At 42.2% G+C, this 72,089-nt stretch overlaps 1 long non-coding RNA gene across 1 annotated transcript; it reads left to right on the forward strand.

The window, feature by feature from the left end:
• Nucleotides 1-21,311: 21,311 nt before the first annotated feature.
• On the forward strand, nucleotides 21,312-54,598 carry LOC144225361 (uncharacterized). Its single transcript, XR_013333275.1, has 5 exons — nucleotides 21,312-21,463; nucleotides 21,731-21,839; nucleotides 30,989-31,101; nucleotides 51,476-51,540; nucleotides 54,373-54,598. It is a non-coding gene; the product is annotated as an uncharacterized LOC144225361 (long non-coding RNA).
• Nucleotides 54,599-72,089: the final 17,491 nt, after the last annotated feature.

Here is a 72,089-nt window from a genome sequence, read left to right on the forward strand (position 1 = left end):
CTCCACAATGCACTCTGCACCCAAACTCTCTGCCGCTTCCCATCCATCTCCACTGGATCGCGACGTCCACGGACATGTCTTGTTCTGTGCTGAAATGTCAGCTACTAGACCAGAGTTTGTAGAAGCCTTGAATGAGTAAATAATGAATAGACAAATATGTGAAGAAACAGACACTGGAGAAGCAGTGAACACCCCTAGGTCCTTCAAAACAACGTGAGCTTTTCTTCATCTTCAAGGCACTCAAAGGCTCTTCTAAGTGAAAAGATACTTTGTTGGCATCAGGGAAGGGGGGAACTTATTTAATGAGATACATGAATATGGAACCCCAGGCCTGTAGGTGTCCTCCAAGGTTAACTCTGGTCTCAGATAGTGTTACAGCTAAAATCTTCCACAGAGGAGGGGAGAGCCTGTTTCAGGGAAAGCCATTTCCACAAGAAAATGGAAATGACTCATGGGTCTACTTTGCACATTGATTTCATCTTCTCTCCTGGTCCGCACAGCAGCTGCAGTAACAATTCTTTGGGAACTTAGAACTGAAGGGTCTCACATTCCACCCAGATCTACCAAAGCAGAACCTGCATTTTGACAAGCCTGCAACGTGGCTGAGCCGTGTGCACCCGGCAGCATGAATATCACTGCGCTGTGGTCCTGTTTTGTTGACTCGGGGTCAGTTCCTCACCTCTGACTCTCTGCATGTCTGGTTGGGTTACTGTAGCTCTACCTATGGACTAGTCAGTGGCTCTTGGTGGGGGTTGGTGGGGACCCTCTTCCTAGCCCCTGAGGCGTTTTCCTCTTGTGACATTCCTCTGCTCACACTCATCCGCAACTGGGCTCTGACACCTCTGGTAAGATGCTTGCCTTCATGTCAAATTAATTCTGTAAAACTGTTTTGCTAATATGGTTGAAGTTCAAAAAGCATTGCCAATGAGCTGCTTCATTAAGAGGGAAAAGCAGAGCCGATCTTCCTGTCCTCCAGGAGAGGCATCCCAGCATGCCTACAACAAAGGCACACCCTGCCGCAGGCTGGAGAAGATCAGGACAGGAGAGGTGGATAGAATGTTGGAGATCTCGCCATTCTTTCCAAATGGAGGGTGGTTATGGAACTGAGGAGCTCACACGATGACCCAGTGTGAGGGTTTGAGGTGGGAACAAAGCCTGGCCTGTCCAGAGCCTCCAGCAGTTCCTGTGAAGCATGACCACCCCTGACTGTGCTCTACACGGGGATTTCCACAATCACTTTCTCTTCACCCGCTGACAAGCTTTGAGCACTTGGGGTGCACTTTCTAACTTTCTCCTTTTTCATAAAGAGGGTGTTAATTCATTCCCACCCCACCCCCCGAATCCTGGATTTATTTATTTGTTTAGTTATTTGTTTGTTTATCTGTTTGTTTATTTAAAATATAATTTATTGTCAAGTAAGCTAACATATAGTGTATACAGTGTGCTCTTGGCTTCAGGAGTAGATTCCTGTGATTCATCGCTTACGTACAACACCCAGTTGAGATCCTAAGTTGTTTCCACTAAGATCAAAAACAAATGAATGGTTAGTAATGATGGTAAATGCCATCTGCCCCAGCTATGCATCAAAAACATGGGCCCTGTCTACAGCATTCTGCATCATTGATGTCTGGCCTTGAACACTCCCAGGAAAAAGGGGAAATTATTCTGGAATAAGATAAACCCACTATGAGCTCTAACGAGTCATATGGTCACTTTTTCCTTCTACTGAGCTGGAGTATGTCTCTCCTGACTTACACTAGCACAAACGTGTATCAAAGTATCTGCAATGACATATCTAATACTTTTGCCAACTACCAATGTCTTCATCCTGAAGCAGGGCCAGAAGAGCAATTCAGGCAGACGTGCATGCAGAAACTGGGTGAGGCAAGATGGAAAATGAGGGTGGCCAGAAAGAACGCTGGAGTGGAGATGAGCCGCGATGACAAAAGGAAGAAGAAGCACGGCATATCTAGGGAACGCCAGGAGACCAAGCTACCCAGTAAAACAGCTTTTTCCGGTTCAGGATTTTTATGTCATTCACAACCCTGTAATAAGTGTATACTTTGCAGTTTTAAGGAAGTGAGAAAAATATCATAGAATAAAGGACAATAAAGGACATATATGTAATTGTGGTGGGGGTCATCCTCCAATATGAGAGGTTTCTGGTTTTATATTTTAAGTTTGGAGTGACAGCCAGGATTAGGAAAATCCATGAGCAGAGCGCGCCCTCTTGTGTCTGACTGGAATCAGTACAGTAAGTGAATTACTGCTCTAAGGAAATGAGCTTAATGAATGTTGGAATTGCGGACTGGAGGTGATTTCAGGGCTTGTGTACTTCCTTCACTGCACAGAAAAGGAACAAGGGGCCTGGACAAGAGAAATGAAGGATCAAGGGTAGAATGCAGGCTTATAAACTTCCAAATCTTATTGCCTTTCATTTTATTGCATTTATTTTTCATTCAAGCACAGACCAATGAATGAATCATACTTCTTCCTTTCTGGTGTGTCATCATTCTGGCTTGCAGGAGGGCTGTCTCATTACTTTACCCTTTCTTTCATTTCCTCTGATCCGTAACCTCCACTCCAATTACTGCACACAGGCAGTGTTGCCTCTGTTCGCACATCTAGTGTAAAAAAAAAAAAAATGCATGTAGACATTCAGCTGTTAGCAATTTGGGTAAGTGATGCTGTTTGATATCTTGTTCCCATGTTTGCCATCCAGCATCATGTTGTTGCCCTGTGTGTACTGAGTTCATGGCTTCTAATCGCTGTTCTGTGCTGGGTTTGTGTGCAATGTGCTGCTTCTTGGCCACCAGCTGCCGTGCACCGCGAATGTCTGCAACCCTCTGCCAGCACGTCGTGACATCCTCCCAGGTGCACCTTTAAGGACACACATATCAGGAGCTGATCTGTGCCCAGAAGCGAAATTGCTGGGTTACAGAATATCATTTATTTAATCTAAGTGCTTCCGGATCTCTCTTCAGAATAGCTGCTTCCATAAGGTTTCTGATATTTCCTGTATCCCCTACAACACTTGACATTATCCAGCTTTCCAATCTTTGCCAGTCAATTATGTGTAAAGTGATTTCATTCCCTTTTCTTATCATTTTAATCTCTATTTATCTGATCACCAATGAGCTGAAGATCGCTTCCTGCAGTGATAGCCATGTGAATTTCATCTTTAAATTGCTCATATCTTTTGCCTATTTCCGATCATAACTCTTTCCTTTTTTAATGATTTGAAAAATTTCTTTGTAGAAACAAAGTACCAACTCCCTGTTTTTTTATTCATTAAAAACATCTACTCCTAGTAAGTCAACTATTTTTAAAATGTTTCCTTCACTGACCAGAAATGCTTAATTCTGACACACTTAGACTCATCAGTTTTTCTTGTGCTTTTTGCTTTTGAAGTTATTTATAGAAATTCAGAAAACTCTTCCCCAGTTCTAGTTTACAAAGACATGATCTGACATTTCCTTCTATTGATTATATAATTTCACTTCACATTTCAGTTTTTAAATCCTACAGAATCCAGTTTTGAAAGGACATTAGGCAGGGAAGGATCTTACTTATTTCATTCTTGAATTCAGACTGCCTTTTTACTTGTCACTTACACGAGGCATCACATCAAGCCCACAAGGAAACCACAGGCAGATCTGTAAGCCTTAGACCTGATTCCATGTGCTCAGCTCCCTTAAGTCGAGGGAATAATCCCAGAAGCATTTTCTCAGGATGGGCAGAACCCAGGGTATCCTCCAAGTACCCCCAGGCATTCCCAGCCTTCATGATATCCCAGGGGTGGGTCTGTTAAGGCTTATATTGCTATATAAGAAGCTTGGAAGCTGACCTTGTCTGACTTTCTCAATGTCACATGAGGGAACCCAGGTCTCATACAGAGACTGGCTCCTCATGTCCAGAAACCAGTGTTTCTGGTTGCAGGGTTCTCTCAAGGAAAAGGCATCAGCCACCTATTGTAGGTAGGTTAATAAGGAAGAGCAAAATAAACCACGTGTGCCCCTTCCCATCATCCCACAGCAACTTTGCTATTGGACGGCTAAGTGTTTCCTCATACTATCTTTTAAATATTGTGTCCCAAGGAATCATTCAGAACTGACATAAGAATTGAAATCAACTTGGGGCTTTCATCTCCTTGAAGGAAGAGAACTGGGTAAAATTCATGTACCAGAATGTAAAGGACTGAGAAGTGGGAGGCAGGAGATAGGGTTTTCATCCAGCTATATCACCAGCCTGAGCTCTGATTATGAACCACTTAGTTCCTCTGAGCCTCAGTATCTCCATGATGAAGACAGCAATGCTGCTGCTGCTGCTGCTGCTGGTGGCATTCACACACAAGTCACAAGAGTGGGCCAGTAAAGGTGACAGCTTTGGAGGTCTACAACACAGAGAAGTGGTGAGATCCAGTGATTTGTCCCAGAAATGACCCTCTTCTCAAAAACCTGAGTCATTCAGATGGAAACATTTTTGGAACAGGGGACAGGGCAAATTATTTGGACAAGTAAATGTAGAATCACACAGAAGTAGCCAATTTGTTCACCAAAGATATATATGTGATGACTTGAAAGGATGTCTACAAAATATTAAATAAATAAAGCATAAAATACTATAGTTTTCTATTCCCCTGTCTATTAAGGAAGCAAAGTCGGGTGCCTGGAGCCTCAGTCAGTTCAGCATCCTACTTTTGATGTTGGCTTAGGTCATGATCCTGAGGTCATGGATCCAGCCTTGCATCAGGCTCCATGCTGAGCATTTCTCTCCCTTCTCTGACCCTCTTCCCTTCTTTTGCCCATCCCTTTCTCTCTAAAATAAAGAAAAAATGCAAGAAAGGTATACAGATTTTATATGAATTTTTGCATGCAAAGAATAAATTATGGGAAGAATATATAGTCTTTTTCTAAAATTCCAAAACATTGTAATGTCAGTATAGATGGGAGAGGCAGAGACTATGGATTTTACATTAGATTTTTTTTTTTAATTTTCAAGGTACTTCAATGAACATGCATTAGGTTTATAATTCAAATAACAAGAAGCTACAGGATAATTGGGATTTTGGAGACAGATTAAATTGCTGTTGGCCCCTTCCAGTTCCCACACAGATTGATACATCCCAGAAGAACCCAGCCTCAAGAGAGCCCTGCCCTCTGAGGCCTTATCTCCTGCTTTCTGTTGCTCCCCAAGGCCAAGAATGCCTGAACCATGAGGAGATGGAAGTCTCTGGTGTCTTCGACTTGCCCTAAAAAGCCTCCTCCTCCTGGTTAAGCGGTCAGAATCTCCAGAGAAAATGGGTCATGTTTTTGTTTTTTCTTGGTCAAGGCTTTTAGGGCTTCAGGTGGGAAAGGCAGCATAGCCAATAAGCAGTCTGTGTGTCAAGTGAGGGTGTCCCGCTTCGGAGTCAAACGACCTGCAGCAAATAGCGGCAAACCCAGGACTTCCACGCAACCTTTGCGCCCCTACCCCATCAACAACATCCAGCAGAGTTTTCTGAACAACGTCCCACCCAGCAACTTGTAGAAATGTCAGCTCTTCTTCAGAGAGGCATAGGAAGAATGACGGGATGTGTCTGTTACAAAGCCTTGCTCACATCTGTATCTCTATTAAGGAGAAGTTCTAAGACCCAAGGAACCTGTTCTCAGGCCCAGTCCTGGGATAAAGTTGGCTTTTCTACAACCTAGTAATAAAAGTCTGATGAGCATATAGCAGATTGCCAAACCAGTCCTGACAGTGTCATAGAAATATTGATCCTACAGTCACCTCTGATATCTGTCAGTGTCAATATTTTGCATCCTTGTGGCTACTAGAGAGAGAATGGAGAGAGACGCCCGCCGCATTCCTCCGTCCTGTCTGACAAAATGCATCTGAGGCTGACAGGAACAACAGGGAAACTTGAAAGGTTCACATCTCTGCTTTCTTCCTCTTTGTTTTGATTCTCTTGTCCTGAAGTATTCGCCACAGACACCATTTGGCTGGGGTGTGAAAATGCCTGCAGGAAGGTGTGATGGTGGTGCACAGGGATGGGTCAGGTTCTGTGTATGATTATTGACTCTGTCCTTCACTGTTGACAATTTTTGAAATGGGACTAGAAGATATGCTTTCCGGTTGCTTTCTTTCCAACTCTATGAGCCCTTAAAGCACTTAGAAGCTTGTGTTGCAAGGAGACTGGGTAATGATGAATGATCATGGATACAGCGAGATTTTCTGTTATTCATATTTTTGTAAGAGTAAATAAATTAGATTAACAACAAGAGTGTCCTATCACTCACCCTCTGCAAACGAGTCTGATCTGGCCAGCTTCATCAGGGATCTTGGGGTCAAGAGTCTGACTCACTGTTGGCTATTACTTACTCTCCCCAGCTTTCAGCTTCCTGGGAGCTGGCCTCAAGGGTCTTTAAAGTCAGGTGGCAAAGTCTGCATATGTTCCCCTTGAGCTAAAGGCTAACATTTTCTTCTTCACTTAAAAGGGAGCTAGAACACGCAGCAGTGCTGTGTGAACTACTATCAGAAATATGGTTAAGTAGAGTTTCTAGAATTCTGAGCCTCCTACCAGCCAAAGTAAAGGCAGGGGTCACCATTAAACTAACACCACAAGAGTTAGATCTCTGAATTAGAAGGGAATTTAGACGTCTTGTAGTATAGCTCAAATATGAGACACAAATCCCTCATATAACATCTGATGTCAGGGAAGCCACGTAGATCTGTTACTTGGTGGTCTTAGAAAAATGAAAGATTATCATTTAAAATGAGTTCTAGAAAGATATAGATGTTTCAAGTGGATTTGCATATTGAGAGAAAGAATGTGGATTGACTTATTCTGTAGGGCCCCGAGGGCTCTCTAAAGATTGAACAAGCTATCTCGGCAAATAATGAATGAGATTCCCATTACTGGAGTCATTCATGTAGAGAATAGATGGTATGGGATGGAGGATAGATTAATATTTAAGAATATACATTTTGGAATAAGTCGAACTGGTTTTGAATTCTGGCCGTGCTATATACCATCTGTGTGACCTTGGACCACTATTCTGATATTTTATTCACAAAGCAGATATGGTTATTCATTGCTCTACTTTAAAGGGATTTGGGGAGTTTTCAATGAAATATTGTGTATAAAGCACATAGCATTTTACTTGGATCAATGAATGGTAAGTTTCTATTGCTATTGTTTATAATTTGTTGGCAAAAGCATTGGGGGATTAGGGTGTCAAGACCAACCAATATTTCACTTTCCTCCCAATACTATGCCTTCACACTCACGAACTGTTTGCTGAGACTTTGTCATGTGGCAGGAACTGAGAGACGCAATCTGAGTGCACAGGGTCAGTGAAGTTCACAGAATCCTCACCCTCACGGAACATGCAATCTAGATTCTGTGATGACTTTTGTGAGGGGCAGAAGTACTGACTTCGGTTCTAGTGGCAATGATTTGACTAGTGCTGAGAATTCCCCACATCTCATACCTCTTGGGTTCCCCTTGTTAGAATCTTGCTAATAGAGTCGCTTAGCATTCCTTCTCTTTGGCCCCAGAGGTCTATGGAAACATACTGTATTGGACACCTGGTGTGTGACCAGTTCATATTCTTTGTCTGTCCACCTTTTATTTCAGCCAGTGCTGCAAGGAGAAGCTTCCCACATCTCACTTCAGCTGCACTTTGCTTTTCTGCTCCAGGGCTTGGTGATGCTTACAGGAACCTTCTAGGCACTCAGACATTAATGTGAGTGTAAGCGAGTTAACAACCAAGGAGCAGCCCATAACAAATGAGGAGGTGGAGGTGGAGGATGTGTTCTTCCCTCTCCACCCCTCAGGCAGGTAATCCTGGGGTGCATCTACATAGCTCCCTAGAAGAACTCTGCAGGTTTGAACCCCACTTGAACCTCAGTTTAGATTTAGAGACTAAGTCAAGATCTTTCTTTTGTATTGACTTTTTCTCCTTCCAAGTTTCGCCTTTCCTGGTCACCCACCCCCGTGACCAGTGATCACTTCCACAAACAATCTGTCTTCACACAAACCCTTGTCTCTGCCTCTGCTCTCCTGTAACAGTAAAGTCTGTATCTCAACACTCAGTTAAAGTCCTTACTAAATCTCACTCTTTCCAGGGCCTCACTCAGTCAGAAGAGTGTGTGAATCTTGATCTTGGGGTCATGAGTTCAAGCCCCATGTTGGGTATAGAGATTGCTATAAAGCAAAAATAAAAATAAATAATGTTGGGCACTTAGAACCCAAACGTTTGTTGAAGAAGAGGTTGTGTCAGTGCTGTGTCTCATGCCCACTATGGAGACCTGTCAGATTATTCCAGGCACACTGCTGTGCCCCATCTTTAGACCAGTAGTATACTCAGAGTTAAGTCACTTCCTTAGCACTTAACTTTTCTCTAATGCACAGAGATTTATGCTTTCCTAATTGGTAATATTATAGCATTCCAAAATATAGTTTAGACTTTACAAAGTTATTCCACCTTTGATCACTAAGCAGTTTCTAGAAGTAAGTAGGGTAAGTACAAAAATGAGTTTTCCTTTGAATAATATCCCATAGGTAGAACTCACCATAAATCTCTTTTGGTGTAGCTAATCATATCCACTTTTTCTATTTTCTTTTCTTAAATGCTTTGCTCCTCCCTAAAACTCATAGGAGGATTATGCTGCTATTGCTATTCAATTATAGTAACTGTTTAGTTTCCCATTTATTTCCTTAAACAGAGAGTTCCTTAATAGCGTTTTGAATGATTGTCATAGTAGGTTTTTAAAAATTAAGATATAATTCACATACCACAAAATTGACCATTCTAAAGTTTACAATTCAGTGGTTTTTATCATATTCCCAAGGTTGTAAACCCATTGCCATTAGTTAAGTCTAGAACATTTTTGTCATCATTTAAGAAACCCATATACATTAATAGTTTCACACAGCCTCACCAGTAGTTTGGTATCTTCCCACTGCATACCTTTATTTTGCTCATTTCAGAATGAGCATTATAAATCAGTGCACAATGTTCCTTTAGGACTACAGAGTGACAAAGGGCTCTGGATGCACACTCTAGACTTAAGTACTTTACTGACTCTTTGACTTTCGACAAGTATTTGATCCTTTCTGAGCCTGTTTCCCACTTGTAAATGAGAAGCCTGGGCTACATAATGAAGACTTACTTTTGGATTTGCAGGATCTTAAGAATATATTTTCTAGGAGGCAGATGAGTGCAAAGTCTCCAAAATTTTTAATGAATGTTGATAGATGCATTTTTCTGGAATCCAGACATTTAGAAAAATTTTGAGAGTCTAGCACTTTCTTCACCACTTAAAAAATGAACAACTAATGGACTTACCGATAAAGCACGTTTTGCAGCTCTAACATCTCAGTAGTGTCTATAGTGTACCTTTGAGAAACTGAAGCTTCAGGGAGTGACATGCCCACGCCACCCAGTAAGTACCACAAGCACACAGCACATGTCTGAATCCTGGGCCAGTGATTTCTCTGGGTCCTTGCTATTCCTTTGGTAAATGTTGTGCTTCAGACTCAGAAAGATCTCCAAGTCTCATTTTATACATTTAAATATTCATTGAATACTACTCATCTGCTAGTAATAATACTAGTGGGCCCCTCATAGAGACAATATGAGGATTTTAAAAAAAGGTCCTGCAATGCAGTAAACTCTCAGGAAATCACATTTTTATTCTTGCTCTGCTTTTGAGAAAGGATCATGGCTACATGCTTTACAAAATACCCCTGCAACACGCATACATACACATTGTAAAATTTCTTCCTGACTAGTAAGAACCTTATATACATTTTTTTTTCCTGGCTAAGTTGTGGAACCGCTTGGATGTCTGAGCTCTGTGTTGCTTCCCTTGAAGCACAGTAAAACTTTTAGTTGTCTCAATCCATCTCACTGTGCTTGGATGGGGCAAAGCCATCATCTCTGGTAAGATCTGAGGAGCTGTGAATTTCCTGCCTGTCTTGCGCAGTACTTCACACACACCAATGTGGAGTATCTTCTTTTTTCAGACGAAACATATCTGGGTGTGTTTTAAAACATCTTCTCTTGTTTGGCCCTTTAAGAATGTGCACTACAGGGGGAACCACTGTTCTCTCCCCTAGTTCTCTTTGCACGGAGCATCCATATTCACCTGGAGGGGTGGAAAAGAGCCGAGTTTGCTGGGGGAAGGATGTGTGGTGCCTCTCAGGAGACTGGTGGCTGCCACTGTGCTTTGTAGGCACATGTGGGAGCTCAGGGTGTGACCCCACCTGCCCACCTCCTGGTCTGCACAGAGTCCTGGGAACTAACACCGGTCAACCGTAAGCTCATGCCCTCTAAGTTGTGCCTGGCACAGCTTCATCCTTGTACTTCCCGCTGCCTGCTCTGACCACCCAGCCAGCGTGAACCCAGGCAATGGGAGCTAATTATAACATCAGCTTAGACACAACATAATTATAAATGAAACTGCGACAAACAAGATGGATTTATGCATTCCAAAATCAACTGAATATTACTTTGGGTTGTATCCTCTTTAGGTATAAACCACATGGCTGTTTCTCTCCATGGCGTTCTAACATCTGATAGTAGGAAGTAGATGTGTGCAAATATGTCCTCTGTCCTGTGGGAGAACTTAGGGCTGGGCCGCAGGTCATCCATGTCTCCAGGTGACCTGGCACCCACTTAACCCCAGGGGAGAAGTTAGGAAGAGATTATGAATTCTTGAGCCTAAATCATGCTGTAGGAGAGAATTTAACAACTGGCAGAAGCAGGGCCAAGGGGTTCCAGGAGCTTTCGACAGAACAGGGACACGCAGCGAAGCACAGAAAATTGACATTGAAAGTTGCCTGTTTGAAAGACACGACAGCCTTTGCTTGCTGCAGAGCTAATTATTATGCAAATTTATGCTAATAAACTCTGCCTTGAATGTTGTTGAGAAGCTGCCTTTTCCCGTTAACATAGCTGTAATGAGAGGTAAATTTGTAATGCAGATGCCCGAGGTAATATATCCTAAATCACTTTATGGTGTAACGGACTCTTTCTCACCCCACCCCACACGAATGTCAATTTAAATTAGTTTTTGCTTTGCATATTTATTGAAGCTTTATTTATTGTTAATATGTACTAAGGACACCAACTAAACAGCCCCCACTACTTGTTAGAAGTGGAATTTAGCAGAGAACCCTGAATTGGCATTTGTTCATCGGAAGACGGTAGATTTTTTTTTCTTCTCCCAGCCAGAGCTGCAGTATCAGCTTCGATGGTGCCAGAACTGCTCACATGCCTCCATCCTCCTCTGAGCTTGCTATCTAATTGGGCTCTGCAATGAGAAAGCTGTTTTTGATGGTAATTATTATAGGGCATTTCTAAGAGTTAATTGTCTTTGCACCTCTGCCTCTGTGTCTGTGATACCACCCAGAGGTGCAGAAGCGAGCTTCTGCCCAGGAAAGGGAGTGTGGTTGACCTCTTTGGAACCTCACACATGCACGTGTGCACATGCGCGCGCACACACATACACACACACAAGCACTTAGCTGTATATGTCCTCACACATTGTACATGTTACGGCTCACATACAGTGTCCTGGCCCCGCTCCCCTTGCATGTGCTCACCCCTATTTGTGAAGATCAGGCACACCTTTCTTCGGATAGTCTTGTGCACATCTTTTCTTGGTGTCTACACCTAAGGCCAACACACACAAACCACCCCTCCCCCACGCACCCCCAGCTATGGTCTTGGGGGTACCACTCTGACTCTGTCATGAATAGGAGGGGATGACGTATGTGCGTTGAAAAGTTCCTGCAAGTGATTCTGATATGAACCTTCCATGCCTTGGTAAAGACACAGCACTAAACCATGAGTAATTTTATTCTAGTTCTGGTTCTGTCCCTTTTTAAAACATAAAATGACTACTATATGTCCGTCATAATGTTAAGCATTTTACTTGCATTTTCCTTCACAGTAACTTTTTTTTTAACTGAAGTACAGTTGCCACACAGTGTTCTATTAGCTTCAGGTGGGGCAACACAGTGATTTGACAAGACCATATGTTGTTCTGTGTTCCCCACAAGTATAGCTACCACTATCTCTATACAATGTTATTATAGTACCATTGACCACATTCCCTGTAACTGTGCCTTTCATCCCCATGACTTATTTGTTCTATATGGTTACTTTCAATTTGGCTATGATTATGCTTCTTTTGATGATGGGAAGACTGAGGCTTTGTAGGATTAAATTAACCTTAAGAATATTCTCCATGCATTGCACATGGTAAATTAAATCTAAATACATGTTATTAGGCCCCAAAGCTCATGTTCTTTTCACTACTACACTACTGTAGTAATATCTCAGTAAATTTATATTTGCTCTCCCTCTATAAATTAAGATTAAGAATATCTCAAAAGTTCTTTGATCTCTCTAGCTCCAAATGATGTTATTCTATGATAATGTAAGTAATTATCTCTTGATTCTGGTAAGGTCACTTCATCTTTCGTTGTGACCTAAGTGTAAGCCGGTTACTCACTTAAAGATGCTTGACTGCTGTTACCTACTTCTTTAGTCGCTCATAGGTTTCTTCTAGGGCACCTTGACCATCACCAGCATAGAAAATGAGCATATAAAGAATCTGGGCTACCCGAGCACAGTATAATGTCAACCAGATGTGTTCATTTATGTATACATATATTCAGAGAATGCCAAAATATCCATCTGCTAAGAACTGTCTCCAGTATTTACGTGTCATGTACCTAGAATTTTCTTCATTAGCATAACTCCTTTGAATCAAGCTATCCCGGCAGGCCCCTTGGGGAAACACGTAAATCCACATAACATGGGGCAACATATCAAGTGTTTGTGCCAGGTAATTCATGGGTATGTATTTATCAGATATCAAAAGCTAAATAGGAAGCATTGCCAAGAACAGAGACGTGAATTTTGATGAAGAAATAGGCTGAGAAGTGGCTTTCTCCTCTACCATTTCTACATCAAGAAGACTGTTGCTCCTATAAATCTACCCTCTGTAAATAAAAATCCAACTAATCAGATTATTTGCTCGGACTTATTAAGGAAAAAAGTCATCTTGTGGCAATTTAGGGCACATTATCCAAGCAGACTTTAAGGTTTTATTCAACTCCTAGTACCCATGCCCACCCTGCCCTAATACTAAACCCTGTTTCCAGTAAATCAGAATGTCTTGATTTCACATAAAGTTTCATAATGTTGGCTTAAGGAACTATACTAGGTTTTAACGCTGAGTTGGAATCAAAACACAGACTATCAGCATCAGTCTTTGATACTTTAGTATAAATAAGTTTATCAGATCAATTTTGGCTGTGACAATGTGCTGAGAAAACGTTTTAAAAAGGCATATTATTTCATGTGTAGAAAGAAAATACAGGGGTGAGTGGGTGAAATCAAGCCCTGTATCAAGCCCCATGTTGAGCCCCGGATCAGGCTCTGTGCTGAACGTGGAACCTGCTTAAGATTCTCTCTCCCTCTCCCTCTGCCTCTTTCCATCCCCATCACTTGTGTGCATACTCTTTCTCTCACAAAAAAATAAAATAAAATTTTAAAAACAGAAAAAAGTACATTTTCTTTATTAAAATTCCCCAAAAGTGAAAATACTGAACAAAATAGAAAGCAAGATAATAATTATCTATAACTCCACCCTCAAAAATAACCATCCTTGGGGGCACCTGGGTGGCTCAGTTGGTTAAGCATCTGTCTCTTGATTTCAGCTTGCGTTGTGATCTCACAGTTCATGGGACTGAGCCCCATGTAGGTCTCTGCACTAACTGTGAAGAGCCTGATTGATACTCTCTCTCCCTCTCTTTCTCTCCCCTTCCCCCACTTGCACACTGTCTCTCAAAATAAATAAATTTTTAAAAATGACCATCCTTCAGACTTCTCTATATACCACAGGACAGAGTTGATAAGATATCGCATGAATGTATCATGAATATCTTCCCAAGGAAGAACAGATTTTGAAAGGCAGGATGTACAGCATCTTGTTCCAGGAATGGGCAGAACTGGGTATGAGCCACATAGAGCATCAGGGGTGACCATGCTATCCCTAAGGAAAGGATAACAGGATGGCAGGAGGGACCAGTGAATGGGGCAATGGAAGACTGCAAATGATACCTCTATCCAACTGGCCATTTTGCCAAGGTGCAAACTTGGGACATATGATTGATTCAAATCCCTCTGTTGTTCTGAGTCTTAGTTTACTCCTTGGTGAAATACGAAATTCAGACTAGCACATCTCTGAAGTTTTCTCCAATCTAAGGGTTTGTTCCACTTGAAAAGGGAATTGCACTCCTGTTGACCCTGAGTTCTTTCAAAGCTTCAGCCAGCGTCAGGTGGCAGAGCTCCCAGACTCAAGCATCCCTCACTCCAACCACCAGAAAGTCCCCCTAAATAGATTAGAATTTGGGCTATTAATGGGAACATTAAGCAGTGGTTTGTAGCAGGAAGAGCCTGGAATCTGGCTATAGGAGACTCTATTCAGATTCAAGCTCTATCCTTTACTGACTGTAGAGCTCTGAGCAAATGCCTTAACCTCTTTGAGCCTCAGTTCTCAATCTGGTAAATGGCACTAATTATACATTACTTTAAAAAATGGTTGTGCGACTGCGCTACTATATATATCTATATGGCCATCTTCTGCAATTTCTAAAGCACTTTTTACCTTAATTGAGCCACCAAGTAGAGAATAAGAACTCCTTGATTTTTTAGGACCAATTGTATAGCTAATTATTGACAGTTTTTTTTTAACTTTAGTGGGTTTTTGTTTTGTTTTGTTTAGTGGTTTTACCGTTCAGATCACTTTCATCTTTATCGTCTCAGTACAACTTTACAAGGATGTGGGGGACACACTGCACGAGGTGGCAGAATCATTTGATGGACGAATATAAGCCCAGGGTATTCCAATGGCTGCACAGGATACACAGTGACTTCCGTATTGCTGGCCACCAGAGTCAGGACTTGGAAGTGAATCTAGCCAGACGTATTGAAAAGATTTCAAGACTTAGGTCGGGCACTCTGAGTTTGGTTCCTTGAACTAACAAGGAACTTGTAACAAGTGTTGTACCCTCTCTGGACCTGGGTAATGTCTTCTTTAAAGGAGAGGATATGGTGGGCGCTGGTATTTTCTAAAGTCTCTTTCCAGTACGGTTAGCCCATTATTTTGAGTGTTTACAGAGCATTTCTACTGTTTGGAGAATAGCTGTGAGTTAAAGTTTCACTTTGTTCACTGGTTGTAGGATTGGCTTACCCCTCAAGGGACATGGCTGTTAGCATGAGTAGGGTGAGATAAGCCAGGGTCTCTCTGACTTTCCCATTCACCCTGGATACACTCTCCTCTTCAGTAAGCAGTGCTATCGAAAGGGGGCTGCTGGCACACAGTCCTAAAAGGGCTGAGGAAACAGGATTCTGGGCCTCTCTTGTCTTTATGCCCAGGGATGTTTTTCTCCTGTCAGAGAGTTAAGGAACAACTAAAGGAGTCTTCCCCTCAAGCAGAATAAACTGGTAAGACAGGAGGTGGTCACGGGAAAGAGCTCATAAGACAAGATGGACTGCCAAGCTGTACATGTTGGGGTTCAGCCTCTGAGCATTTGTGTTAAGATGAGGTTCAATGAAGGTTTTAGCTAAGATTTGAGGGATGAAGAGTTTAGACAGGTGGAGGGAGGGAGGAGGGCACTCTGGGCAAAGGAGCTCAGTCAAGAGCATGAATACACACTGGCAATGCACCTGCCTGTGAGTGGGCAGGTGACCTGGCCTAGACAACCAAGGCAGTATCTGAACTTTACCTCTGTAATCGTTCATATCCCCCCACCTTGTGAGTCCACTAAAAGTACCCTGTTCACACTGAGATGATACCCAGGGAGAGGCTGACAGGGGTCTTTTGTATTCTCCGTTCCCTGTCTGGAAAGACTCCGGACAAGTGCAAGACTGTCATGGGACACAGGGCTCTGTGATGAGGCTTATTGCCAGTGCCCTTTATAGCCAAGTTTGGCCGCTGTGCTGGGAGAAAAAACATAACAGTGTATTTACATAAGAGAAATAAATGTAAGCACTCACTTGTTTTTTTAGCATTGCTGCACTCTCCAGGCTTCTCTGTACTATGGGCAGTGCCGTGGAGATGGCCTACCTCGGGAAGGGAGGCTGACTAGGTGGCAGAGGCCCCCCAGAAACACAGGCAGCAGTAGGATGCATCCTGCAAATCCACTGGCCATCTCACTAGCACCCCTTCAAGTGTCACCTTGTTATCTTGGTGGGTTGGCGGACACTTGCATATGCTGTTTAGAACTGCACTTTCCTACTTTGCCCTACATCTTGTGGCCTGGCCTGGAGCTTGGCACAGGCATCCACTTTCTTTCATAACAATATCCTTGCTCCCCAGTGGAGTTTCACACCCACTCATGTCCAGCATGAACACGGCGATCCCTTTGCCAAGCACCAGATTGAAACCGTTTCCTGTGCATTCTGCTCTCTGCCAGCTGGTGCCACAAGCTATGTCCTTCACTGGGGATATCAGTCCTTAACTGCACTCCACTTCAGACCCCTGGCAATTCCCCTCCCCTTGTTTTATTTTCTTCCTTGTGCTTATCATTATTGGACATATATATTTTACAGATGGATCTTGATGAATGTCTACCACAGTGAAAGAATACAGGCTCCAAAGCAGAGATTTGTACATTTTGGTCAGTGTTCTATGTTTAGCACATAGTAGGTTTCCAATAAATGTTTTTGGAGCATATGAATAATAGCTTTTTAAATATTTCTTACATTATATTCACTTTCTTACATTCACATGAGTATTTATTGCATGTCAGGCAATATAGTTACAGATACTAATAAAATTCTGGCCCTGGCCTAACACAGATCTATAATTTGTGAGGTTCTTGCTAAACATATTCCCTGATACAGCCCTCTAGTCCCATTCATCTGCTCCTAATGAAAGGCAAGCGTGGTGCCAATCTGTCCTAGGAAAGAATTTCACAAAGCATATTCACAGCATAGAGTGGATTTCTCCCTCCCATGGCCTTCCGGGGTGGGAGGCACCAAGGAAAGATGGCCTCTGAGTGGCCACATGGGGTCTTCTGAAAGACAGTCTCTAGTCGAATCCAGCTTGTAGCTCTTTCTCGCTGTTTGGCTCTCCACACTTTTCCCTGGTCGCGAGCAACATCACCGAGGGCTATATACCTGCAACAGAGGGGACTTCTGTCTTTTCAGTATGGCAGGCCTGCCCACCCACCCGTCGTCTGGCCCACAAGTACTGACTCCTAACCTGTGGGAAGGCCAGCAGCAGTTGGGCCCCAGCCAGGAAACCGGGTAGGGTTGATGTACAGCGTGGATGTGCAGTGCTAGTGATTGCCCACCAAGTGGAGACAAACCTCCATAAATGAGCTGAGAAACTGCACTCTGACCCGGCATCATTTCTTCAGCTCCGCAGCCTTCTCTGACAGGAGTCATCTGTGTTTCTCCTCCCTGCACAGCAGGGCCATACCCTGCCCCTCTTCTCACCATGCCTGACTCTCTACCTGAACCTTACCTGCTGCTCTAATGTTTGTCTGATGCTACCTGGGGCCTTATTACCCCTTCCTTGCCTTGTTTAACTCTCTAGCCAGGCCTTACCTGCCCCTCCAAAGCCTAGTCTGATTCTCTACCTGGGGCCTTATCTGCCTCTCCAAAACCCTGACTCTATGCACCATTCTCTCCCTCCTCTGCATCAAGGCCACCTCTATTTTTTTTTTGCATCTAGCCCCTTCCCTATAATAGGCTCAACCACAAGGGGCTTTAGGAAACCATTTTTTGAAAAACAGATGTTAAAGCAGTTATCTTCCCAGCCCTGTCTACCATTGACACATTCAAGTGATCAAATCCTGCTCACGGTTAGCCAGTTTGACAAAAACATCCAGGAAATTTTTCTCAATTCAGAAACTGCTTTGAAGATCTGTCTCATATTAATGATCACAAACTGCTCTGTAAATGACCTTTTTTTGAGAATGAGGCTGATGAAAACCTTACAGCATATAAATAGGACCCAAAGTCATCATTCAAATCCTATTAAAAGAGTGTTAACACAGACATGCTTCACAGTCTCAGTGCATGAACATCACTGAAAAATCTCACAGAGCTCGTGGAATACGAATCCATAAGACATTTTATAAGAGCACAGTGTACCTTTCCTCCTTTTTGACACCATGAGATGCTGCCTAGTCTGTTGTGCTTAACAAAAAAAGAAGACATGACAGGTGTAAAAGAGACCTCTGGAGAGTACCCAGAGCCCGAGAGGACCAGCCACTGGTTTCCTTCTCTCTCCTTTTGCAGGACACAAAGTGGCAGTTCTCTCTTAGGACTTCACCACTCTGGTTCGCTATTATAGACTGGAGCAATCAGCAAAGGTCAAGGAGGAGAAGGTGGTCCAGTGCAGACTGGACCTGCACTGGCATAGCTGATATCTGGACAGACAGACCCTGCAGCAGGCACTGACAGAGTAACTAGGATACAACAGAAAGACAGCATGATCTCTAAAAACCCAGAAAAGTTCAGTGTGGATGGACGGTGATGGATACTAGGCAGATACAAGGATGGGACAGTTGTGTCCATAGACTCTGGGTTCCTGCAGCGGTGTTGGAGAACAGCCACACCAGGGGAGCCCACCAGTACTCCCGCCGCAGGTTGGTGACATGCAGCGGTAATAGAAACAAGACAGAAGCCTGTTTGTAGACAGAGCAGGATGGAATCCAGTCTACCAAAGCAGCACCTCAGGTGTAGGAATGATGCTTAAGTGGAGTTATCAAAATTGGTGTCAATGGTGTGGTTGTTGAAACAGCCCAAGACAGAATGGGGACAGGAGCAGTGCCTGGGTGGCCCAGTGGGTTAAGAGTCTGCCTTTGGCTCAGGTTATGCTCTCACAGTTTGTGAGTTTGAGCCCCACATTGGACTCTCTGCTGTCTGTGCAGAGCCCACTTCGGATCCTCTGTCCCCTCTCTCTCTCCCTCACTCTGCCCTTTCCCTGCTCGTGCTCTCTCTTTCTCCAAAATAAAAATCAATAAAAACTTAAAAAAAAAAAATGGGGACAGGAGATCAAGCCTGAAATAGCAGCAAGAGTGATGCAGGCTCTCCTCCTAGGAGATTGCTCAGTCAGTCCTGTCCTAGTGATATGTCAAATGGATAAGAAGGCACAGAAGACCTCATCTATTGATTAGAAGAAGGAGTACAAAGTAGAGAAAGGACAAAGCATAACATTTTGGGCCCAGAGCTTTTATGCAAATCTTTGGCATGGAAATCCTAAACTGGAAACCAATATGTTACAAGAAAGGAGGATCTGAGCCCCATTTTGTTAGATACTATTATTTGCAAGTTACAATTTTCTGGAAAAAGTTTTTAAGCCCGTTTGCAATAATGGTGGTGAAGTTCAGGGTGTAAAGAGATACTGATACTGACTTCACCTGCACGTGGACAATGAGGATCCATGAGATTTAAAATAGTGAGGCTTAGCAGGTTATCATGAACTTACTTTCCCTCAGGTTTTGGCCAGTTTGGAAGAGCCTAAGCCAGGCAGTAGGAGTAAGATGTTCAGAAACACATCTGCTGACCGCAAGAATAGGTAAGAGAGGCTTAGCTGCATCCTATTATTGGTGGACACCTGAAGCTTGAGCACTATTGGGATTAGCAAAACATAGCCTTGGAAACGACACTGAGCATAGGCTGGACTAAAGGACCCCCTCTAAAAGGCATCTTCACACCTATTTCCAAGATTTTGGGGGGTGATCATTTTTAGTGTCCCTTCTTGAAGCTAAGTAAGACCCCATGCCCTCCTTCCATTGGGCTTCCTCTAAAGTATCATTGAAATTTTCTTTTTTGAAACCCCACCTTCCCTTTTGATTTACTTTTGGGTGCCGTTTATGAACATACCTAATGTACATGGATGGAAAGAAGAACAGAAACAAAATCAAGGGCCCCCACCTAATTATACCTGTGGAAAAGTCATCTGAAGAAAAGGTGAGAAGATCCCTTTTGCATGACACATTAAAAATAATTTATGGAGAACCCCTCCCTTCCAGCTAAGGAGGTGGTCAAGATGAGAGGATAAATCTTTAAAAGAATAATGTTTTCAAAATCAGGTTCCTTGTCCTCAGATCCTTTGATGTATGAGTGTAATAGTAGGTAGGACACATAGTGAAATATACATGAGATTGTCTGAGAGAGCAGAGCTCAGTGGAGGAAATATTAGTGTTTACATCAAAACTCAATTGGAACACTCATTTCAAGACGATAGTTTGTTATGTTGAATGCAATTTAGCTCTACAAGGATGTTTTCTTGCTGTCTCTAGGACTCCCCCCATTCCTGCCCCAACCCTGTCCCTACTTCCTCTCTCTTTTTCTCCTCCGTGTGACTATAAGGAAGCAAAGCACATCCACCTTGTGATTTGTTCTTGTGGCTGCCAGACTGAAAAGAGAAGGAAGAATAAGAGGTAGAACAATTCTCTAGATTTGTGGAGACTTAATCAGACAATTTTAAACAAAGAAGAAATTAATGCAAAGAGGATGATTTCCTTGTAGAAAAGCAACCAAAGAAACTAGCTGCAGGCAAGAATATCTTCCTCCTCCCTTTCCTCAGCTCTTATTCCTCTTGCGCACACTTTAAGAGAATTCAACCATAGCAAAAAGAAGTGGCGGCAAGACTGACCTTGTTGTGAGAGCCAGCCTGGTTAAGAGCAGCTTCTGCAGCTCTCGAGGCAGCGGTCTCATTGGCTAATGCAAACTTGGATGCAGGCAGAGATTGGCATGTCCGTCATCTCTGCATGCAGTCAGTCCCCCAGTCAACAAGCATTTAGCAAGGAACCGCTGCGCACAGCCTTTCCAGACCTCCGTGTGGGGCCCAAAGAGGAGTGCTTTTAAAATGTGGTAAGGCTTTTCAGCATCCTTCACTTACACTCTTGAATGGGGAGGCTTCCTTCTCAGCAGGATCTTGTTTTTCTCATCGGGCAGTTTCTGTCAAGCTGCGCTATAGGAGGACTGCAGGTGCCTTGGCATAGTGGAGCTGGCAAACCGAAGGCATGGTGGTCGTTTCCTCCCCTCCACACCTGGCTTCACGGAGCATCTCCCTCCATCCTTCAGCATGACTTTGCCCTCAGCAGGGAGCAGACAGGCCTGAGCACAAACCTGCACACAGGTGCTAAGCTACATTTCAAGAGTGGAGGAGAGCTGCTTTTCTGTGTGTGGCTGGCTACATAGGTAATATGTGGCTATTATGATGTGTCAGAATCCTTTGTTTCCAGACTCTGATATGCAAGGCCCAGTGACAATGAGGGAGGGAGATGATTCCCCTCTAGAGGTTTTGTGGTCTCCCTCTTGACCCTGGTAGCAAATATCCTTTCTTCTTTCTAAGAAGCTTAGAAGCTCTGTAACCTGAGTATGAGAGAAGGAAAAAAAAAAGAAGAAGAAGAGACAGAAGATGAGAGAACATAAATGTAAGAATTAGAAGTAACTACAAAAAAATCATTTATCTTAATTTTGGTTTTGAATTTAGGAATGTGAGAGTCAGAGAGAGGAGTGGCTTGAGGTTTTATAGATAGTTGGTGGCAAATCTAGAATTCAAAATCATATCCCTTGACTGTGAATATCACCACAGATCTCATTCATGACATCTGAGTATTAGAAGCTGTAAAGACAATGGGTGCTGATAAAAGTTTTCCAAAATTCTAATTTTCACCTGAAAATTTTGGCATTGATAACAGGTACGGGTTTTCTTCTATGAAGTAATTGGCTTCCTTCCTTCACTTTTGAAAAAATGACTGGCAAGTTCCTGAGTCTAAATAACCATGGACTGGACGTTGTTATTTTCAGGTAAATATCACGCTCTGTGAAAACAGCTAGTTCAGCTTGCAACTCAGGTGCAAGTGCATTTCCTTGTGACAACATTGTACTTGAGTGTGCAAGAGAAGTGCTTTGTGTGAACTTCCCATTTCATTACACAGAATATTAAAAAACATTAATACTCAAGAGTTGAGATCTAATAAAATTAATTTTTTTACTATTTAATGAAGGACATTATTTTTAAGTTTATTTGTTTATTTGTGTATATATATATATAGAGAGAGAGAGACAGAGAGACAGAGAGACAGAGAGACAGAGACAGAGAGAGTGAGAGACAGAGAGACAGAGAGAGCGATGGGGCAGAGAGAGGGAGAGAGAGAATCCCAAGCAAGCTCAGCACTGCCAACACAGATGTAGGGCTCGAACTCACAAACCACAAGATCATGACCTGAGCTGAAGTCAAGAGTCGTATGCTTAACCAACTGAGCCACCGAGGAGCCCCTAATGAAGTCCATCCTTAAGTGAAACTGGCTTTGGGGAGTTTCAATGTGGAGGTGAAGATCATAACGACACTGGTACAAGTTGCTGCTGATCCTGTGGTTTGTGCTAAGGCTCTGGCAGTTTTGCTTTTGCAAAAAGCTAATTGGTTTTTGCCACATGAGTGCAAATATCAACATGATAAAAAAGCAAAAAAAGTCTTAATATCATTATGAAAATAGCTCTGCCCTCACAAACTCCCTGAAAGGTCTTGGAGGCCCTCAGAGATCTATGGATAATATTAGATCATTATGAATCATTATCATATGAATCACTAAATTAAAGAGTCCGCAGATGTTTTGAACATCAAGGTGCTGGGCCCAGAAACTTTTGAGATTTCAAAATATCTATAAGGTAACAAGTGTTGGGGTGGCTATTCAACCTGCAGACAAGTCCATAATGTTGATCTGTGATATTACTGCATTGATCTCTGAACGATACTACATAGAATCAATAGTTCTTACCACTGCGTCTTTAGGCTAGAAATCCACATGGTTGTCATGGGGAAAATTTGGTTAGTTTCAATGACCAATGATACAGGTCTTTTCAAATTATCACAGGTCTGAAGCTTATGGCAAAGTTTCCCTGGCGCTGTCATTTCCTGGTTTAACCTTGGCCCCACTGGAGGTGACTTAGGTCAGTGAGGCTACAACTGATTTGGAAACCACTGTGAGGGTATCTTCAAAGTCCAGTCTTCCTTTGTCTCCTGAAGTGCAATTATTACTGCTTCTGTATATTGAATGTAAAAAAGCCTTGCTGTTTTATTTTTATCTTTGTCTTCAAAATAGGCTACTCTCTCTCTCTCTCTCTCTCTCTGTGTCTCCCTCTGTCTCCTTCTTTCAAAATAAATAAAGAAAATTAAAAAACATGAAAATGGGGGGCCTGGGTGGCTCAGTCAGTTGAGCGTTTGAGTCTTGATCTTTTCTCAGGTCATGATCTCACGATCCATGACTTTGAGCCCCACATCAGGCTCTGCACTGATAGTGTGGAGCCTTGGAATTCTGTCTCTCTCTCTGTCTCTCTCAAAATAAATAAAGAACCCTTAAAAATAAATAAATAAATAAAATAAAATAAAATACTTAGATTATACATAGACTCTCAACAATGGACAGAAACCTTGGCAAAAAGCTGCCTTGTCCTGGGAGATGCTGAGAAACACAGAGGGGAAGCACAAAAGAGGGGTGGGGGCATTTGGGGTGCTAAGCCTAGACAAAGCCCTTGACCTCTGAGAATTCTTTCAAGATGCTGCCATGGTGGGAGGGGGACTGTTTCTTTTTACTGAAATGAGAAGGTTCCTGAAATGTTACCATAATGTAGAAATCAAGGCAAGAAGAACTCTCTAAATTCTTCCCTGGTGTACTGCCTTCTCAATGTAACATGTCTTTCCTATCTTACTTGCCTCTATTCTTCCTAGAAACCCCCATGTTTCAGTATATCAAATAATCAGGATGTCCACCAGCACTCCTCGCCCCTCCCCCCACCCCACATCATAACACCATGATCCTTTGTGTCATTAATGCCCAGTATTCAACCTGTTTCCTCTATCTGGAATGTTCCCCTACACCCTTTTCTTTCTGAGAAGCTTCTATCCATTCTTTAAGTCTCATGTCATGTCTCCTTCTCCCTAGTCAGAATCAAGCCCTTCCTCCTATGTATTTTGATAGTTTCAATCATGCTACATTTAAACATTTATTATATTATGGCTAAGCATTTACCTAACTTTATGAGTCAGCTTGAAATTCTTCAAAAGCACCGGGTGGATGTATATTGAGTAAAACAGACATGGTTCTGGCACTCAAGATATTCCCAGTCTGGTAAGGAAGGTAGGTAATAAACCAGTAAAGATAAAGTATACTATAATGTGTTATAAAGAAAATAAGCATGTAGTGTTAGGGTGTTTTATTTGCTTTGTGAATTATAAACACTTAGAATATTGTCTTATACATTGCATGAGTTCAACATATTTTTGGCCATGCGTACACCCTCAATGGGCACATGAAGATCAGAGAAGACTCTGTGGGAAATCCAATACATTTATGGAAGGATATGTAATAAAGGGGCTGTAACAGAGATATGGGCAGAATTCAGGAAGCAAATGTGATGATGATGTACTTACTGATGTGGGCTGTAGCTTTGAGAAAAAGACAGTCTAACAGCAGCTGGGCTAAGGATCCTCAACTCCTCTCTCCTCGCACCTGCCATCTTCTGCTTGGGCAAAACACTGGCCAAACCCAACCACAAGCTGAAGGCAAGGGAGCCTGGCTGATAATGTCTGTAGAAGTCAGTCTCCAAGGGCACAGACAGGGCAGAAAGGGTGAAGAATGGGACTGGAAAAGCAGTCCATCCAGAAGCAGAAGGACCAGCACACGTGATCAAGTGTGTTCCCATTAAATCTAGCTAGCCTTTGACCTTGTACAATTCAGAATCACATTCCATGCCAACCTGAGGTCTACACTCTGCCCCTCTAGGTGACGGAATTTCTGTGAGGGGTATTCCCTTGGGCTCCAGAGCCAAGCACTTAACATAGGATTCTGGCTACCTGTGTACAGGATACAGAACCCTGCTTGAGTAAAATGAAAGACAAAAGATAAAAGAGTGAGAGATGTAGTAATATCTTTCCCCTGGAGGAGTTGTCAATCCATTTTATGAAGAAAACAATGTCCATGAACGAAATTTTGCACTTACTAAGCCATATATAACAATTAAAAATTAATATAGAATCATCTGAACATTCCACATGCTTGAGGGCTTGGCAGAGATTTGCCGTGATCAGAATCAGGTTGAATTAATCAGGCAACAGTGTCTTAGAGTTTAGGATAAAGTCCAGTCAAATTGAGTTTAAAGGAATGTTGCCCTCACCCTGAGAACAGACATTTTCTCCAGACATTTAATTTGGGGGACCCTTGAAATTAGTAGCTGATTTCATAGTAAATTTATTCTTTCATGTGTCCTGGTTTATCTCCATTTTCACAGAGAGAGACATTCTCTTTATGATTAGAGATTTACTAAATCTTGGGAGAGATTTAACATTGATCTAGCTTATCTTATTGATTTCCAATTCCCCAGAGACTCTAAACAGGTATTGATTGAGATATTTATGCAGCTAATCATTCTGTACTCATGTTACCTATGCCTGTCTCTTTCCTATTAGGGTATGAGATAGTTAATGAAATTACAGTCAGTTTTATATCAGATGTTCAGGAATGACACCAGATTACTTTTTAGTAGATGCCAAATATAGCATGAAAATTATTTATAACTTATTCTCTACCCCCCCTCCCCTCCGAAATCCATGACAGTTGGAGTACTTTGAGTGTTAAGGTTTTAAAATTATTATTTCTCTTACAACAAAGGCAGCTCACCCAGGAGGTAAGTCACCACTTGAAAGTATGTTTCTCAACTCGAAGTTTGCAGAGTAGGCTGAAAGGAGACAGTTGAACTTTCCACAGTGTTATGAGTAGAGAGAAGACTCAGACGTTCCCCTGCTGCTCACTGATAGATCAGAACAGTCCCTGCCAGTTGCTTTTAAATCCTTATATGTCTTTCATCTATGCTTATGCGATAATGCACCCAACCAAGGAAGGCAGCCAATGGATAGGTGAAAATAAATAATAAATAAGTTGAAGAAAATAGAGCACAACACAAGAAAGAGAGTGAATGGAGGTGGGAAAGAGACTTTTTTGGGTGGCATGGTTGGGCAAAGTCTCTCTAGGGAGGAGGCATTGGAACAAAGAACTCTATGATCAGAGCTAGCTGTGATTAGAGCTGGGAGCAGCAGGTGAGGACAGCTGGAGCCTCGTGCGAAGCTGTGGCACAGTGAGGAAGGCAGGCAGGCACAAGTAGGTAAGTGGTGGGCAGAGCAGCCTTTGGGGCCATGTACAGCAGGCTCTTAGGGGAATTTTTTAAATGTTCGGGTTGTACTATAGGCATAATGGAAAGCTCCTGAGGTTTTGAGGCAGCAGAGGCATGATCTATCAGCATTAGGGAGCAAATGTGAGGCACTGAGACCAGTAGGAGGCTGCTGTGTGGTCCTCTGCTTGGACTGGGGGAGGAGTGGAGTGAATGGGGCAGACTGAGATCCAGAACGTAGTCAGAGCTTGCATCTGCTGATGGATTGGACATGACAATGAGAACATAGGAAAAAAGATAATGTGTAGGGTTTGGCCTGAGAAAGTAGGAATGGCCGTGCCATTTACCAATGGAAACATGTGAGGAGGAACACTTGATGGAAGGAGATGGATGGTGAAACCAATGGGTCAGTTGTGCTCAACTTGCATTTATTTAGGGCCCTCCTAGCCATCCAGGTGATGTCATGCGGATGGTGAGGTGGAGGGGGGAGCCTGGCACTAGCGTGTCTGTTTCATAGCCCAGCCAGAAAGAAGACGCAGGATTGCAGTAGAGAGTGATGATCAGAAAAAGGAAGATGAGTCAGCGAAGACTGAGAGAGAAGGTAGAGAAAAAGGTAAGAGAAAAGCCAAGTGAGCGGTTCCCAGAATCAAGTAAGGAAAATGCTTCCAAGGAAAGAATGCATCCACTGTGATCAATGCCACCGAAGGGCTGAGTACAATGAGAGAAATTTTAATCATTGTTTTTGGCAGGAAGGAGTTCACAGGCGACCTTGACAATAGCAATTTCAATAGCATAATGGGAACAAAGCCTGATTGGAGTGGATGGAAATCAGGGGATAGAAAGTGAAAAGTGCAAAACAGAGAACATACGTGAATTTTAAAAAAGAGATTTATTGTGAAAGGGGGCAGGGAAACAGGGCACTTGCTGGAGGGGAGGGCGTGGAGCCAAGGAAAGGATTTTAATGTTTATGATGATGATGATGATAATAACCATTGTCATCACAATCATAATGCCTACCATTTATTGAGTGCATACCATGCGCCTGGCACTGTGCCAGGCTTTCTCCATCCATGATCTCATTGGACCTTTCAGCAAACTTAGCAAGAAGGCTCTGATATTATTATCAGTTTCGAGGTGTGAGAACAGAGAAACCTGGGTCCGAAATCTGGTGAGTGATAGAGCGCAACCCAGTCTTTTAAAGGTAGCTCATGGATACGGTCCCTTTAAAACATCAGCTGAAAATGGGTGAAATTCTGAACTGCACCTAGTCAAGACCTATTTTGGTTGCAAAGGATAGAATCCGAGCTCAAACTGGCTTAAGAAAAATAAAGTGAGAGAAATTTAATTCATGTATCTCAAAAATCCAGAAGTAGATCTGATTTCAGGTATAACAGGATTCACGGGCTCAAACAGTGTAATTAGGATTTAGTCTCTCTATCTCTGCACCACTGGGCTCTGCTTTGTACTCTGCTGCCTTTATTCCCAGGGAAGCTTTCCCCACGTGGTGGTCTCCAGCTGCTCCTGGCTTACATCCAACAGTTTGGAAAACCCAGGGGCCAGACTCACAGAGTCACGGGATGGGTGGGGGGAGATGAATCTTCTCACAGGACTGGAGTCCCCTCCTCAGCCATGAAACAATTCCTAAACCCTAATGGCACAGTATGATTTCATGGGCTGGGCCTGGGACCCAAGCCTGCCTCCAGAGCCTAAAGGCCTGATGTGGATATAGAGGTTGTTCTATGAAAGAAATATCTGGGTGATATTCACCAAAAAAGAGCTATGGAGGAGGCCAAAATGTCCACTAAACTATGAATGCATTCAGATATTTCCTCTTTTAGAAAGATTTCTAGAATATAAATTCTAAGAGGACAGAGACCTTTCCGGTCTTGCCAATAGTCTCTTAGCACCTGAGGGGCACCTCATAAGCTCATGTTCAATCAAGTTCAAACATATGTATATATGTTTATTATTTATTTATATATTTATTTATAAAATGTATTTATTTTGAGAGAGAGAGCGCACAAGTTGGGGAAGAACAGAGAGAGAGGGAAAGAGAAAGAATTCCACTCAGACTCTGCACTGCCAATGCAGAGCCCGACATGGGGCTCAAGCTCATGAACCTGTGAGATCGTGACCCAAGCTGAAATCAAGAGTCAGATGTTAGCTGACTGAGATACCTAGGTGCCACTATTTATTTATTTTAAGAGAGAAAGAGAGAGGGAGAGAGCAAGCACAGGATCTTGTGGGAGAGGGACAGAGAGAGGGAGGGAGATAGAGAGAGTCCCATGCAGTCTCCTTGCTGTCAGTGCAGAGCCGGATACAGGGCTTGAACCTGCAAACTGTAACATCATGACCTGAGCCAAAGTTGGACAGTTAACCAACTGAGTTTCCCATGCACCTCAAATGTAAATTTATATTTTAATGTTTATTTTGTGAAAGAGAGTGCACACACACACTCACAAATGGGGGAGGAGCAGAGGGAGAGACTGACAATCTGAAGCAGGCTCCACACTCAGCCTGGAGCCTGACACAGGGCTTGATCCAAGGACCCTGAGATCATGACCTGAGCCAAAATCAAGAGTCAGATGCTTAGCTGACTGAGCCACTCAGGTGCCCCCAAAAGTGTATTTTTTTTAAGGAATAAATGACTTCAAGTGATTCTCTTATACTGGATTTATTTACTTAATTTTAGTTGGACAGCTCTTCATGTATTTGAAACACATCATTACTTTTCCTACCTGAAGTTTTCCAACTTTCTGAAACCCTTAGTTTATTTGGGAACTGTATTTGCCGTTAATGCCCCCCTCTTCAGAACAGTGTTTTTTGATGTTATTTTATTCAAAGGGGGGAAAACTGCCTGGGCACAAAAACCACAGCTCTTGCTGTGTTGTCCCCTGAGGGTAAGAACCTGAAGGTTTAGCCAGAATTGAAATCCCTACAAACTCTAATGAAGCTTTGCTTTGTCTCACCCTTGGGGGTTTATTTCCTCCTCACTGACTCCAATAAGGTGAGGCAGAGCTCTGGGGAAAGACAGGTACATGACAAAAAGCTTGTTTGGGTGTATTTGCTTCTGACGCTGGAGTGCCTGTGGCAGAACCATCCATCTGGAAAACTCTCAAGTGAGTGCAGAGATGAACACTGCACTATCCTCATAGATGACCTGAAATTTGCATTGTGTGTAGTGTCAGTATGAGGATGCTGAAGGCCCTTTAATTGTAGAAAAAGAAATTTGAGTTTTCTGTAATGATGGGAGGAGCTTATAATAAAAAATCAAGAAGCTCCATCCTGTCCTACATAAACTGAATGCCTTCTCGAATGTTTAGAGGCTATTTTTACCATAGCAAAACCTTATGTAGAGCTATATGGAAGAGAAGCATGGCATAGTATCTTGGACAGGAAGTGGCAATTTATCACAAAGATAAAGGGCATGGGCTCCAGAGCCAACCGCCCAGCTTCAAACCCTAACTCCCCCTTTCTTTAATTAGCTGACTGCAGGCCAGATGCTAATCATCTGCATCTCAGTTCCGCTGTTGGTAAAATATCGATAATAAAAAAGTAGTACCTCATAGATGCTAGATATATCAGTTGATATATTTAAATCATTCAAAGCAGTGCTTGGCACATAGAAATCAATATATGTTTGTTTCTATTGTTACTATTTTGAATGAGAAAAAGACAGGAGTGTAAGTATGAGCGTGCATAAAAAATAGGAGCTTTGGTCTGAATATTCAGAAGAAACAAGTTGTGTGTGTGTGTGTGCTGAGAGGAGGAGGAAGAGAAGCAGGAGGAGGAGGAGAAAAGGTTGGTTCTGAGACTGATCGCATCTGGCTGTTGGCAAAATATTTTCACATTCTAGGAACTGAGAGCACCTGTTGGCTGTTTCACAAGTTTAAGAGCAATTGCTCTGAAGTCAGAAATGGAATTAATGTCATGAAAAGAACCAGAGGCTGATGTGAATAATTAAGCCTCCTAATGAGAGCATTAATATTTCCCCAATAGATTGATTTAGTGTTTCTCTTGCTGGGATTGTTGCACAAACTTACCTGAACTGGCCATTTATCTTGATTGCTCAGGACAAACTGCACCGGCAAAAAAAAAAAAAAAAAAAGAAGTTAAAAAACCTGGTAGACCACCTAATTTCATACTGACAACCCTAAGGACATAGGAAGATAGCACTACACCTAGGAACTCATGAGCCCACGGGATGATTCTGAGTAGGAGAGATTTCCAAGGAAGTCATCTCTGGGCTTCAGCTTACTATGCTTTACTAATTTTTATGTGAACATGGGCTTACCCACTCAGCCCCTTCCTCCAGCATTTAACGTGCTAGAAACTTGTACCTCCCAAGGTTGCTGATGCCAACTTTGCTGTAAGCATGAGAATACTCATGCTATTCGACAAGCAGGCTAGTAATGATGCTTCAGTCAGGGTCCAACCACAGCATTGGGGCCAGGAGGAGACATACACACATCTAAATGGATTTTCCCAAAGGATGGTTTGCCCAAATGTGGGCCAAGTAAGGTCAGGGTTCTTAGGGTAGGCAACCAGGAAGGGAAACACATGAACAGGTAAGAACTTTACTGGCATGAGCTGAAGTTCGTTGTCCTAAGGTGACAATCAGGGAAGGAAGGTTTAGGGAGAAGGGAGAACAGTGGTCGATCCAGGGGTCCCGTCTCCATCACGGAGGGTCTAAGCCTTCCAATGGTTTAGTTCGACCATTTTGATTCTTCCTTTTGATTAACTTAAAGTCATCAACTGGGTATTTCAATCATATCTGCAAAATCTCTCCACAGCAGCACCTAGATTACTGTGTTGTTGAATAACTGGGAGAAGTCTTCTGACTCCATGTCCAAGCAGCTGCTTCCTCTCTGTCCTCATGTTCACCTGAAACTCCATTGTACTCCAGGTAATGGGAAACATATGGGAAAGAGAATTCTGGAGACTGGAGTTCAGTCTATCCAAGCCAACACATCAAAAACTAACACAAATGGAGAGCAAAGGACAGCAGTGAAAACAGTTCCTAAGATAACTTTGACCTGCACATTGTCAAGGAAGCAGGTCAGGTTTTGAGGCCACATTGATCTCAGTTTGCACATTATTTTATTGAGATCAACACCTCATGTCTCTGAGCTAGTTCTTAGATTCCAAGCATGTTCACATCTGCAATCCATTTCCATTTTGCTTTGTTTGGCTTCGAGCTTTATCTAACCCTTTCAGATAGGTGCTGTGGGTATCAATCTCCTTCAGTTTACAGGTAGAGAATCTGAAGGCCAGAGAGGAAGTCATGCGGTCAGTGTGAGGTAGGCCAGATAAGCCGAAATCTTCTGATTCCATGTCCAGGACTCAAGACATGTCTGAGACTGCCCAGGATGAGATTCAGCTTGCTTGGTGTCTCGAGCACTATCTCCTCTGATAATACTTTCCATTACTGCCAAGTCTTTAAATGAATCGGAGATGATCCGAGGTGGTCATGTCCAAAAAATGACTCTGGGCTCTCCTTGTCGATGGAGAAATTCTACTTTAGGTAACTGAGAGTCTCAGAAAATTAAAGATCACACAGAAGCCAATGTTGTACTCCTAGGAAACTCCATATTTGAAAGACAACCTTTAGATTGTAAGCCCCATAAGGGCCGCAAGTTCTATCCGTGTCATTCACTGTTGTATCCATTAGGTTCAGAGTAAAATCTGTCACGTAGCAGGCTTTCCATAAATATTTTTGTATAAAGATTAATGTAAATGAAGCTATAAATCCTGAATCCATAGGGAATATTTATGTGTTATTGAGGTTTTGTAAAGTAAGATCATCTGGACTTTTAAACATACTGTGTTAATTAACAGTACTAACTTACTTGCCACTTCATGGTCAAAATGCGCATTATGCATGGTGGGCATCCTGGGGCACATGTTCTAAACATCTTCAAAGAGCCAGGTCCTAGAACAATCCAGGAGGAGACAGAGGTCCCTGTCTTAATCTTGCAAGACGATGTCCCTCTGGGGCACAACAGCAAAGCCTTTCTTGGTATGAGCTGCATCTCCTAGAATTAACTGATCTTTTGTCCTGGGGTATCTTGTTGATAGGAACCAACCAGGAGCCCATAAGAAAAAATGATAGTTTTTTTCCCAAATAAGTATATGCCATAGACAAAGGGAAGCTTTTACTTCTTCTGAAGGCAACACAGAGTCACAAGATTAATTAACCTGCAATATACTGAGAGCTGCTTTTATCCAGCAGGCACTTTCTATCTGTATAGAGTGTGTAGTTTCTGGCTCCAAATGGTATCTGTTCACTGCTTTCTTTTACAGGATTTTAGCAATCTTTCATAAGTGGCAAATTGTCCTTGTGATGGTCAGTAGAGAGCAGGGGTTGAGGTGGGCTGTTCTGCCATCATCCTTCTTGCCTTTGCACATTAATTTCAAAGTTAGTTCACTTCTCTGATAAAATGGGGATGATAAGAGTATTTGCCTCACAGAACTGTGAGAATGAAAATGTGTTAATCATGTAAATCATGTAGAACAGTACCTGGCCTGGCATAAGTTCTCAGTATCATCAGTACTATTAGTATACTGGTTGACATCGTTATTGAATTAGTAGGACATAATATTTGGGGAAGAGGAAGTCAATCTCTTTAGGAAGCCTGGGATCTCAAGCCTTGTACGAGTGTGTGGGGAGGACAGTGGCCCCATGGACTTCTCCACCAAGGGTGTCCAGGCTTCCAAACAAAGACAGACAGGGCAGGAAGCACCCCACAGTCCCCTGGCTGTAACGTGTTACAGCGGGGAAATTGAGCACGTCTGATTCTCAGAGGAAGCTTGGCTAATATCTCCCAGGGGATTCTTCACATTCAGAATTCAGACAAATTGCTGCTTTTTAATTAACAGAGCCCCAACAACTCTGTTATCTGTCTTCTCATGAATCTATTTTCTCTCTAATCCCTTCTTGCTTTCCCACCCTGTCTGCTGCTGAGCTGTAATCTTTCAAGGCGCTCCCTGAGGAGTGGACGCGGGAAGGAAGGGGCGAAGCAAGGGGTGGCAAACTTTAGTCGAATGATGGATGGCTTCTGATCAATGGCCAACAGTTGCCTGACTATCTGTTTACAGCTGCAAGAGACCCATGACTGAGACCCCCCAAGTGAAACGCGCGGGCTACAGTGTGGTCTGCGAGCTGGGTGTTATTAAAGATCTAGCAGAATTCCCTTGACAGGAACAAGTGGAAAAAGCATTCAGGGATGTCTCCCAAATATCCCATTAATTTAAGTTTAATAGGACAGTTATTGAATAATAAATAACAACTGAATTAAGGGAACATATTTATCAAGGACTTATGCCCAGAAAATACAACTGTGGCTCCACCAGTTGAGAAGCCATAGTACTAATGGCTGAATCTCTGTGAAAGATCCCCCAGTGATTGTGAGAATAAAAGAGGGACACCCAGGGCTCTACCTCGTCCTGTCTACCCTCCAGAGTTCGCCAAGAACTGGTACGTTTTGTTCAGGCTGAGGGAGCCCCTTTTGCTGAGATGGTGGACACACATCTTCACACTGGGACAAGTGAAGCTGCCATCAGGTTTTGCTTTCCAGAACGTCCTCTGTGAGGTCTGTGTTATGGAAATGTAAGATATGATCACCTTGTCTCAATCACCATTTCAGATCTGTCCTACAACTCTGTTTGAGGCATTCTCAGTTTCTAGAAAACAGCTTCTATCCAGCTCCATTCCCAGCAGGGTACTTCGAAATGGCTTTTGAAAAAAAAAAAAATTCTAAAGTTAAAAATATCCCCTTCCACTTGCCTGCTCCTAACTTATTAGAACAATGCCTAAGGCAGCCGTGGTGTCATTGGCAGCTCTATTTGTGATGGGTCTGGAAGAGTTGATATGTTTATGAATATTTACATCTTCAAGAGGAGACTGCTGTTAAGTAGATTTTTTTTTAGTTCTGTAAATCTTCTCTTGTGTCATTAAATGCTATAAGCCACAGATAGGCGGAGGAAGGATTGCAAAGGAAAATGAGGAATGGGCCACATTGGGCACCCCAAAGCCTATGCTGCACAGATACCCACATGCCAATGGATACGAGGGAGGAGGGCGTGGGTGAGGCATGTTGTGCAGTTGTGTTGTGATCCCTTGGCTTTGTTTTCATATGAAGGGGCTGATGCTTTCTGATGTTAAAGAAAAATTGCCAGCATTGGAATCTATTCACAGAGAACAGGAGGAGGAGGGCCATGGCTCATTCATGCAAGAGCCAAGTGTAAGAGGCAGGAAGGCAATCTTCTGAGTGTTGGATGGAATGGGCATTGGGATATGCTCTTTAATCAACTAAGTACTTTGAAATTAATGATTCTTCATTTTCAGCCTGTTACTTGTCTCCACATACACACTGCCTCCTTCCAAGGCACCTAAGCATTTACATTTTTGGAAAAGTTTCAAAGTATTCACCTGGTACAAAGTAGGTTACAATGCTCTCCTCTTAGTGATCCCAGAACCTAAATAAATCACTTGGGAACACACAGCAAACTGAGAATTAAAGGTCATGCTCATCCCCACAGTCATCTTTAGGCCATCCCTCAGGCTGATGTCTCCATAGCATGACAACTACAAACCTGTGGCTTTTGATATCACGACCTGTAGGAGAGCAGTGAACGGGCTATCTTCCCTTTGCATAACCCTCCTTCAGGCCGACATCTGGACGCCTTGTATGTTAGAGGAGTGACTCCCACTGACTGTCAGGGATTTGGCTCTTCTCCTGCTTGGCTATAGGAGCCATCTGAAGCTGGTGACTATTGAGCCATTACCGTGCCCTAATTTGCAAGTTACTTTTCAAAGATGCTTTCCTCTTGGCAGGCTGTCTAACCATTATGAAGATGTCTACCAGTAGGCAGTCTTGTGCACATCTTCCAGTTAATTTAGAAAAGTGCAGAGTAAAAGTCTGTAATGTTCTAGTGTAGATGTCTCTAACTTGCAGACATCGCTAGATGTACCTTGTTCAGTGAATGTGGTGTCCGATTATGGGTGATTGGGGAGAAGAAAGAAATGGCAGTCTGACTCACAGGGCACAGCTCTCTAGCAGGGAGGCTTTGCTGGGCCTTGGCAAGCCAGTGGGACCTTGACTCCTTATCTCCCACTGTGGACTTTAGAGAGAGTGAATTCCCCATTTTCTGCTTCATAATGATCGTGCTGCTTCACCGAGCAGCTGCCACTCCATTTCAGGGATCCAGTTCAGCAGCCCCTGTATTTTAAGAAAGAAAAAAGATGAAGCCATCTGTGACTGTTCCTCTGAGATGGGTATATCCTTTGTCCACTCAACAAACACTTTTAAGTACCTACTGGAATGCAAGACCATGGAGACATGAAGAGCCCTACAAAACTGCTTTTCTGACATAGGAAGAACCAAACATCAAGTATAAGGAGATAAAATACATCATAAGAAATGAATCAGAATCTAACCTGTAATCAGGTCCAAAATAATAGAGCTCAGAACTGATGACATCATTTCTAGAGGGACCCTAGTCTAGGAGGCGAATGAGGGAGTGCATGTGATTTGATCTACTCCCACATTCTCAATTTGTTCCCATGCTAGACAGTCTGAAAACTTGACCTGCAGCCAGTAGTGTACATGAGACCCAACAGTACATTCCCTTCCCAGCACTATACTCAATGACATCACATTGGTAGCTTGAAATTGGCCATAGCAGGAGGACATTACACCAAGAAAGTAGGCCAACACTAAGAATCAGGGCTTTTGTTCTTCTTTCAGAGAATTGGTTGCTACATTTACCATCACGCCTCTGCCCCAGCCTGCATCTCTGGAGTTTCACTCCAATATATGTAAATGCTTAAAAGACATGTCCACTAGCTGCTCCATGGGTACTTTTAGCTCAGTATATTTAGTTCTAATTTATTTGTTTTCTTTATCTGTTTCCCCTTTGAGTCCCTTCTGGGAAAATAGCACCCACTTGTTCATATAGAAACAATGAGTCATCCAGACTATTCCTTCCCCCATAGTTCCTACATCCTCTCAGCCAAAAGTCCTATTGATTCTGATAATATATTTCTTCTTCTTCTCTTCTTCCACTGGCCCTACCCTAGGTCAAGACACCATCATTTATTGCCAGATTGACATTATCAGTCTCGAAAAAAGATTTTCCTGCCTTGCAGCTAACCTATCTTTAATCAATGCTATAATCTGCAGCTAGGTAATAAATTTTTAAAAACCACACGTGGAAGCATGTCATTCCTTGCTTAATCACTCCACCTCCAGTGATTCCTCAAGTGTTTGTTTGAAGTAAATAATTCTTTACAGGTATATTATAGCTTATAAAGTATTGTGTGATCTGATCATGGTTTTCCTCATTTCTTATTGTCTTCCCAACACATATTCTTTGCTTCTACACATATTTCTTACCTATTTTCTTCAGCTCCCATCTCAAGCAAAAGAATGCATATGAATATACACCCATACATCCATATCGACACCCACTTAAACACAAGCATGTGCACACGCAAGTACACACACAAGCTCTTCACCTGGGCCATTTCTACAAACCTTTGGCTTCAGCTTACACCCAGCTTTCTTGTGAAAACCTTTTCTGATCCTCTTCATGTGATAGCAAAAATCTTGGATTTCTCCAGCATAGCATGTAACACCCTACTATAAATGTCTAGTAATACATCTTCATTTCCCCCAGGAAAGCAAGGTTGATGAAAAAAGTCATTGCTATCCCCCACCCAGCACAGTGCCTGGCCTCCGGAAGGTGATTAATAGTATTTATTTATTAATTCAACACATGCACACATGAATGAAGATATCAAAGACGAATTCACTCCTAGAAATACTCTTTTTATTGAAAGTGTTTACTGGCTCACAATTATTGAGATCTATCTGCTATGAACTATTTGTCTGGATTTCTCCCGTTATTTTTCTGGCTCTTTATTTCCCCCTGTCCTTTTTGTAATGCATGATACAAACGACCTCACACAATTACTCACAATTGGGAGCATCAGCAGACAGACAAGAATGCAGGAGGAAAAAAAAATGCACTGCGTGGACAAAGACAGATTCTGTTTGTCAGAACACGTATTGTCAAATCCCACACACACCAACGCTGCAGACTGGAGCACAGATCCTCCTAAAGCAATATCATGGCGAAGCCGGAAATCTATTTTCCTGGGTGTGCACAGCTGTTTCCTAGCACTTTGGGGAGCAGCAGGGGGTTCATGAAGAAGGCAGAAAGGGAAGCCTGGTTAATTTAGGAGCTGGGGAGCAGAGCAGCCTGGTGAGGTAGAGGCCCTTGGTCAGCCCGGCTTCCTTAAAGAAGGAGGTAATGAGAAGAATGACTCCTTAAGAGTGCTTGGTAGGGGTTCATATATGTTCTCTCACGATCAATTCCAGGGGAAATTTAGGCAGGTTTCAAGTCAAAATAGGATTTCTCTAACAGCCAGAACAGAAAACTGCACCTGGACCCACCATCCCAGCTGGGCTCTCTCCGCCTCTTGCATCCTCCCTGGTAATGAAGATTCTCAAATGAGAAGAGAGTTGATAAGGTTGAAGATGAAAGAGAATCCATTTGGGGTTTGCTTCAGCTGTCTCGGACATGCAGGGGCCTGAACTTGTGCGTGCTGGGCTAGTCAGAAGTGACGGCTGAGGGAACGTGGAAGCTTCTTCACAGAGAAGACGCAGGGCTTCTGCAAGTGTTTTACAGGAAGCCTTTTCTGTGTGGAACGGTGCTTGAGAGGCACTTTCTTTCTCTCTGAATCTCATCCTCTAATTTTCTCCCTTGATAATTAAATTACAGTAACAGGTTGACACCAAAAATAGAGGGGGCGGCTTGAATGTCTTCAAAATTAAATTCGTCCTGTGACAGAAATATGATTTGGCTCTACTGAGGCTTTCTGCTTCAGCGAGTAGCTAAGGGTTCCAGTGTTAACCTCAGCAGTTAAAGGTGCCCTCTGATACGTTTGGAAACTAGCCAAGGTCTCACCATTTGGCTCCCCTGAAGAATTTAACAGCAGAGCTAGCCTTGAGCAAAATACGAAAGGAACAAGGGAGCAGTGACAAGAAAGAACGACACACGAATGGTGTTCTTTGAGCTTCACGAAGCCAATGTGGGGACAGCACTTGGGAACAGAACCTCTCAAACCAGACTGTTGGGGCAGTTGTATGGTGGGAAACAAGCGGTGGATTTATGTGAGTGAAACACTGGCGCTTGCATTTAGTTATTGAGTAATTTCTGGAAACTCTACCGCCCCATGTGTAAAGTGGAGAATAGGATTCACCCACTTAGCAGAATAGTTGAAAGGCCGAGAATGCCTCTATCAGAGGTAAGGTGTCCAGTGCTCGGCATGCACAGGCTGCATATTTATTTACTTTTTCTCTACGTTGCACACATGAGTCCACTGCTGTCCATTAGGACCTCAGGGTCCTTTCTAATTAATGCTGGAAAAGGCTGCTTTTCATGGAAGGCGAGCAGTGAAGGCGTGAGACGGATGGCTGAGTAGGCGCAGCCATTGGCATTCCCTGAGCATTGCCGCCCTGTGGTGCCCTGGGAGCCTGCCTTCATTAAACAGGAGCGGGGGCCTCTTTGCCTTCCCTTGTCACACGTGAATGTGGGCCTAATGGTGGTGATTAGTCAGTGTCCAGCAAGGAAACGCGTGGGCTCCCACTGCCCCCCACTTTTGCACAGCATGCTGAGTGATGCATTCGATGAGAGGATGGAAAGGTCATTAGCCAACAGGACTGGATATTGATCCAAGGAATGAGATCCTGGATTTGGAGGCAAGTCACAGCCCCTTCTTGTGGAAAATAAGCAGTTATGCCTTCTTGGAGGGCTCTGAGCACCCAGAGGGCCAGGAAGACCCTTTGGAGTTGGAGAATCCCAAAGAGGACCCCTTTTCCAAATCCAAATCAGCCTGGTTGTATACACTAATGTCAGAGATGCCTTGAATTCCAGGGTGTTTGTGTGTGTGTGTGTGTGTGTGTGTGTGTGTGTGTGTCTGTATTTTTAACACATTCTTCCATCTTTTTACATTCTTTTTCTTAATGTTTATTTGTTTTGAGAGAGAGCAAGCATGAGAGAGTGGAGGAGGGGCACAGAGAGAGGGGGAGAGAGAATCCCAAGCAGGCTCTGTGCTGAAAACACAGAGCTCAGGGCCTGATCTCAAGAACCATGAGATAATGACCTTAAGCCAAAATCAAGAGTCAGACGCTTAACTGACTGAACTACCGAGGCCTCCTATCTTTTCTATTCTTAATTCATATACAGTAACTCTATCCCAGGAGATGCTCTCCCACTGTGTTGTTAGAAGAATATGTCACTTGAGCAGTACATTTCCTCGGAATAGAACTAAAATGTCATCCTAGAGTCAAGAGCAGAGGGTATATGTGACCCATTTGCTGAAAGAGGGCAGGCTACAATACTCGGAGAGAGAGGACATGATGTTCTTTTCCTTTCCAAGAAGTTGTCCCTCATTTCTTCCTGACAGTCGGTTTAAAGGCCATTGCCAAGCACAGAAAGAAACTACCAAGAGCGAGAGAGGTGGTTAGAACCCTTGGAAGCACGGCTGTAGCAACTACAAAGGAAAAAGAAGGGAGCACATTAAGACGTAGATCCAAACCATAGCCTTCAGTTGTGTTTGAAAGTTAATTCAGTCAACAACAGTAATGAGGTGCCATCACCTAAGATTTACTTGTACATCGAACACTTAACCATGTGCCAAAAACCTTTGTCAAGTGCTTCGTGGGCATTATCCAATATTATCCTCACAAACACCCTAAGAAATGGTTGCTATAGGGGTGCCTGGGTGACTCAGTCGACTGAGCGTTCAACTTCAGCTCAGGTCATGATCTCTCAGTTTGTGGGTTCAAGCCCTGCATCGGGATCTCTGCTGACAACTTAGAGCCTGGAGCCTGCTTCGGATTCTGTGTCTCCCTCCTTCTCTGCCCCTCCCTCACTCACACTCTGTTTCTATCTCTCAAAAGTAAATAAACATTAAAAAAAAATTTAAAAAACAAAGGTTTGCTATTGTTATTTTCCATCACACAGATTAAAACACACGCACACACACACACACACACACACACAAATAAGTACACGAAATGTAGAAAGTCTCAGGAATTTCCCAAGGTCACCAACAAAAAACTGCTCGAGGTTTAAGTAAGGAGCTGGGATTTGAACTCAAACTGTACCTGTAGTTAATCCTATCATCTGGCTTTTCCCTGGGTTACTTGTAATATTTCCAAGACTTTTATAACCAAAGCCCCTGTAAAGCTTTCTGATTCCTTTCCCGCTGATCTTGACCAGGTAAGAAGATAATGTGTCTGGTTGTACGTTCTGGTCTTTGTATTATGAAATCTACAGGTATTGTGTTTAGATGGTACAAATCACTCCCCAGAGTGCTTGATATGCAGCCGCCCTTTACTTCTGCCTTTCTCCGTCTCCTGTGCTAGTGGCATTCATTCATGTATTAATATGAGAGCATCTACTGAGTCCCTATAGTGCTTATAAGGAGACACAATCATATGGTGATGCTCTGGATGACTCTCTGCCCCCCAGGCAAGCAAGGGGACCCCTTTCATGCAGAGGGTGTTCTAGGTAGGAGCAGGGCTCCCTGTTCTCCCATCATTTCTAGAAGTGAACACCACTCATCTGTCTGCATTCACTCCAAAGCCAGCTCCTCTGGGAAGCCTTTTCCAGCCACTGCCTGCTTTCTCCTCCCACATACACATAGGAATTAAAATAAGACATTCCTATAGGAAAGTCCTAGAAAATCAATTTGGAAAGACAGGTTAGGCTGGATAGGAAAGGGTCTCAACTGATAGACAACAGAGCTCGGCCTTAAAACAATAGGCAATAGGAAGTGGTGGAGGGCATTTGTGGAAGAGAGCGGGATTTAGGCAGATGGAATTAAGACATGACTTATGGGGCAGGTGGATCGATATTAGGAATAAGTTTAGGAAGAACCAGACCAGATCAGGGGCATGCAGTGTGAGGAGGAGGAGATGTGAGGCATCTTCAGACAGGAGAATATTTTTTTGGTCTATTTTTTATTTATTTTATTTATTTAAAAAAAATTTTTTTTACAAATAATTTATTGTCAAATTAGTTTCCACGTAACACCCAGTGCTCTTCCCCACAAGTGTCCTCCTCCATGCCCATCTCCCCTCCCCCCCACATCCATCAGTCCTCAGTTTTTGTCAGCAAGGAGAATATTTTTTTTTTTTTTATTTGGAGTAGGGGTGGGAGTCAAATAGCACTGTTAAGAAAGTGCAGTGAAAGTCAAAACCTTTTACCTACCATTCAGGATAAACGAGTTGACTAGAGGATGCCAATAATTTAGGACATGTTTCATTTGGCCAGTTGGGGAAGTGAGAAAAGAGAAGCTCTTCTTTGCCAGATCCTCATGTGACTGACGAGCCTTTCTCTTAGTCTGTGACATCTGCCTTCTGATTGGCAATTCAGGCATGCCTGTCCAGATTGCCAATGAAGATGATGTGGCTTACAGTCTGGGCTCTAAGTCTTCTGGCTCCTGTACATGACACACTTCCTGTAGAGTCCAAACTACGTTCTCTGAGCTCTTCTGTGTATTGAGAGCCAGCCTGCCATCCGCACCCCATGAGGTATAGTCCCACTTTTAAAGCTCTGGGTGAGAGGAGAGTGAGTTCAGAATCTACCTAAACTAACACTTCTGGTAAGTGCTGGAGGGCTTTGGAAGGCACATAGAGGAAGGGCCGAGGGACATTTAGTGAACATAAAACTATTATTACCTGATTCCTTCTGCCCCTCCCAAGGTCTGTTGAAGATGCCTTGAACGAGGTGGTTCCAGTGGGCTAGAGGCTGGCGCCTGCTGGCCAGCGCACGTGTTGCTGTTACCTGTACGCTTACCTGCTCAGGGACGTAGATATCAGCATTAAGCTGTGGGGAGAATACAGTCTATTTCTTTTCTTTCCCTGGCGTCTCTAATCCTGGGCCTGTGGCTCTCACTCTGAAGGTACCACAAAGGCCTTGGAGTTTGAAATCTCTAAACACATGGATGAGAAAACAAGTCCCAGCCATCAGGAGAAGTGGGGATGGGAGCATTTGCCACTTTCCTGCTAACCGCTTTGAAAGGGAAAAGACAGGTGTGGGTCCTGCTGATTCCTGAAACTGTCACAGATGAGAAACAGCATGAAATGGCAGGACAGCTTTGTAGATCTCAGTCTGGCACCCTTGCAAGATCATAGAGACTTGGGGGAGGAGCTGTTTCAACCAAAAAAAGCAGCAGGTTTTTGGTTTATTTGTTTGTTTGTATTTGTTTTGTTTTGGCAACTTAGAGGCGACAGTGAATCAAAAGGGTTAGAGGGAAACTAACCTTATTACAAACAATTTTTTATATGGTTTTGCACTCCACTCACTTCTTCAGACGGTGAAGGGCTGTGGGATCTTATCCCTGCTCTGCTAGCTGTGTGACCTAGGGATTCATGCTTAACCTCTCTGGACTGTGGCTGCTTCATCCATAATGAGGGTAATAATAACTCCCACACAGGGATTTTTGGGAAAGTTAAGATAGATATCACTTTAGACTAGTGCCTGGTGATCCAGAATAGCCAATTTTTGTTGCCGTTACTTGGAAAAAAAATATTTATGAATTTCAATATTTATTAAAAAATTATAAATCCTTTTAAATAGGTAAAGTTGTATATGTTGATAACCATGGTCTATTGGAATAACCCATATTGGTTAAATAACAACCTGAAGCAGGGATGTTATTATTTTCCCCACATTTTATAGCTAAAGAAACCAAAGCCCAAAGAGAGAAGGTTGGCAGACAAGTGCCCCAGCTGCGTGGTAAACAACCTCTGAGGGGAACGCCAGGGCAAAGAAAGGATTCGGGCCACATGCTGGACATGTGAAGAGACGGGACAGGGGCTGAGGTTCCCTATTCTCCCCTGGAGCTCTTCCTGCTCTGCTCCTTTGCCATGAGCGAGGCGAGTATCTAGGGTAAGAATGAGGCAGCCACTTCCCCTGTTTGCAGGAACATGGTCCCAGACTTAGAGAGTCTCTAAAATCCTTCTGTTGAAGCATGAAATTCAATATGGAAATGATCTCACATCCCCATCCTCATGGTTTTCATTTGTTAGATGCTTCAGTGGACCAGCCATTTCAGTCAAAGTGGGGCCTTTCCTCAAGGATTTGTCCTCAAGTATCTGGAGTGGACACAGTAGATACTCAGACTCACCCATTTTGATCAAAGGCTATCTTAATTCACACAAATTCTAACCATTTCAAAGTGTTGGCCCTTCTTCTGTTCCCTGAGAGTTCTAAGCAGCATAGCTCAGAAGAGAGAGGCTACTTTTCCTTGAAGGTCAGTGCTAATTGCAAGGTGACTGTCACCCTGGCACATGAAAGGGTGATGAGTCTAGGCATCTGGGTTCTCTTTTTCTTCAGCAGGATCTGAGTTTCCTACCCAGCAGCTGTGGGTGCCTAAAATTGACATTTGAGCTATGTATAAATTTCACTAGTTCTCGAAAAAGGTGGCAAAGTGATCCCATATATAGGATCATGTACTTTCCACTCCAGCCCGGCTCCAAATTAGAGTCCAACTAGGTTAGAAGAGAACCCAAAATTTAGAAGCCACGTTGGAGGTCATTCAGACCTCCCTCCTACCCAATGTTAAGAATCCTCTTTGCAAGCCTCTGCACATGGTCTTGCAGCCTGAACTTGAATACCTCCGATAACAGAGAGCTCAGTGCTTGGCAAGATAATCACACACAATTTTGAACACTTGTTTTTTTTTTTTTTTGTTTTTTTTTTGCTTAAATTGAATCCCCTCTTTGGTTTCCTATAACTCTTACCTGTTGGGTTTCTTCCCATGATGAATAAAGTCTTTATCCTCTCGGTAGTGTTCCGAATAGTTTTGAAGTTAGCTCTGTTGACTCAAATGTCTTTCTACTTCTGTTTTTTGCCATTTATTTAGCCATTCCTTATGATTGTCAGCCATTCACTATCTATCCTCAATGTCCTCTGCTAGGGCACTGGGTGAACCTCTATGAATGCTTTCCAATGTAGTCTGGCAGATGGGGTCAGGGATGAAACCCTGTACCATCTAAGTTGACTGGGGAGAAAACTTGCACGTGGGAAGGGAGAAAGAAGGCTATGGTCACAAAGATTGCTTTTTACATGAGCCCCATGGTGGAAACATGCTTAGAAATGTGAGGGGAAAAGTATAGCAAATAGACAGAAAGAGGCAGAGAAGTAGAAGCAGGATGGCTCAAAAATCTAGATTTGGTCTCTTGCTGATAAACGAGGCTCCCTCCCACTTCCCACCTCAGCAGAGACTAAAGCTGTTCATTCTTTATCCAAATACAGGACATTGTCCTGAATCAAGTGCACCAAATTAGTCTTGGACCATTGTCCCAAGAAATCAAGATCTTTTTGAATCTTGATTCTGTCTCCCTGGGTGTTTATTATTTTTCTCAGCTTCATATAGTCCATAGGAGACATTAAGATTCATTCCACATCTTTCCTCAGGTCAATGCTTAAATTAAATATCCGATAAGACCGAGCCATGTGCAGAACTCTGAAATGCGTCCTTATGTTTAGTATGTATTAGACATGCTGAAATATACCTATTGTAATAATTGGTGAGTGAATATGAGTTAAAGAGAAGATAACAATGTAAAAGAAATATCAGATCATCTAATTACAGCATGTGGGCATGTAAACAAATAGGAACAATAAAATTTAACATTTCTTTCACTAGACCATGGAGAATATTTTATTGATCTTTGTAATCTTGGCAGCTAAGCAGTGCCTGGTACATAATGTAAATTTACTCCATGTTTGTTATTTTTTTTAGTGAACACACACACCTTCACATCATTCTAGGAAAGAATGGGGGATTAGGTAGGCTCTCAGCTCTATTTCTCTGCACTTAGGCGGGGACCATGCAAAGCAACCATAAGTCGTCATCCTCCACCCACCCCTGGTGATCTGCCTCTTCTCTCCTACTCTCACTTTGTCTGTAGGTTTTGAAGTTTTAGTTTATCAAGATCCCAACTATCTTGAGAAATTCTATATTTTGTGGTAGATGTATGAGTCTGCTCAGACCACCATAACAAAATACCATATACCCAGAAAGAAATTTCTCACGGTTCTGGAGGCTGGAAGTCCAAGACTAAGGTGTCAGTGGGGTCAGTTGCTCCTGAGGCTTTTACCCTTGGCTTGCAGATGGCCATCTTCTTGCTGTGTCCTCACATGGTCTTTCTTCTGTGTGCTCTCCTGGTGTCTCTCTGTGTCCCAGTCATCCAAGGCATAAGCCTGAAAATAGGATTTGCTGGAAGAGTCGTGAACATGTGCTTGCTATATTCTTTTTGCAATTGATTGAGTAGAAAGTGTCTCTAGGAAGAGAAAGCTTTGCTGCCACTCCAGTGATGTGAGAGAGAGGGTGCCAGGCCACTCTGCACACTCCTCACCTGTGGGATAGACTGAACCATGATGAAGATATTCTAAGAGATATGTTCATGTCAGCGCTGCCCTCCCTTCATATATGTCCAAAGGGGCAGAGAGCTAATGGAAAGAGACCTTCTGAATGCATCCCTATTTCCCATCTGGGGCATTATACTTCTGGTGTTGAAGGTCACAGGTGAGGGTGGGGGATGTGCAGGGGAGGAAGGAAGGGATGATAAGCCTTGCAAAGAGTTCCCCCTTCATCACTCCAGGGGTAAGAACCTGACGTTGCTGGTGCCTATGGTAATTGGCACTGTCAGTGTGCAAGATAAAACAGAGTCTGAGGTCCAAAATGAAAAGATTTTCCAAGTTAACATTCAAGCTGTATGTACTTCTTACGGCTCAGTTTTTATACCTTGGTAACAATGATTCAAAAACTAAATTAAGCACTTACTATATAGCTTAGTAACACTTAATGTTCTTTACATCTCACTCACAATGCTCAACGCAGTGACATTCTTCACTGGGGAATACCGAGGCACAGAGAGGTTAAACAACTTGCTCAGGGGCTGACACTTGGAAGGAGATGAGGCTGGCATTCAATCCCAGATAATCTCACTCCAGACCCCATGCTCTTAAAATGCTCCACTCCTTATGAATAAAACCTAATAAAACTTATAAGCACTAGATATGTGACAGGCACTGGTCTAAGGTCATACAACTAGTAATTGGCTTTCCAGTGTCACATACATGCTTCTCCCTCTCTGTCTTGCTCTCACTGTCTTTTACACACAGATTGCTCCTCATCTGTTTGGGATCAAGCCACTGGTCTTGATAGCTGTTTGGGGTCCACCCCTCCAAAGAGAACCCAGACTGAGGATGAGCGATAGAGGCATGTTAGGCCCTTAGGACAGACCAAAGCAGGCCTACCTCCTGGAAGAACATCCTTTCCACCCCCTTTCTCAAAATAGCTCTGTTGCAATCATTCATTGGCAAGCACACTCTTTCACGCTTATTGGATGGGAAGTATGCCCAAATTAATTGCTATACTTATTTCAATCACAACTAAGTCATTTTTTCCCCCTTGCATCAAGGAAGCAATAAAAGATGATGACAGTTTAAGATTCCTGTTTTTGGAGACAAGCAGATTTAGCTATGCTGTATCTTGCTGGTATTAGTGAGTTGGTCCTCTGCAAATTAAATCATTTAATTATTTTCTGAAGGACAGTTTCCTGATCTTACAGTGGTAATACCATATCTACCTCAGTCTTGCTGTGAGGTTGATGCCCATGACCACACAGCTGGTAAATTGCAGAGATAGGATTCAAATTCAGATTTGTCTGATTCCACATCCGTAATCACTAGCTGCACATGTTTTTCTTTTTTTTTTTTCTAACTTGCTTTGGACTCAGTGTTCTCTTTCCTAAAATGGGCTTACTTATTTTCACCTCACTGATCTGTGATAATGAAATGAAATGATATATGTACAAAACAATACAACGCTAGGCACAATGGGTTCAATGTGGTAGCCATTGTCGAAAGATCAGTATAAACTATAAGAGAAGCTTTAGTCCCTGAAAGTTGTAAGTAAAAGATATTTATATACGATTATCTTCTTACATCTACTTTTGCTTTTGATTTCAGAATACATGCATATGCATCTACTTTTTAATTTCAGAATATATGGATATGAATGACATGTGTAATTTTTAGAGTGTCTGAGATGCCAAGTAGTCAGAGGAGCTAGACCAGTAGAGAAGACATAATGAATTCAGAGTCCTAAGGGGGCATGCATTTATTCTGGAATGTGACCCTCCTCATGCACAGAAGGACGGGAGCACTGGTTCTGCTGTGGAGATGGAGTTGTCAGCTTAGGAACAACCAAGGCACTTTGTCTTGTCAGCTTGCTGGTAATTCATCAAAGAGAATAAATGGACAGAGTACCTTGTGTGAATCTAATCTCCCCTAAACTACCAGACTCAATTCCCAAGAAGGCAGGAGATGGAACCCAGACCACAGCACTGAGTTGGAAAAGATGAAAGGGACCTCTCTGTGGTAATATGTCTACGTTCTTTTTTTATGACTCCAGTTTTAGTCCTTGAACAAATGGACATAAATAATTCCAACCATTAGTAGCTAAAAATGGACAACCATTTCTGGATCAGGAGAGAGACAGACTAATTATATTAATGTAGAGTAATTATATATATTTATGTTCCATATCCTCACTGCAGTTCTGAGATAAAATTCTCCTCGGGAGGGAATTGGTGAAGTCGGAGAAGCAGTAGGATACTAGGCGGATGTTTCAGAAATTCCAGCTGTTTGAAAGTAGAAGAAATGTCTGCATTTGAGCTTTTGACTTAACACCAAATGATGGTCAGAGTAGTGCGCTGGTCGCTAAGGAGCCTGCACCAGGCAATAACTGTTAGATACCAGCCGCTGTGAGAGTCCAAGGGGAGTCGCTTTTAATTCACATCTTGCATTAGGTTCTTGGTTTCAAAAGAGAGTGAAGTTCTGCAGCTACCTTGTACATGTGAGGGGGGATTATTGCTGGAAAAGGAAGATGCTGGAGTGGAGTTTTTGGCCATTTATTGCTGCTAGTTCTGGACCGCCTGCCCCATATTCTCACACAGACTTGAGGATTTAGCCACCAAAAGATATGGCTGCAAGGTTTCACAGCCAAGACCAATGGGAGTGTATGACAATTTCAGTTCTTTTGTGAATCTTATTTTGATTTGAAAGGAGGAAGAGGGATGCTGAGCTGGGCTCAACTTCCCATCCTGCATGATGACTGAGTTACCAGGGAAGGCAGTGTCCAGGATGGGTGCATTGATTTGGACCTCACTATTGTGTGCAGGGTACAAGTATCAGGCTGAGGCATTATGGAAGGGGGAAAGTGAGGGAGTTGTCTGATCAGTCGGATTTGGGGCATATGCTCAACGTTGAGTCAATCATTTGGGCCAGAGAGACTAGTAATCTGACTAACTAGGTCCAGGTCATATGACCTCTGTTCTGTCTAGAAGAGGCCTAGTCCCACCAGAACCCAATGAACAGGAAAGGACAAGAGGAAGTCTGCATTTTCAGAGCAGAATGAAAAAGGGGATGGTGGGCAAAAAAACTACTGGATCCCCACTCTCACCATCTTTGACTGTGTGATCTTGGGCAGAGAATGTTATCTCTTTTAGCTCAACATAAATGATGATGATAATTTCTCCCTCATAAGGCTGAAGATTAAATGAGTTAACAGACATAAAAAACAAAGTACTGTGTTTGGCATAAAGTAGGCACTCAATAAATATTAATTCCCTTGGTACTAAATAGATACCTGTATTTTAATACTTTTTAAGAGGTCTTGGAGTGCTAACTTGAAAGCTTGGTTCTAGTGTTTCTGACCAGGCTGTGATTCAGAGAGGAAATAAATGGGAGAAAAAAACCTTTTTTTCCCTGTCATACTACCCTGTATTATTAGTTCAGATCATTCCAAAACTTCCCTATACTTCTCAGCAACTATCACTGAAGCAAAAACTATGGCTATGCATTCTAGTACTATATTTGCTCTTTGGAAGCTTCTCATCCATCCTTCCAGATCCATCCATCTGTCTGTCTAGTCCTTCAAGAGGTATACTTGAACACCTATTAAATGCCAAACGCTGTGCTAAGTACTGACTACGTAGGCATCCTTTAAACAGACCCCTTGCCTTATGGAGATGACATTAAGGTCACTTTTCAGAATTTATATGCTACTCGAGCTACCCTACAGATAGTGGGGATAAGGCAACAGGCAAAGGACCTTCTCTAATAGAAGCTAGCGAAACGTTCAATGTGTAGTTACTATAATACTTCCTTTGAAAAAAAGAAGAGCCCAAACTTTGAGCACAGTGCAAAGGTTAATGGAATGTTTTTTGATACCTCTTCTTAGTAGAGAGAAATGTATTATGGAAAAAGGAGGCAGGAGTTCAAACTTTCTTGGATAGCTTTTTAAGAGGCCCGGACTATCATAATCATCTTCCAAATAACTCTTTTAAATCCAAAAAGAACAGTCTTGCTAATTAAACATTTAATGAATACTATAGCTATCATATCAATTGTAGGTAAAATTTATGAAGCAGCAGGCTGAATTTTATATGCTGCATTGCTTTATGGCTGTTGTGAATATTAATACTATTTTGTACTTTACTATTGTGACCTCAACATGGGTTCTTGGAGTTTCGTGATGGTTCTGTTACATACATGGGTAGAGGGTCCTGTCCTTATATTACAAATTAGGAAATGAAGCTCAGAGACCTGGAAGATGAGATGTGAGTCACACATTTTTATACACTTTGTAGGCTTTTGAATATAACTGCTGTAACCTAGTGTTTCAAGGATTTTATTTGCCTTTAGAGCACATTATTCACTGTGTCTAAGGCCTCTTTAGCCTTGAGACCTTGATGAGAGCATGACCTGGTATGAGGTTGTTGTTACATTGAGAAAGTTCATCCACCTTGGAAGACTTTCAAAGGCACCAGTCTCCAAATCTGCCCCTGTTGTCAGGAACAGGTCTCTGGAGCCAGTCTCCCGGGCCCAAATCCTGGTGTCTCATTTTAAGATTATGGGGAGCCTGACTGACTTATTTCACCTCTCTGTGCTTCATCCCCTTTGTAATATGAAGATAATAGCATTTCCTATTTAGATTGCTATAGACATTAAGTGAGCATTATCAGCTGCATGGAGGGCTAGGTATTCACAGGGCTCATCCAGAAATCTCCCTCTCTCTCTCTCACACACACACATACCCCACAAAATAATTAAAACTTGCACACTTGTTACAAACACATTATAAATGTGTGCGTCTCACAAGAAGTTATGTGAAGATTCTTGTCAGAATGAATGAATGAGGGGATTTGGACAGGATAATTATCTGAGGAAGTTTCTAGTGAGAAGATGAAACAAGAACTGGCTTTTGGCAACTACCTGGAGGAGAGAGTGGTATAGAAAAGCACCTCTCCAAATACGTCCTTTGTAGTCTGTCACCCGACCTGATGTTCTGCCAGTAGTAAAATACTTCGTAGGTCTTAGAATTTTTTTTCTCTAACGGACACTTGAAGTGCAACACTTAAAAGAAACCAGATTCTCTAGAAGTATAACAATAAATGGTGCTAAATTGGAAGAGATACGAGTAGGAAAAAAAAATCACTGGTTAAGGAGAGATGTGGGAGATTTTATAGCTCACAGATAAATTCTTCAAACTTCACTTTTGTACCTGAAGGAGGGGCTAAGCCCTCAAGTAGCTAGAGAGTAGCTTTTTATTTTTCCCTTTTTCTTGTTTTTTTTTTAAATTAATTCTCTACATGAAGGATTTGTAAAAGCATATTCACATTTGTTAAATTCTGACTCCAGATTTATGAATCTCCCATAAGCCTCCTTTACCCAAGGAAGGCTTTGATTGGCATGCAGATGAAACACACACACACACACACACACACACACACACACATCACAGCATGCATCACACACACAAACCACACACACTATATTCTACAACACACAAACCACAGCACACACACTCACGACACTGCACACCATACACCACATGCATAGCACACACACCATACATACACATCCCAACACCCTCGTACACACAATGCATACCATATACCACACATCCACACACCCCATACACCCCATATGCCCCTCACACATACCACAGAGACATACACACCAAACACAGATACTCTTCACAGCACACACCACACACACACACACACACACACTAGCCCAAAATCTGTAAATATTAATCCCCTTTCCATCATTTCTTGCTGTGTGACAATGTACGAGACATTGAGGAATTAGGATAACTAATGTCTTCCCTGCCTCCCTCACAGAATTTATGGGAAGACTGGAATGCCACGTGGAAAAGTGCTCTGTAGCCATGCAGAGCTCTACAGAGGTCAGTCAGCGCGCTGTGAATAGGTCTTCCCTGCAGACCACCATGAGGGGAGGTTGGGACTTCTGGCCCCTGTCAGCCCATGCCGAGGGCTGGCTGTGTGCTGACGAATGGACTCATTGATGGCATGGCCCAGGACACCACAGACCCTGCAGAGGTGCTTGGGTAACACTGCCTTGGCTGCAGGGAGAAGCTCTGTTGAAGGGAAGTGTTTTTGCACTTAAGGTACCAGCTGTGCAAATCCTGTGAGTTAAGACCACTGTCAATTCTTCATTTTGCTTTGACCAGCAAGTCCCTGGCAAGTGCTTGATTTTAACCCGTATTGAACCTAAGTCATATAAGAAGAGAGAAATTTCACTCAGTACTTTCTTAGCACCTAGGGATTATTTCATAACAACCCCATGGGATACGTATCATTATTATTATCTCCTACATGAAATACAGGGGATGAAAATGCCAAGGCAAACATCCATTATGGTTCGCCTGGGACTGAGGGAAACCCAGGAACATGACACTTTCAGTGTTAAAACTGTGGAAGTCCCAAGGCAAACGATGACAAATGGTCACCATAAACCTGAGGCACAGAGAGGCTATGTCACTTTCCTAGGGTCACACAGCTAGTAAGTAGTAGAGCTGAGATTTGATGCTCTACTATACTCAGGCATTGTAGCTACTGATTCCTCAATCCTAAGTTCCCATTTTTTCCCTCTGTGACCTGGCTGAGCTCTTACAATTTCCTACCATGGGAAATTTTTTTTAAGGTTAATGATATGAAAATGAAAATGAAAATTTATCAAGGTTAATGATGTATCTCATAAACTTTGTGTATATCAGGGCACTCTAACATATTTGTCCAAACTACCTATTAAGTAAGAATATGAAAAATCAATTTATTGTAAATCAGTATTTTTTAATAAAAAGCACAAATAAACACATACAGGCATAATACAGTCCTGAAAAGATATAAACTGATTGAACTATTTATTTTTTTTGAACTATTTAAAATTAATTACTACTAAACACATAAGAATCCAGAAAACAGACACAGTAAGTGATAGGCAGGTCATGAGAGAAAGCACTGTGAAAATGTAGGACCTTAAGTGGAAGGCTTTGTGTAGACCAGATTTAGATATTTGGAGAAGAGAGATTTCTAGGTAGAAAAACAAGAGGAAAAGCATGCAGGCAAGACAAAATCTACTATATCCAGATACCCAGTTTGAGATTGGGAGCTAATAGGGAATGCTGATGAGAAAGTAGTATACAAATGGGCTTTTCTAGAAAGTAATTTTTTTTAATTTTTATTTTAAAGAGAGAGAGAGGAAGCTGAAGTTGGGATGAGGGGTAGAGAGAATCTCAAGCAGGCTTAACACTCAGTGAGAAGCCTGATGCAGGGCTCAGTCTCAGGATTGTGAGATCATAACCTGAGCTGGAATCAAGACTGAGCCACTCAGGTGTTCCCAGGCTTTTCTAAAGAAGAGGCAAGACAGCTGTCTTCAGTCATCACTCAGATGACCACAAATTTTTGTATTACAGTGGGTCCTTTTCCAAAAATCTGATAAAATGTTTTACCCCTTGAATAAGCCAAAACTCCCAAATCCACTTTGACATTTTTTAAATATATTATTTGAGTGTGTGTGTGGGGGTGGGGGGAGGTTCTACAATCCACTTCTACAATCTGGTTCAAAACATTAGAGATTACAAGTTTTTGCCATTTTATTTTGTTTGTGTTTATTTTTGAAAAAGAGAGAAAGACAGAGAATGAGCAGGGGAGGGGCAGAGGAGAGAGAGGGGGAGAGAGAGAGAGGGAGGGAGGGAGGGGGTCGCAGAATCCGAAGCAGTCTCCAGGTTCCAAGCTGTCAACACAGAGCCTGATGGGGGCTCAAACTCATGAACCACGAAATCATGACCTAAGGCAATGTTGGAAGCTTAACCAACTAAGTCACCCAGGTGCCCCACAATTTTTCACCATTTTAAAGGCTACTAAAACAAAATAATTATTCAGATAGGCCGTATTTCCTGGGAGTTATTATGTACAACAGAAAACTGTAGCATATTTTCCCAATGAGGGAAACAATAATATATTAAAAAATCAAATTTAAAAAGAACAAAGATACCCAAATAACCCACTCTTTTCCAATTTCCAGCCTTACTTTCAAATGAAGAATCCAGTGTTCCTGAGAGAGCCTATTGACTGACTTACCAAATAGTTAGGGCCCATAAATTCTTAATTACAGTTATCCAAACTCCACGTGAACCACACATTTTGAGAGTACCTTTGCCCAGCAATAGTTTTAAGCCAATAGACATGAAGCTGTATAATCAAGAAATTCATCATAGCTGTAATCACCCTCAAAAATGCCAACATTGAAAACAGTCCCAATACTTAGAAGTGCAATTCCCAAGTGGAAAGAGACTGCATACATTTGCTCAAGGAACAATCATTTACATTGCTGTGAACTATAGAATGAGTCACTCCATATTTATATATTTATGCTTACCGCTGGGTTGTATATTGGAGCCTAATATTCTAATTACACCCAAATCAATCCCATTTTTCTCTCTATGGAGGGAAATGAGCTATAGGCTCATCTATGCATATTCTGCATAGAGACTTCAACACATCAACCTACAAGTGTGTCTTGAAGTAGAGTTTGAGTATTGCTTACTTTAGAATCATCAGGGTTATGTGATAAAATGTAAATTCACAGGGCCTGAACAGAGTAGGTTCAGGAATCTGAATATTTAAAATCTGTGCTCTAGGTGAGCTTTTTCCACTCTAGTTCGAAGGATCACTGGTATAGAAAGTGCATGAAATCAGTCTCTTTTTCTCACCAGGTCACCAATGGCAGTGATAGAACTGAGTTCTAGAAGGTGATTTTGCACCTAGGTCTTTGACAAATGGCCTTGGCAACCCAGTTTCAAATGTTGGAGGGCTGGCAAAAAAGCACATCATGAGAACTCTCCTCTGAATACTTTATTGATGAAATGTCTTCACCACTACCAGAATTGTCCGGGGAAAGTATGAGACTTGCTTGACATGTTTTGCAAGCTGCAATTAAATATTCACAGAGCAAGAAGTCATATGTAGTTCTTTGTTGTACATGAATTACGTGCAAAGAGTATATTATAGTAGGCAAATAACATTTCTTAACCGTACATCTTATTGACTGTAAAATCCAACCCACTCTTCCCTGTGAGCATCTGCTCCTCTTCTCTGTGTGTACTCCACCTGCATTTCTTCTGTATTTACACCTCTCCAGAAGGCTCTCATTCTGATGAGTTAAAGGGTAGTGGATATGTACACTGTTTCACTTGGTAAGAACACATCCCTCCCAAAATATGTTCCTAACTTCTATCGAAACCCTTCAACACATTTGCTCTAATAGCCTTCCTTTACTTTCTCTTCCTTGCTACCAACCTGGCTGAATCCTCTGTCCCACCCTCCCCACCTTCTGTCCCCTGTAAAACAGCATGGGGTGTCCCTAACTTATCTATATAGGTTTCTTTCACACTTACTCATATGAGTTGGCATTCCTCTTTGCTTCCCCATGGACCATAATGATGCCAAGGAATGGAGGTGTTAGCTCCTTTCTCCTTCATACCTAATGATAACCAACTTAACATTCTGCACAATTAGCTCTGGGCCTCTGTGCAGAGTGGTGGGTGCTCAGTCAATGCTGCCAACTGACTGACTCAGTGATGGTTATTCTTCCTTCACCTTATGATGTTTAGAATGGCAATTCTCCCTGCCACCCACAGAATGAAACTTGACTTCCCCAAGCATTAATTTTATAAAACCGGGAGAACCAAGCTAATGTGAGCCCATCGCTAGGAGTTAGCGTCATAGTTCACATCGAGTAAACTCAGGCAGGCTTTTCTTTTTCTTTTCTTTTTTTCCCCCTCACAGCCCATTTTATAAAACTCTCAGGAAATACATTTAATAATCAGTTGGTAGATTAGCATACAAAACTAGTCTTAACTAAATTCGAATTCAATCTTTATTTGAGGCAGTGATAGCTAATATTGACTGTTGCATAGAATTATGAGAAACCCCTGAATAGTCAGCTCCAGTGGAGCCTAGATCTATTTTTTAAAACCAGTTATTGATTTCTGCAAATAGGTTTTCCTTGAGGCTCCAGCAGATCATGGTCTTTAGGTGAAGTGTGGTGAGGTGATGGATAGTGAGGGCGAGTACATTTTCCCTTTGTTCATCTACATTCTTATTAATAATAATATCTTTCATTTATAACTCCTTTCATCCTCGAGCATCGAGAAGTGCCTTGCAGACGTAATAATGCTGTATGGAGAAATCCATCACCTAGCCTGGAGGCGAGACACAGCGGCTGTCTAGCTACACAGCTCAGCTAAACCACAGTTCAGGACACCAGGAGGAGGTGAACATCCAGCCAAATCTATTTTAAGAAGACAGTTACAGGTGCCTAGATTGGAGTGGGGCTAGGCCCTTTGACCTAACCACCCAAATCCCCAACCACTGTACCCGGTGGTAATTGAGCATGCTATCTCAAAAAGATAACCCATATAAGAAGCAAAGTCTCATTTATCTCTCCCCCCCCAAAATAAAAGAAGGACAAAATTGACTAGACAAGTCTGATGGGATGCACTAGGTGTACAAATGTGTGCCTGCCCTTCATTCACAGGCAGGTTGAACTGTAATAGCATCTTCTGTATTGCTGTGATGATCCCAGCTCGTAAGCACTCCTTTCAAAGCCCTTGTTTCTGTCTCTCTTAACTGCAAAAAGCCAAATATGGAAGAATGACTGTCTGGGCATAATGGGTAAACCTCAAAGAGGAGGTTACATTAATTCACTTCATCACTTACTGATTGTGTAAACTTAGGCAGGTGGCTTAACCTCTGTGCCTCTGTTTCCTCATCTGTAAGAAGAGAGTGACAATCGAACCTATCTCTTAGGCTCTTTGAAGACTGAATGAGATGGTCTACGTGCAGTGCTTATCATAGTATCTGCCACACAGTAAGAACTAAATGTCAGTTAGTATCAGCATTTTTATTCCACAGATAAAGTGGAAAAAAATGAGATTTATCTTTAAACCCCTTATGATTAATTTTTATCTAGATATTTTCCTCCAACTTGGTAGATAGCACATTATAAATATTAAAAATATGTCAGCTGGTTAAAAAGCAAAATAAGAAAACAGAAAGGCATGCATAGGCAAGAATAAGTTCATCCATTAAGTTTCCCTTCAGAGGAATTTGCCATCAAGATTTATAGGTGATTTCTTTCAAGTGTTTGTTGTATGAAGTCATTTTTTTCTGATCATTTGGACATCTCTTGAAAACTGGGAATGCTTGCCATCTCGATCAGCAAGGAAATTGCCAGCCCATATCAGGAGATCACATGATGAGCCTCCCAGGTCCTACTGCTAATTAGCAACCCAGATTTTTCCCCATACCCAACCAATCCATTGACTCAGTCTTCCGTAGGATGCCAGTACCTTTCTCTTGTATATGGCTTAGTTTACTGGTTTTGCTTCACTGTGCTTTGACCTATCCATGTGCATTCAGATCTTCACTAGTGCTTAGAAAGCAGAGTAAGCATTTGGTCTGCTCAGTTCTCCAGCACAGGGCCCGCAATATTGTCATGTCATGGACCATGGACAAGTAGACACTTAAACATCCCCTGATGCCAATGATTCAGGTGGTGCTACTTTGCTGTGTGCACTGGATACAGATTATATTTGACCAGCTCAGTAGTGGCTGTGTGAGCAGGACGCTGGCTTAATTACCTTTCCTAATGGCTGATAAGGATCAAAGGATGGGTGAGCTGGAATGCTGAGTGGCACCAGATGCCATTTCCCATTTCCTTACTGTCCCCAGCCTTGTCCATGAAAGGCAAGATTAGAAATGACATCCACTTATCGCCACTTTTTCTCCAATGACATGTGGCTCATACCTTTAAGTGAAAGAGTTTCTCCTTCCTGCATGTGGCAAATGGAGAAAGCCGTGTGCTCCCTGCTCACTTGATTATCCTCTCTCCAGCTGAGATGCAGAAACCTAATTGCTGTTGAGTAAATCTTATCTACAACTGAGCTGACCACATGGGACAACTGAATCCTCAGCTCGGGAGCTGGGATGTATTACAGGAAAATGGATTGTACAACAGATCGCCTTCACTGGACACATAACTGAGGGCTCTCTTTTGGGGTCACCATTTGCCTTCTGAGACTATTAATAAATATAGCCTCTTTACTCTCTGGAGTTATAATTATTTCTAAGAAAATGTTCTGTCTTAAAAATTTGGGAAAAAATATTTCCATATCACAAGTCAATGACCTCTGCACGCTAGTCGGTTAATTCATTTACATAAATGTATTCTCTTACTACACTGTAAGCCCCCATGAGGACCATGGATTCTCAATTACTAATATCTGGTCCCTGACAGGTGCTTGATAAATGTTTATTGAATGACCTAAGGAATAAGATAAGGAGTGAGTTCTACATTAGACATAAGAATGAATACATCAACGAATGAGCGAGGATATATTTTTGCATTTTTGGCTAAATGTCCTATGATGTTGGTTAGAACAATGTACACAGGGGCCCCTGTATGCCAATTTGGGTGGATTGGGGAAAAGGATTAAAACCCATTCCTTCCTCAGGTCAGTAATACAAGATTTTCCAAAAAAAAAAACATTGGAGAAAGAAAAAGAAAATTTCTTAATGGGATATGTTGCAATTGGTGTGCATGGGCGCAAATCTTAAAAGAAAAGCCTTGCTTCTCCATACCATTAAGTACTTTTTGGACCTTGAAGTTGTTTGTTCTCATACTCTTAGCTTAGAAAAATTACCCTCTAATGTCCCTAGGTGCCAGCCAAGAGCTTTAGAAGTGTGGTTTATTTTTCTCCATCTGGAGCATCACCCTTTGCCCGCTACTCTAACTGCAAGTCCCCAGAAAAGGAAAGGAGGAGAGAGTCCTAGCTGCTTGCTGTGCCGTGCAGGCAGCTCTGGGCAGAGGAAACCACTACCAAAGGCACTCCTAGGGTCACAGACAGCCCCTCCTTCTCAGGACACTTCCAATGGGGCAATCCTCTTGACAAAGGTACTATAGTGTAGAAAACCAGTTGGGTCAGAGGCAGCACAAGGTTTGAAGTGCTCTGTAGCAGACTGCTGGGCCCAGTGTTTGTGGGGAAGAGAGGGATGGGAAGACAGATGTATCTGAGATTCCAGACTGAGGTGAACTGGCAATCCATTTCCAGCCCTGGGAGGTCACACCTCAGGCCTGGCTCATTGAGATGGGCAGGCCGTTTTCGAAACTGTCTTTCTATGTATATTTATGTAGAACACCCAGCATCCCTGCAAGGAGCTGTTGCTTGTTATTTTGACTGATTACAGCAGAGTGGCTTTGTTGCAATGGCAGCAGCCACGCATTAGCTCTGGCGAGCCAGACAGAAACCATCAGCTCATTCCGACCACATCCACCCCTGGAGGTGAATATTCAACAGGAATTGATCTCCTTAATGAGAACACAGCCCATGCTGCTTTGATTAGCAGCAGTGGAATTTTAAATAGTTAATTATGGCAGAGAGTTCAGCATGTGCACATGTGTGCACTGGGGAGCATGCACGTGTATGAGAAAGTTGACATACAGATGGTAAGTCGGCACTCAGCCAGTGCCTGGGCCTGGAGCCTTACAGGACGTCCAGAGAGGGTGATGCCAGAAAACAGCACCAAGCCACTGGTGGTTGGAACAAGAGGGGCCCTGCCATCAGGAAAAGCCCTTAAGGGAAATGCTTGATGAGGTTGTGCCCTTCACTCGGTGCCTGTAAGAAATGCTTTCCAGTACGTTCTGTCCAGTCCAATGTCTCTGTCTTCTGATATGGCCATCCCATGGGACACCCGGGATGATGCACATGAATGCAGTGGTTTAGGAGGGGAGATCTGCCCATTCCAAACAAAATAGCTCCCTTTTTCTAAAACTTGGCTGAAATACCTCCTTCCCCAAACCCAATGAACATAATTAAGAATAAGCTGAAATGGACAAGAAGACATGATAATTGATTGTGGCCTTTCTGCCTGGCAGCTGCACTTAATTAACCTTTAGATTCAAATATCAAGTGGTGTCTGCATGGAGAGACTTGGGGAAGAAGCCATCTGACCACACTTATCTCTGCTCACTGAGGGGTTGGTTCAGAGGTCACCTTGGGGATGAGCCAAAGCTCAACCATTCATCCCCATTCCCACCCAAACATCATTCAGATACCAAGAGTTTTCTCTCAAATCAAATCTATAGAACATGGGAATGCCTAACATGTTCCAGGGTTATTGCAGCCTGCTCTCTATCTTTGAGGCATAACATCTGCAAATGAGAGTCCATTACTTGAGATGTTCTTAGCCAGGCCTTTCAAAAGGCAACTAAAGACACAACCCACAGGCCAGATGTCATGTGTCCCGAAAACAAAAGCATGACAGTCCTGCTCTGGTCTTTTTCATCTCACCAGCCTGTGTAGATCATGATCACTCACAGTCACATCCCCTTTAAGAACAAAGCACAGCAAACGTGAGAATTGCAGGTGAACACTGGGAATTTGGGACTCTGCTCAAACTCTCTCAACAAGCTGAAAAGGCAGGAGAAGCCAGGTTCTCAGCAGCATCCGTGTGGCTCATGGGAGCTGGGCACAGCTTTGATTTGTCAGTCCTTGTTTAAGGACCCTGGTGCAACCTCCTCAGCCACACAGTTTTTGAGGCATGTTGCTGGGGGCGACACAAAGCGTGTCAAAGGGCATATGAGGTTGGGGTGATGCGCTGTGTCCCCAGACTTCTCTGCCCTCTGGGATCAGGCAGAGGCTGGTTCCCAGCCCATACACTGTTGGAGCTCTTTACTGTATGGCTTCTCAAGGGCTGGTGTGAAACCAGCGACAGGACAATGGACTGTCTGACCTCTAAATACAGCTCCAAGCACAACTCAGGTCTCTTTTCCTCCTCTCTGGCTGGCAATCTGGTTTCAAAGGAGGGCCAGACTCTACTGGCCTGCAAAATGGCATATCTAAATTGTCATGAATTTTGGAGGGTGATGTCAGTGTTTCTGGCTATGCTTAGTCTGTCTTGGCTGACACTTTTAAAAGAAAAAAGGGAATAGAAAGAAGACAAAAAAAGGGAAAATCATAGGAAAGAAAAAGCAAGAAAAGAAAGAGAAGAGGAAAGAAGAGAAGGAAAATATAAATTCACATCCCTTTCCCCTTATTTCCTACACCCATTTTTGGTATCATGAGTTTCTCTGTTCAATCCACATCTTAATGGTGGACATATTCCTCCCTCTCCATCATTTTTTCAAAAGCAAAATAATAACACTAGCTATAAGACTTTTAAGTAAGAGAGTAATTACTTGTAAAAACAAGACAGAGATAGCAGGCATACTGTATGTCACAATAAAGAGCATCTCAGCTTTTCAGCAGACAGCCAGCTCCCTAGCAAGTACTACCCTCCCATCATGGCTCAAGTTGTCAAGTTCCTGGTGTCCGTCTCTCATTGGGTTTAGATCCATTTTCTAGTTTCTATAAAACCAAAACAGTCATTTAGAATAACTCCTGGCCAGTTACTCATTGATCACTCCAAAAATGTGTATATTATTATTCCTCCAACTTCCAGCAAGTGGTACGACTATGGTTAGAGTCAGCTATCACCAAGAATCCAGGTATAAAGAAAATTTGGCCATCAGTTGTCCAACTGAATGCTGACTGGTATCATAAATAAGCATTAAAGATATAAAATATCACCTAAGGAAGAGAGGGACCAAGTGGTGGTTCTCAAATATTAATTTACCTAAGGGTCACCCAAGGATCACTTAAAAATGCATATTGCAAGGCACCATTCTCAGAGATTATTAGATCTCAAGTGGAGCCCAGACCTCCACATTTTAACAAGGACATTGGGGTAATTTTTTTGTATGTGGTTCCCAGGTTTTACTTGGACAAACATTAGTGAAAGGTAACAATGTATCCTTACTTTGTCTTTTCTGGGGATATTTCTCCAATATCTCTTTGGACCAAAAACGGGCCCAGTTAGAAAGGATAAAGGTGGACTTTGCTTCTCAGCATGTCACAAAGTTTGTAATTATATGTGAGGATGCTTGTGTGTATACTTGTGGGGCAAGTTACATGTGCTGAAATGAGACTTCCTTTTTCTCTCTTCTCTCTTTTCTTTGTATTCACTGTGGTGAATACTGAGTGTGACAGGGAAAATTTCTAAAATGGCCTCCTAAAGATGCTCCACCCGAATTCCAGGCACTTGCAAATACGATATCTATCACTCCAGTGATTATTTTATATGGTGCAGTTGATCTTAAGATAGGAAAACTATCCTGGATTTTCCATATGAGCCCAATGCTATCATAGGAATCCTTAAAATCAGAGAACTTTCCATACCTGGTGACAGGAGGAGGCACCAGAGAGATCTGGACCACTAAAGGGAGCTCACAGGCCTTAACTGGTTTTGAAGATGGTGGGTGGCACATACCAAGAAATGAAGGTGATCCTTTAGAGCTGGGAGCAAGCAAGGAATCAGGGACTTTAGTCCCGTAGCTTCAAGGGACTGAACTCAGTCAACAGCATGAATGAGCTTAGAAGCAGGTTCTTCACCAGTGTCTCCACATAAGAGCCTCAGACTGGCCAACACCTGTGAGACCCTGAGCAGAGAACATGCCAAGCCCACCTGGATCTCTGACCAACACAACTGTAACATAACAGTTTTAAGCCACCAAATTTTTGGTAATTTGTTTCACAGCAAGAGAAAACTACTACCCTTAGGGAATACCAAATGGATAAAATACAACTCTATCCTTCAGGATCTCATAATACAAGAGAGGCCAACAATATACCACCAATCAAAATGCAATGTACATAGGATTTATTAACGAGATGAACCCAAGGAACTATGGAAACTTGAACAGAACCATTCTTGCTTGGTGTGCTAGGAATCAAGGGAGCTCAGCAATGTTTCCACAGACAACGTGACATGTGGGCTGGCCTTAGAGGGTTTTGTTAGGTAAAAAAGTAAGAGAGGACGTCGGTTAAGGAAACAGCAGAACGAAAGGCAGAATGGTCTGAGAGTACTTGTCAGGATGGGAAAGGAAATTCAGAGCCAAGTGCAGCGGGAGCATGTACGGACAATGACCACAGATAATGTTGGAAGTTAGGCAGCAGTCAGGGGGAGGATACTTCACGTCTTACATTTGTGATGGGGAGTCCTGGAAGGTGGTGAGTATGTAAGAGTGCCTGGTCAAATTTTCCTTTCCATGTGGAACTCAGGCACACAGAATGGGATTAATTAAAATTATAGGTTCATGCCACACTCACAATTCTGGTTTTTTTCCCCCTTTCTTACTCTTCCTCCTTCCCTCCCTCTTTTTTCCTTCTTTCCTCCTTCCAAATATAATTCATACTTTTGAACACTACACCCAACACAGAAACCAGAGCACTGACAACTTGCCTCTAGTGTGTATCCTCCTCTATCCTATCTATTGATTGATTAATCAATAATTTTATCAGTTGATCTATCTTCCAACCTACCAATCTGTTTCTCTCATATCTATGCATACTTCTCAATTGTATATTGCTTAGGTATTTTCTTTTTAATTTACAAGAGGGCACCATGCTGTTCGTAATCTTTTGTATTTGTAATTGTGTTACTAAAGTTTCATTCCATATGTTGCCTGGAGCTATACTTCATTCATTTTGATTGCTGTACATTATTACATTGAGTGCATACATTGAAATGAATTGATCTATTTTCCCATTCTTCTAGCTTTGGGAATTTGGGGGTTTATGCAAGAGTGTGCCTACCAGAAAAATATGGAACCAGGATTAGGGCAGTAGATGTGCGTTGGAGAAGAGAAGGCAGGAGAGAAAGTTAGATAAATTGGCCATGATTAGTGTTCAAAATGGCTAGCATATTCAACATACATCAAAATCCTATAGTTCTGCTTCCCACTTCCCCCAATGGACTTCATGTGACCACACAAAAGGACACCTCATGTGGCTGAGCCCTGTGGTCCAAGAGAACACAGAAGAGCATGGATCTCAAAGTATGAGTACATTCTGTTCATCAGAGAAGAAAATCAATGGATCTTTTCCTGCATGGAAATACAGATGTAGGCAGCAGCCCTCTGGATCCCACTGGTAGATGGATGATAATATTGCAATGGACTGGGAGGCTTTCGACCCGTGAAAAAGGCCGATGGTAGAATAACCATCTTGAGATGGAGAAGCAGCAGGGACAGAAAGACTTGCAGCCTTGTAGCAAAGAATTGGAATTTAATACAAAGCTATGTTTTTCTGACATTTGTTGGAGACCAAATCACCACTTGCTGCAGGTATAAGTACCCCCTTGCAGTTCCAGTAGGACACAGGGCTCTTCTTCACTCAATGCTCTAAGCAATTCTGAAGAGCCCTGACTATAGAGTGTTAAGTGGATTTAGGAGGAGACGGATCAAGGGGCACTTTTTACCATCTCTCTTTTAAAGTATGTTACAAAGTAGGGTGGTAGAAGAGAGGTTTTTTTTTTTTTTAATTTTATTAGAAATTATCCTTACATTTAATTCCTTCTGTCAAATGGACCATTATGCTTATAATGGGTAATTATCTTTATCATCCTAAAATACTTCATCTTCAAAAGAAAATGTTTAAATAAACCTTTGTTAGAATACTTCAATATAAGAAGCTTTACTGAGTTTCACTGTAATGAAATTTGGCCTTCTTATGGGGCTGGTAGAAATTGGATGTGTACATTGTTTAAATTCATTTTTCCTAATTCATTGCATTATTTTAAACATTTTATTTTTGAGATATTGTACACTAACCAAAAAGTGATTTAGGCCATGAAAAAAAGGGAAAGTCCTTGTAATTTTTATATCCAAGAGAGGTTTTATCTTGCAATAACTAACTGCCATTTTCTTTGTACAGCAAGGCCCACATGGTGTGGGGGAGTGCAGAGGGGCTTCATGGAGAAAAATGGTTCTAGATTCAGCCCTACCGCTAAATAGCTATGTGACCAAGAGCCAGGTACTTGACGACTCTGTGCCTGTTTCCCTGTTTGTAGAATGAGGGGGTGGATTAGATAACAGGGGTCCTAATGCCTGAGGGAGATGCCAGCCCAACTCACAAGCCAACAGGAAGTGAGCCATCTGGGAGTCCTGGTCCAAATGCTAAAATATCCAGGAAGCTATGAGAAAGTCCAACTGCAAAACCTATTTTTGTTCAGCGCTAGATGATCTCAATTTTACCTTTGTTTTTAATCTAACAAATTTAAACTATGAGTTGGGTTTCTGCAATGTGCAAAGAAAACGCTTCTTTGATCAACGTTTACATTGAATTCTTTTACAGTTTATTTGAATTAAGTGGAAGATTCACAAGTCTCATCTTTGTTTTCCAAGTGCTTTGAACCCAAATCTTCTGGGGCTCCAGAAATCAAGCAGGAGGTTGAGCTTGATGCTGAGGAACTCTGATAAGAAAAAGGGGTTATTTGTTTTGTCTAGACCAGTGCTTCTCAACCTTGACACTATTGGCATTTTGATCTGATAGTTCTTTGTTGTGGAGGACAGTCTTGTGTATTGTGGGATGTTTAACAGGGTCATCCCCACTCTCTACCTCTCAGATGCCAGTAAAAGAACATCATCACTCCCAGTTGTGATAACCAGAAATGTCTCCAGACATTGTGCAATGCCTGTGTGCAGCAAAATTACCCCCAGTAGAGAACTATTTGTCTAAATCAGGAATCAGCAGACTACAGCCTCTGGTCCAAGACCAGCCAGCCACCTGTTTTGTAGATTAAGCTATATTGGAACATAGTCAATCCCATGTGTTTACATATTGTCTACAGCTGTTTTTATGCTACATCAGCAGAGTTGAATAGCTGTAACAGAGGTCATATAACCCACAGAACCTGAATATTTATTATCTAGCCCTTTACAGAAAAGCTTGTCAGTCTTTGCTCTAGACCAATACAAAGAGTGAGGCAGGTGCTTTCCCTGCCAGGCAAGAACACGTTACAGCTCCTTAAAGGAGAATGAGTGATGCGGGGGATGTAGGTGAACGAAGGAGTAAGAAGATCTAAATATTGTCACAGTGTCAGCACTCAAAAGGATGCCAAGAGCATGACAATCCTCCAGTGTATTTAGTCAACTTTCCTAGCAGCTTTTAGTGCATGATATTCTGTTTGACTTTTTAACAATTTTGTAAGATACACAAAAGAAGTGATGGTAGGCCCATTTTGCAGATGAGCACATTGGGCTAAGAGTGACCGCATTCTGTAAGAACTTAGACTATAAACCAATTCTGATTGTCCCAAGTCTTTCCATTTTACTTCAGAATCCTTGATGCTGAAGGGACTTTAAAGATCATCTATTCTAGCTTCCTATCAAATACAAGGTCCCCTATTATAACAATGTTTCCAGAGGGAAAGAGAAATCACTGTTCATTCAATTTTTAAATAACTTTAATCTTAAGAAGGTTTGCCCTTGGGGGCACCTGGGTAGCTCAGTAGGTAGGGTGTCTGAGTTCAGCTCAGGTACCGAACTCATGGTTTGTGAGTTCGAGTCCCACATCAGACTCTGTGCTGACAGCTCAGAGCCTGGATCTTGCTTCAGATGGATTCTGTGTCTCCATCTCTCTCTGCCTCCTCTGCCCCCCCACCCCACTTTTGCTCTGTCTCTCTCTCTCTCCTTCTCAAAAATAAATAAACATTAAAAAAAGAGAGAGAGAAAATTTTCCCTTGAATTAATCCTAGTCATAACTTTTGGAGTTTATAGCATGTCTCCTTCAGGCAGAATCACAGTCTCAGGAACCCCAAAGACCATGGACTCCAATTACCCATGCTGTATGTGAATCTACACCAGAGAGTTCCAATGGGTGTTAGTCTCAAAACCCTTAGTCACTAGTATTAAGGGAGCTCATTTTTCCTGCAATGGCCAACACCAAGGTTGCATAACTGCAAGTTTAAGAATTCATCATCCTTCTGTTAAATGAAAATAAGTTTTCCTATACTCACTACCATTAAACATCATTCTACTACTTAAATTTGACAGAAAGAGTCTGATCCTATTTGCTAGAAGCAACTAAATGTTCTTGTTTTCATCTTTATCCTGCCAGATTCTTATTTCCTTAAACAGCATGGTTTTAAGGACTCTAGCCATGTTTGGTTGTATTGCCCTGAACATCTCTTGCAGCAGTTCACCTACATCCTTCTAAAACATTTCCAGGTATTGTTGCACTACCAATCATGTTTCCTAAGTTTGTAAGTCGATTCGTGATATGAACTCATTATGAACTTATCCTCAACTGAATTCCCTGTGGATTTTTACTAACACTGAAGCTTGGACACGTTTCTCATCGTCTATTTTACAGTTGTTTCAGGATCTGATGGCATGGCTTTCTATTTCCCTCTTTTTAATGTCAGTTTGGTAAATTCAGCTCATAATTCTCGCCTCTTGAGATATTTCTGGATCCTGTTTTTGTCTTCCAATTTATTTACTATTCCACTAGGCTTCATGTCATCCATAAATTTTGATAGTATAGGTTTTGTATCTTTATTCAAGACATTGATAAAAATATTGAATAGGATAGGGCTAGACACAGTCATCACTAGAAACCTCCTTCCAGATTGCCAGAAATTCATTAATCAGAAACTTTTGGTCACAGTTATTAAATTAATTACAGACTCACTCCATTAAATTATGATCCAGTCCATATTTCTTTATTGTGCTACAAGGATACTTTAATAACTCTTTAAATATTTGAAGACTCTTCCACCTCTTCTAAATCTGCTTACCTCCATGCTGTCTTCTCTTGCATTTAGAATGTGCTTCTTAGCTTCTTCATTTGTTCATTGTTGATTTGTCTATTTATTCACACATCTTATTCAATTACCAAATACTGATAAATACTTTCTGTATATCAGACACTGTGCCAGAAGCTACAATGTGCCCCTACAATGATATGATACACTGACAGCCTTTGTTTCAATTAGCATAACTAGAAGAAGATGAGTCGTGATGAGTGCAGTGATAGACATATGGACACACTGTTCCTATATTGCACAGAGAAGGGAGCCACTAACTCCTCGGACATGGAGAAGTTGGTTTCACTGAAAAGGTAGCTTTCAAACTGTATCTTGGAGCCTGGAAAGGCAAAGGACAGTGGGGACTAAAATACAAAGGCACAGGGAACATGGGTCTGTGACACTCTTTGGTTTTCATTGCAGAGTATGAAAAGACACCAGTGAGAACTAGTTCTCAAAAATGTGAATTTCTGGATCTTCCTCCATTCTAGGCGTCATCCACTGGATGCCATCTGATGTTGGCATCTAGCACTGAATCCAGCACTTCATACTCTCCACCCAGTGCAGCACACAACAAAACAATACCTCTCTTGGTCTGGAAACTATTCAGCTGAATCCAATCACCTAGGTTTTTTGCACTTTGATTGTTAAGCCAGGTTACCAATCTTCTATCAGTACAGTTTATTTTAGGAACTAGAATACCAGACTTAGTTAATGTGCTCCGAGCAATATCAACTTGATATTTGGACAGACCGCTGAGCATCTTTTTTATTCTAGATTCTGTTGTTTCTCATGTTAGCCAGCTCTTCTCAATGTGTACTATTACATTTTTGACAAGCAAGTCTTTTATGTCTGCTTACTTACAGAATTTGAAGTTTCATGAGATCAGAGATTATAACTACATTCGTAGACACAATGTGCCTTTTTCTTGAAAGGATAAAGAGTAAATAAATGCTAATCTAAGTTATTGTTCTATGTTAAATAGGACAGCATCAAAGAATGCTTGTAATTCCACTGGAAACTTCCATACATGCTGATTCTGGTTCAGTAATCAAAACTTTTGATAGAGATGTCCAAATAATAATCACTCTGCATCAGTACATAATCCATAGTAACACTCTTAGCAATGTGAAAAACTTACCTAGTCTTCTTGCTGTTACTTCTTAATCAGGCATGTTTAAGAGATCACTCGTATTACCAGATATCTTAGGGTGGGTTCCATGGAAACAGATTCTCAATTGGGAATTCTGTGCAGGAAGTTTATTCTAGAGTGTGCTTGGAACAATATGTGCAACAAGGGAAGGAATCAGAATTGGCCAAAAGGAAGGCTGGCTTGCTGTAGTTTACCAGAGGACTCAGTTAATACTGCAGGAGACTCTGGAGCTGAGATAACCCTTTAGAGTTCCCCCAAATGAGGAGAGAAGAGTGCCAGATCTTTGTATTTCCACATAACTTGGGCCCTGGAAGTGGGCTACCCCCTTAAAGTGAGGTGACCTCAGAGGAGATAGCCTGACCCCAGATGGAGCAAAATGAAGTCAGGTGACCTCTGATTTGGACATTTCCCAGAGAAAGAGCCAACTGGTAGAAATCTTCCCCGATGAATATTTTTGGCATCTGGGGAAATGGGTGCTCTCTCTGGAGGATTTGGGTTACACATCATGTCATCCACAACAGCAGGGGAAAAAGAATCCAGGGAAGAAATATCCTCAGCACAACCTTGGATCTCTTCAGAAATTTTCATCTGATTTTGATGGGAATCTTTTTTTTTTCACCACCTAATTTTCATTTCCATTTTAATCACTTACCAATCCATTGGGATGTGTAGTGATCAATTGTCAACTCCTTATGACACACTCATTCTCTTACTATAACTCAAACATGGCTATTCTATAAACAAACTAATCTTAATTCTGTAGCCAATGAGATAGCCCAGGGATTCCTGGGACACTGATGCTATTTTAAAGGCATCTTTCGACCCAAGAGACTTGGAAAACTGAATAGCTTTAGTAGTTGGTGAACTCCTTGGAGAACCAGAAAACATGTAGCCATATCACAGGATCCCACTTGATAACTCTATTGATAAAGCACCCTGGGCACACTTTGAGTATTTGTATACATGTGTCTGCCTTCATAGAGTTCTCTGCATTTCTAAGAGGATAATCATATAATTGCAATAGCTTCCAAGTACAGGAAAATATATGCAAGAAAAACATAAACCATTTTTCCCAGAATCCTTTGCTCTTGGAGAGCATTGTCATCTATGTTGCAATGAGAAAAGCTGAAAGAAGATCTGGCCCCCAAAAGACCTGATCCATGTGCTATACTATTCACAATTTCTATGCCCAGCCTTTCCTCCAGTCTGCCTGGGCTTGGGTCTGTTTCAGTTACACAGTGAATTTTTTCCAGCCTAACTTCTTTGTCTCTCCATGTACCTGCTATTTCAATAAGAGATTAAAAGACAATAAAAACACAAAATGAAAACAAGCACCTGTATCTCAGTTTCCACAAGTACTTCCAAAGTTTTAAGCTTCAGCTCTGAGGGCTCAAACCCCTTTAAATGCTCAGTTTCCCACCATGCCTTCCAAAGGAATAGAGAATCTGTCTACTAGACAGGTTCATTAACAAATTAATAGAATAATCAGCAGGGCTTTGTGTGCATTTTGGAGATAAAAAACTGGTAACAGCATTCTTTGACTCTTTAATGGGCTGATAAGCACCAAGTATCTGCTCTGTGGCTGAGCTAATCACACAGATAACGGAGGTTAAATCAATCCAGAGTTCTGCTGAGGTCATTTATAGATGGAGCTGTTCTCTTGCACCAGCTAGCAGAATCTCAGGCATTTTTGAATATGATAACAGGGAGCTGCTAAAAGCAAGAAAGGGGGCAGGGCAGGCAAAACAAAACTTTAAAAGGAGTCTTGCTAAGCTGTGGGTGGGGGGGGAGGGGAATCCCCAACACCACAATTTGTGAGGTTGAATCCATAGAGGTGCCCGATAAGTTTGGGGGCCAAAATGCTTTTGGGATATGTCTGCTCTTGAACTGGTTTGACATCTGATCTGAAAGTCAGAAAAGAGAAGGACTTTCCTTCCCCTGCTTTTGCCCCCTTCTGTTTTAAATTAAGTGACTATGATTGCTTTTGAGAGTGAAGGATTAGTAGCTCAGGTAGTCTGCAGACAATTATTAGGCAGGTCTCCAGCTCAGACTGCAAGCACTACTTCATCTCAGCCACCCCCTTGACAGAAAACTGCATGTGACTAGTGTCCTCCACCCCTGCCCAGGGATATTTGGCTGCATTCTGACATAATTGTCTTGGCCCCTCCCAGAGCACTGTCCTTACCCCCATGAAGGAAGGACCTGGGAGCACATGGAGAGCCAGTGTCGTCAGGTCAATGCATAGATGCTTATACCTCACAGGCGAAAGGGTGTAGGAAGAATTGTAACAGAAAAAGTGGAAATGGCAGACACATGGGACTACAAAAAAGTATTAGCATTCTATAACTTTATATATATGTACATATACATATCTTAAATGAATGCGATGTACATAAATATTTTCTAAACACAAGAGTGAACTATATGCATCTTTCGCTAATGCTTCTATTTACATTCTTTGGCATAAGAATGAGCCAATGAACCTGTGTCCTGTGGAAAATGTATAAATGTTATCTGATGTTGCTCTTAGATGTAAGGCTAAGTAATGTTAAATCACAAATAAACAGTATTTTAAATAGAAAAAAATAGTGTGTGTTTTACATAGTTCTGGACAGCAAGGCATGACACTCAGCCAGGTACTTTCAATACTTCCTGTACCAAACGTGCAAAATCTGAGTTCGTTAATTCAAATCAGGTTAGTCTGTGGCAAAAAATGTTATGATGATTAAGCAAGATAAGACTTTCTTGCTCATTTAAAAGTAAAGAAGTAGCTTGTTCAAGGTTTTATGGTGACTTAAAGTCAGAAAAAGAGCTAAGTCTCATTGTTGTGTTGTGCAGTCTCTATTTCCAATGTCACTAGGATAACCAAATGGCTAATCTCACCAGGTCCATGAAGTCCACATTGCAGACAGAAAGGAGGAAGAAATACAGGAAAAGGGGTGCCCTTGCCTTAAAGACTCGTCCTGGAAGCCACACAACTTGCTTGCCAGAATTTAGTCATAAGGCCACAGATAACCCAAGGGATGTATAGAAATTCCAGGATTTTGTGGTTAAGAGCAAAGATAAATATGGATACTGAGTAACAATTAGCAATCTCTGTACCCCAGGGCCAAGGGAATGCCCATCTCCAGAAAGGAAGGAGATTATAGAATAATGGAACTCGGAAAGAAAAAACGGTTTAAAAAAAAAAAAAAGAAGATGAGTTTCACAGAAGAGATTCATTGGGGAAATCTGGATAAGATATGCTTAATATATTGAGAAGTATCACTCCATGCCTAACAGTTTCTTCTTGGGTCACTGAGCTACCAGAAAGGAATGCTGTGAAGGTTCAGGATACATCTGTAGTTCCTGACAAAAGACAACATACACACAAAAGACATCACACACACACATACAAATAGACAGGTGTGTGTGAGTATGCAAAATCTTTTAAAAAGGGTATCTTGCCTCTGCAAATGCAGAGACCAGTGGCACTGGTCTTACCCAGTATGATCTGCCACATGTTCCTACAGAAGATAAGAGTACCCAAGTGGTACGGAGGTGATGGGGATGGAAAAGTGTAACTTGGGTAGAAACCACAGTTGCCAAATATAC

Source organism: Crocuta crocuta, unplaced genomic scaffold, assembly GCF_008692635.1.
Source record: "Crocuta crocuta isolate KB4526 unplaced genomic scaffold, BGI_CrCroc_1.0 scaffold172, whole genome shotgun sequence".
Lineage (NCBI taxonomy): Eukaryota > Metazoa > Chordata > Mammalia > Carnivora > Hyaenidae > Crocuta > Crocuta crocuta.